General features: G+C 46.4%; 1 protein-coding gene across 1 annotated transcript; it reads left to right on the top strand.

Annotated features, from left to right (window-relative positions):
* Positions 1 to 16,993: 16,993 nt before the first annotated feature.
* On the top strand, positions 16,994 to 35,159 carry CXXC4 (CXXC finger protein 4; the record flags this gene model as incomplete). The annotated part of the gene is made up of 3 exons (XM_080343334.1): positions 16,994 to 17,801; positions 17,844 to 18,061; positions 35,115 to 35,159. The coding sequence occupies 3 exons, from the start codon at positions 16,994 to 16,996 to the stop codon at positions 35,157 to 35,159; spliced, it is 1,071 nt and encodes a 356-aa protein (XP_080199460.1).
* Between the last annotated feature and the right edge of the window lie 33,074 nt (positions 35,160 to 68,233).

The following is a 68,233-nucleotide window of genomic DNA, read 5'->3' as shown; positions in this document are numbered from 1 at the left end:
ATAGTAACAGAAATTTTACCAGCTATTTGATGAGTGTATCGTTGCACATGGACACATTGATTAGAAACCCATGGCCAACAGTGATCCAGAGCACAAGAGAGATCTGCTGAGGAATGCAGAATCGACTGGCCTGTATTAATACCGTGACAGCAAATACAGCTAAGCTATCAAGATAGTAGAAAGGCTTTCTAGCTCTAATACAAATTCCTAAATTGTTTTGGCACTAAACTCAGAATTGCAGAGGCAGACGCATAGGATAACTCTGAACATGATAGGAACGCAAATAGCTGCTTTTGCAGAAACATGGAAACGCTCTCCTTAGTACTAAATGGAAAAACATGATTTGGGGAGACATCAGTAAAAAAGCCGAGTGTTGTCAGGTGAGAAAATGAGGTCAAAGTGAGAGAAATATTCTTCTTTCTAATGTTTAAGGAGGCAGAACCAAAGCTGAGTTTCAAACTGGCAGAAAAAAAATTGAGAGAGATAAAATGTTGCAGGAATTTGGCTGAGACTGCAGCTAAATCAAAGAGGTAGGAATTAATGATCTACCCTGAGGTATAATACACATGGCATAGTATAGGTGGCCCAACAGAAGCAGCAAATCAAGCTTAGTGTGAGGTTTGGAATCAGGAAAACTGGAAAAAAAAGTAAAAAAATCCATCTATTGCCGAGGGAGAAAAGTTTATAATAAATGGGAAGCAAGGTATAATGCAAAGTGAATACATAGGATTAGCTAGATGTATTGTTTTCCTCTTGAGCAGTATGAGTGAACGCTAATATAGCTTCTATATATAGAAAAAGTAGCAGGGCTCTGCAGGAAGAGCTTCAGTGTTTTATCAAAATATGGATCTGAACCCAGACCGTCAGGTAAAACACTGCAGCTGTCGCCCCCCTCACTGAAATGATACTGGGGAGACCCAGTTAGAGCAGCTGATGCACGGTGCTTTCCTACCAACACACAAACATCTAAACGAAAGCTTTATCTCTCTAATTACTTGCTATGGCTGGTCTAGATGGTACCCCAAACCATGCAATTAATGGTACTCGATCTTCTTTGTCCTTAGGCTGCCATACCTGTGTGGCACTGCAGGACAAAAATGATGATTTTAGGTTGAATGGGGAAGTATCCACCCCCTTCACTGTTGTATGTTAATGCTGTTAGATGTACACAAATGATACCAAATTCTATTAGATCCACCTGACTTCATCCCAGGTATTTTAAAGGGTGGTCATAGTCAGTGGAGGATAACGTCAAACAAGAAGTTTTGAGATGAGAGTATGACTGAAGTGAAAATGCAGGTTAAAATTGGTGATGCTTTTTACAAATTATAGGAACCAAATCATCTATTTCCTTTCCTCCTACTGGCAAATCGAATGAGGTACAAACTAGAACCAAGCAAACTGTCCTTTTGAGGTAGAAACGGCATGTAATCATTAGCATGTAATCATTAGTATGTACCTTATAGTTTTCTGTGCTGTATCAAGCCATGTGTCCACTTTCCCCAGCTGCAACCAGGAGACAGATGAACTTCCTAATGAAAGGGAAGCATTATGATACCTGACTTATTGCTGATATTGAGCCAGTAGACTTCCCTGCTTGCTAGGTCTATTCCACAGCCCATGAGATAAATCCTTTTAGGTAAAAAGCACTGGAGGAGTCAAGTGGTATTAGAGACATATGTGTATATGCAGATCCCAATGTATTCCAGATAGTAGCTTCTATGGCAATTCCTCTTCCAAGACAGGGACTGCAAGAGGTGTTAGAAACTTGCTTTCTTTTGACTTAAATGTGTTTAGCCTTCCCAGCAATGCAAGAGGTAACATTCTTTCCCTCATACAACTCACGTGCAGTACTGGGCACTTCGGAGAGGTCTGAATACATCATCCTTAACAAAGAGAGAAAAGGTGGGAGTTTCAGCCCTTTTGCTCCTTTACACCAGATTAAAAGAAAAGAATGAATTAAAACCACCCTGAATATCCTGTATCCACTGAGATCCCATTCTCCCTGGGGCAGGGATGGGCAGCGATGGGGCTTGGAATGGCAGGGAAAGGAAAGAGGCACAAGTCTGGGGGGTAAGACATCCTTAATTACATCATTGACTTCTCCAGCACCCCAAGTCAGGGTGCCCTGAAGCTCTAGGACAGCTGTGCACTCTGGAGTAACTCTGATTTTTGTCTGTTTAATTACATTATTGGCATAATGGATAATAAATTAGAATCACATAGGGAGGAAACATTCAGGAATTTAAGTTACTTAGAAGAAAGAGAGATTTTGTAAATATAACAACAAATATAAAATTTAAAGTGTAATATTGTTTTTTATTAATTCAATAAGTGGAAATGTAGCAAGGAGAAACATACTTGAAATGCAGTCTTGAAAACTCTGTACTCATTGAATGATATGAATTGTGGAAACCTAAAAACTACAGAGAAAATAAACAATAAACAGAGAAAATTCATTCAAATCAGAGGAAACTGTTAAAATAGGAAAAATCGTTCTTCGGGGTATTTTTCTGGGACCCAACTACTTTCGGTGACCAGCATATATTTCTGCCTGTTCTTGCGCTCCCTTTCTGCCTCCTAAAAGTTGGGAGGAATGCATCAGTCACTGCAGAACACACTGTGATTGAATGGGTTGTGAAAGTTACTGAGGAGCTGGGCTAGCGTCATTGCAATAATTATACATTACTGTTAACATCTTTATTCATCCTGGTGGCAAGATTTACTTTGAGGGAAATATTAGGGGCAAGAAAGTAAGACTTGCACACTGGAGATTCCTGGAGACAGATAATACAGTCGATCTTACTTAAAACCAGAGCAGACCCTTCCACAGTGACAGGCTGATCTTTCTTGTCCTCTAGACAGAAGGGAGACCAGTGAGTCAAATCCCATCCACCTTTCCTCATGGCAGTACTCATTCTTTCACCTTCCATAAGGATCTCTAATCCATCCCAGATGCATCTGCCTTTGAAATCCTTTAAAATCCACTTTTTACTGCAATGCTTGAAGAAAACACCTTGCCAGAGGTACCTAGGTGGGTTAGTAATTGAGGAGAGCTGGTTTTATTTATAGTTAAAGACATTGTACATAAACCAGACCTAGTAATAACTGAAACTACTTGGATTCACAACTACCCCATTGTGCATAGTTGCTGTGAACATATGACTGTACTGCTATTACTCCTGTCTTTTCCAGTCTTCCCCTTCTCATTGCTTCTCACCCTTGTTAATCGTATTGCGTCTTAATTTAAGTGTGCTATAAATCTGATCAGTATTTGAGCTTTGAGTCCTCTGGGTCAGTCCTGGACAGTGCTTGGGGACCCTGTTGTTTCCTGCACACTCTCTCTTACAGCATCTGGTGCATCGGTCTCCTCATTGCGAATGGGTTACTGGAGCACCGCGGGTTAGACTAATCTCACCTGGCTTTACCCTTTAACACATAAATCTGAGCTGAGGGAGATAGATAAGAATCTTTAAGATGCTATTCAGACTTATCTGTGACCTGTATCTGAAGCAGATTATGTTATTGGCAGCTCAAGTTTGGCCTCCCTCAGGACCACTGTGCAAGCAAACGTATGTAAAGGTACATATGTATATGTGTATATTCGTTTTTAGGTCTATCCTGGGAAGCAAATATCATTTGGAAACAGTGTTTTGTTAGGAAAAAGAATGATTGGGTTTGTCAAGTTGGATCAAATGCAGAGGAAGGTCAGGTGAATTAATGATGCTGAAGTGATTGTTGTGGGGTGCAGTGGCCAAAGAAGAATATCAGCCAAAGCGGACAGTGACCTCAATTATGGAGACTCAGCGTGGGTGTATTTAAGTATGGGGTGCATATATTATCTGTAGACTCATATATCACACTGGAAAGAGCAGGATGCAGACAGATATTTGAAATACAGATTTGATAACAATAGAAATGAAAGATGAGTAACCCTAAAATCCCTGAATATAAAAAGACATTTATCATGGCTGCAGCAGGAAGTGAACCACAGGAATGTAGATAGAATTATACACAGTGATGAATTTCATATGGCAGGAGAATGCGGGAGCTTAGTACCTCTGTCAGTGTGTGAAAACATACATCCCTTAAACATCCATTTCTTTTACATACTCCACAGGTCTGGTGTGACACCACTGTTTTACAGCATGGCACAAATGGGAAGCTCGAGTGCTCCTGGTTTTTTGGACTTTCTCTTTTCTCCACAGTGGATTTCACAGTGGTGGGTTTTAGCAGCTGAGATTCTCTAAGACAGGAGAAGGAATGACGGGGGAAAACCAAAAAGCTAATTTTGATATGGAATTTAACAAAGAGAAAGGCTAAAAAGCTCCAGTCATTAAAGTCAAAATATTTAGAAGCATTCCCAAAGGACACATTTAATTTCTGATTCAGAACAAGACTAATGTACCACTTAACCTACAAGTTTACATGAGACTTAAATGATACGCAGTAGGAACTCTCATCAAAGAGATACAAAGCTCTAAAACTTGCAGCGTGAATTGAATGGTACATGAAGACATTCATATTTTTGAGGTAAACATATTATTGGTGTTCTCAGTACCATGCTTTTAAGATGCAAAATGAACACCTATTTTAGGCGACTGTTTATTCACTCATACTAGTGTTTTTGCAATAACATAGACATTTAAAAATCATAACACCCGCAATTCATCTAGGAGTACTAAAAGAAAATAATGTATTGTTAAACAAAATGATCAGTGTCTGAGGTCTTTGACAACTGTAAAAACAACGCTCTTTCATAGGCAGCGCTATTAAATAATTTTTAATTTGCAGTAATAGTGGGGTTCAGGTTCTCCAACTATCCTGTGAAAACATCCACAAAAATATTGAGAAGGCATTTATTTTGTGACAATACTAATCCTAGGTGACAGACAGTGTTCTCAAGGCTTTTTTTGTTGACAAAGACAACAATACTGCTTCCTCATAAATAGCTGTATAATGACTACAATCTGCAAAATCCAAAGTCATTAAAAAAATCTACATTCAGAGAACACAGTCCTCACTCTTCCTGAAAGACAGTTTCCTTATTATGACTTTTTCCATTTCAATTGAGCCAGATGCCAACAAATTTCTTTTAGGGTCTATTCTTTAAGAACTGAGAGCAAATTATTAGCAGAAGCCATCAGCAAAATAACAACAGAGTGGAGTTTGCTGTAACAAACTTGAGAAATAATTACCAGACCCCTTATGCATCTTTACTTTCTCCATGTTTTTGCTACTGAAGGGTGGGATCATCATTTCCATGCTGATGCCTGGGCACAGCTCCTTATTCATAGCAGGATTTGGTTCAGCACAGCTGCAATCGAGTGTGGATTCACACTACCTTAATATGCCAACCGGCAACCCCTGGGACTGCAGAATTCTGGCACAGCCTATGGATTAATCTGGAATAGCATCATTTTGCCCTCAGGACATCAAATACTGCTGACCTCTCATAAGTCTGACCCACGTCTTGTGATCAGGGCCAAGAAATAAACATCAGTCTCAAATTAGCGTTCCTCGGTGTCACAACCCCATTAGAAGTGGCATAAACAAAATGAGGAAGCAACGCTTTCCCCGTCCCACCTCCCGGCTGCCTCCTAGGATGGCTGTGCTCATAAAACAAAGATCATTAAGGAGGACTCTTGTATTAATGATTGAGTGTACATTACAGTAATCAGATAATGGCTGTATCAACTTTCATTAGAGGTCTCAAGAAACCCATCTTTGCTATGCATGATAAACTAATTTCTTCTAAATACTTTGACAGTGTTGTTGATTGAAGCCTTAATGCTCACTTTATCTATAAGGGCAATTGTTTTTTGGTCAGTTTATTACTTTGTGTGGCAGCAAACCTGAATGTTAAATAGGCTTGATAGGTGTTAAGGAAAACTCTGCATACTGAGTGATCTCTACCTTGAAGTATTTGTGTAGCTTTTATATATATATATATGTATATACTTACTTACAGTTCAGGTATGAAAGAAATAACCCTGTTACTTGATCTCAGTTATCAGCTAAAACATCTTGGCCCATTAAGTACCAAGAGTAGTAAAATAATGTTAATTAGCAATGAGCAATTCTGTCATCCTGCTTAGGTTAACGCTCACGAACTTGGAATCAAGTGGTTACAGAAGAGTGGGGATAACAGAACTTCAGGACCAAAGGTATATTAGTCCTTGTTCAATTGCTTGATAATATCTCCTGGTCTGCCTGTAGCATGTTTTAACAAGATCTCTGTACTCAGGGCCTTGTTGCTTCCATTCTGCAGGTGCAGTGTAAAGCAGGTGTGTGTCTGCTCAGGGGGGCTAAAGTTACACCCAGAAAGGTTCCGAGCACTAACTGAAACATAATTGTCATTCGGAGCACGCAGCGAGGTGCGCGGGGAATCGGCTGGCACGCCAGCGAGCGAGCGGGAGGTGAGAGGGCTTTCTCTGGGGGCTCATCTAGGCAGCGCAGCGCTGGCTGCCATCATAACAACTCTCTCGCTGGCAGGAGAGAGCAGCTTAAAATATTTGTGTGACTGCACGTTTGGACGGGACTGCACAGGAGCGAGAAAGGATCGCTGTTTTGTTGAAACAAGAGAGTTTGCTCGTGTCCCTGGTGGCACCTTCTGTGTTTTGTTCTGCCCAGATTTTCCTGTTAAATCCTCACAATACATTGTATCCATTTTTCTTCTACTGCTTTTACCAGTGCTTTTTTTCGTTTGCTTTTCAGTATGTTCAGTCTTGTCATTCTGAAGTCCAGTAGCTCACATCTTGTCACCATTCTTGGGATGTCATATGCTCTTCTGACTGCCCATTGGCATCTGGGGTATCATTTCCATTTCCCAACATCCTCTTTCTTGAACATCTGGAGCCGCAGCTGTAAGTAGGTGAATACTGAAGAGCATTCATGGAACTGGGGTGACAGTCACAAACTGATGGAAAGGGGTACTGTGCAAACCTCAGCAGTTACCTGTTCTATGAGATGATACCGGCTGCTGAATGCCCCGCCTTCCAAAGGAGGTGCTTGTTTGTGGTCCTCTAGATGATGGACACTGTGCTGTCAGCATCCAGCTACTTGTAGCATCTTTTAAACCACCTGAGGTGTGGAGCAGCCGGCTGGCCTCTGCCCCACTATTCGTATGTGGATACCTCTGAAATCAGAGAAAGAATCAAGTTCTGGGGACACTGATAGAGGATCAACAATACTTCTCTGGGATCATCTACACTGTGGAGTCCCATTCATACGCCTTCTGACAATAAAGCCAAGGGCTGATTAACGTGACCTCAGGGGACAGTAGAGGGAAATGACCATTCACTGCCTGCTGGTACTTATTGCAAGTCAGAGGTAGAAGGATAAGAGTGCTTCTGGCAATAAGACCATCTTTGAGTCATGATTGATTGTCACTTTTCCCAATGAAGCCTTAACCGTAAATAATAGTATTGTGTGAAATCAAGTATTTGAAAAACATAAGCTTATTCTAGATGAGCCTGAATCTTAAACAGTGAATATATCACAATAGATGAGAGGAGCAAAGCATTTACAAAAGTAGATAGTAAAATATACGTGTGGGTTTTGTCGGAGTGTGAGAACTGAGAAGATAACAGAATCTCTGGCTATTTCAATGAGAAAGTGACCAAAGCTGTGCAACACCACAACTATAGAGGAATGGCTTTTCTCTAGAGAACAATCCCACTCAAATTCCCTTTCTATGAGAATCACCTGAAGCAGATACTACTTTTTTTTTTGTTTTATGAGGTAGTAAAAAAGTTTGGTTTACTTACAGTTTTGGCTTCAGATGCTCTTCCAGTCCAACAGAGCCTGGAATAGCTTGTTGTAGCTATCTTGGGCATTTCAGGGCTCAGTCAATGGTGGGATGAGCTTGATTTTTCACTGATATAAGCTAGCAGAGGTTGTTGATCACAGTGATTTGCACATGATGTGAAATGAAAATCTGGTTCAAGGTGGCTGTCATTCATCTGAAGCTGATGTTAAATTGGCAAGATTTGGCTTTCTAATGAAATCCTTACTCTCCCTCATTCATTAAATGTGAAAATGGAATTCCCTTATCAAAAACTTAAGTAGAGAGGTAAAGCAAAATCTGTCACTGCCAAGACGTAAACTCAGAAAGCAGCCAAGCCAAAGGGGTAGAAACCTCCAGAATCTTTGCAAGTCACAAACTAAAGAGCTCGAAAGAAAATAGATACCTGGGTTGAGTTTATCCATGCAATCCTTACTTTACCAGCTTGATACACATGCCTGATTAGGCCCTTAATTACCTGATCCCAGACTGGTCTTTCCACAGGATTGTTGCCTCATTTAGTCCATGGTCCCTTTTCAACGTCAGTCTTCCTTTGCAAAGTTGCCCCAACTCCACACACCCACATTCAAAAATTTCTGCAGGTTTTCTCTGTGGTACCTGTGTGCTTCTCAAACACCAATCAGCCTGTCTCCACATTCTGGAAGGGGGATCATCCTTGTTTTGGTAACTTGATAAAAGACATCACTAAATTTGAATGCTCTGTGGCAAATGCTTACCTTTTGCTATTGTCAGATCACTAAGCATTTCCAGTACAGGGCATACATTCACAGAGGGAATCTTTTTCAAAGATCAGCAAAAAAGAGACACTTCAGAGAATTTTCCATTCTGTGCTTCTAACAGTTCTCTTACGCGTGAACTCAGTGTTGTTTTTTTTTTCTTATAGCTCAGGAATTAGCTCAATTTGGCTGAATGAGGTATGTTCACAGTGGCCAAATTTCAAACTTCTAAGTCCAAAGGCATTAGAACTCCTTAGAAAAGTAGTTCTTAAATAGTTATTATTTTAGCACAGAAAATATGTTTGCTAAGAACTAAGTCTGGAAACCAGCTGAATGTGTTTAGAGACTGCAGACCTCTCCAACCAGGAACTTTTTGTCCAAAGAGGCGAAACTAGCAGCAGTGATACAAACCTTTCTTACTTTTTTGGGGGGATATGCAAGCCCTGAGAGAACAAATGTGCTTTCTGAGTAGCTGCCCCAGAGGAGCATTTGCACACTGCCATTTGACAACAAGAGAATACAGCCCCCTTAGCACCAAGGAGCCCTAAAGCTGATTAGGTGAACGAGCCCGTGCTTGCTGCATACTGGCCAGGGAGTACTTATTGTAAACCTCCTTGTTAGCTGCTGGCATAACATTTCTGGCATGTCATTTGGATTCACGCAGGATTTGCAGGGTAAAAGGCACTCCAGCCCCCCTCACTCCCCAATAAAGGGCAGTCTTTTAAGAACCAGAAGGAAACGAAACTGTGGCACCGGCGCAGGGGCCCATCAGTCGTGGAGGAGAGACATCTGGAGATACTGAGGTGGTCTAAACAAAGCCAGGTGTTTTTAGTAGCCAGCTGTCTGGACCCGAGTTTCCGAGCTCTCGGTCTGTGTCCTGTGAGGATTTCAACACTGAGGGCGTGAGGATTGCTGTGGGTTTTCTTTTTCCTGGGCACCGCTGTTTCTCAGCTGGCAGCATCCCATGGAGCTCAGTGCTGCGACGTTGACTTGCATCAGCGACGGATCGAGCCCTCTGGGAGTTGGCATAATTGGAGATCAGCAACCTGGACTCCTGCCTGGGAAGCAGCAGGAAAGCGGCTGTGCTTGAAGCAGAATCAAACCAGATTCAAAATAATGGGAATATTTAAGCAGTGACAACTGTAGAAAAAAAGGCTCTGCTACATTATTTTAGTAAATATTTGTAGGTGTCTGTAATAGGGGGATAATCACTGCATTTCCTTTCAAACAAAAGCAAGGAGAGCAGTTTTCAGTAGTACTGGATGATAAGCAAGGCATTCTAATGGATGGTTTTAACCTTATTTTTGCTGGCAGGTTATGCTTTACAGCAGTTCTCAGGTGTCTTTTCTTACAGCACACAAAAACTAGTTCATGCCTAGTCTTTTCCTTTACTGATGCAAGAACTCCACAGTAGCTCAGCAAGGCATCCCTCTTGGACAGGGCGCTGGAGTAGGCTGCACGTGTGGAGAGCAGCAGGGGCAGAGGTGAGGGAGGTGTTTAGGAGGTGCCTGGCCACAGCCACGAGAAGGAGAAATGTGCCAGCAGGGAGCTCGGCATCTACAGAGGAAGGGAGGAGGGTGCCCAACACTGCTGGGAGTCACAGGGATGAACTGCAGCTCAGAGGGGTTGGGGTCGGTATCATGGCAGTGCAAACACGCAGCTTTGTCCCAGAGAGTCCATGCAATAATTTGTAGCTCAAAGGGTGTTAAGACAGTTATGAGAGATTCCAGGCAACGGGGTGCAAGTGTGCTGTTATTGTGGATGGCATACAAGACATTTCTGTGTGTTTCCATGTGTTTCTTGCACCAGTGAACTAAAACCAAAAATGGTTCGGGAACTTTGAGAAAGATGATGCATCTCTTCTTCAGCCCTCCCCATCCCAGAAGGGGAAGACCATACATTCAGAATGCCCACAAGACTGGTGCTAGAAGAAAGGCTGTGCCAGAAATGTGTCTCTTCTCCAGGGTGGGAAACAGCTGAGCCGTCTTTTCCATTTCTGTCAAGGGGTGAGGCACAGAGCTGGGGACAGGCAGAGGAACGTGGTCCTGATTGAAAACCTACCGCTCCCAGGGCAAGGTGGGAGACCTCCCAACGAGAAGCTGAGGGGAGCAGAGGCAGGCGCTTTTCCAGTGCTCATCGCAGTCCTTCTGAGATGAAGGCCCGTGCCCCAAGGGTAACCTGCTCAGGACATGTGCCAGGAGCACCCAGGGGAGAGCCAGAGCCACAGCACATGCAGTCAGGGACATTTTGGAGCTTCAGGCCCCAGCAGAAAGGTGCGCAAATGTAGCAACCAGGTGAGAGTCCAGCCCTCACAGTGGATCCATGGGCTTTAGGACTCCTATGAAAACAGCACATGTAAGGAAGGAGTAGTAATATTAGAAAAAAAGACCCAGGTAGCAGTTTATAATGAACTGCTGCATTCCCCAAGGGCTTGCTTCACCTCCTTTTCCTAATTGTGGCACAGTGCTTATAATGCTGATGGATCAGGGTAGGTTTACAGCGGCCAGTCCGCAGGTACAGTCTGGAGCCAGTCCGAGAATGAGCAGAACAGAAAGTGAATTTCAGTGTGTTTCTTTTTTAATTTTTTTTCTTTGCAACTATGTTTCAGAACAAGCCTAATATTTACAAAGGCAGGGCAGCTCCCATGTTCACAATGTTGCAACATACTGCTCTCGCTGCATTCCTGCTAAAAACGAAATAGGAATGGTTTCTGGATGAAAAACAGAGCCTGTGATTTTTAGCTTTCCGTCCCTTCCTTCAAAGCACGGATTATGGTGAAAAGGACAATCTGGAATTGCTTTCTTAAGACTTGTCATGAGAAAGTTGTAGCTGGAAGGTTGGCTACCTCACCAATAAACACCAGTACATTTTCCACTCTTCCAGTCCTCCTTGGCTCCCAGGCTCAAGGCAAGATAAAACAGATCCGTATCTGAAAACAAAACAACAAAACCTCTCCTGAACTAAAGGTTTCAGAGAAAACCTGTCTGAATTGGTTCCACACTTCTTCCGCAATACCAGAAAAGTGTACAAGTTTTCCAAGCTGAAGCAGAAAGGTTATATATGGCCCTGCCATGTAATTGACACGACAATTAGAAAATATATGAAATGGACTTCCTTATGCGTGAGAAAAGATTATCAGAATGTTCCCCTTTTCCTCTTTTAGTTTATTAAAAATGTAACTCCTTCAAGAGTAATAAATTAACTCGGAAGGGATTGCTTAAGTGAGACCTGGGTTGTGATTAAAGGAAGTTTGGAGTTCAGGAGGAGTCTGTGTTTGAAGAACGTCCTCAGTGTTTGGAGTATCACATATGGCTTTTGACAACTAATTTGGGAGAAAAGTGGTAGGGAATGAAACTCAACAGGAAAAGCGCTTGCTTTTTGTCACTTTGTGACATTATCGAAACATCGTTTCCCCTCATTTGTATTTTTTCCCCTGTAAGTTTGTATTAAAATGTATCAAAACAGAAAAGACTTTGAAAAAGGCAGCAGAACTGTCATGAGGGATAACACTAGCTAGTCGGGAGGTTACGCTTTATTATGTAAATACATGTTTAGGTGTATTTTAAAATGCATATCGTGTGGTTAAAAGCAGGTTATTAGTTTGGTAAACTACCAGTTCTAAATAAAGCATACCGATCTATATAGTAAGTGCCAGTGGTGTGACTTGGGGGAGATCTGTGAGCTACCCAATCGACCGTAACTGACCCTCTTCTGTACCGATCGGTCTCACTTGTTGGAGTATTAACCACAAGGCTGCTGCTCCTTGTCAAAGTGCGCTGCGGAAATCCACGTCTTCTCACTGCTCCAGGGAAAAAGCTCCTGCGCCACTTTCCCGTGGGTAATTCCCTAGCGTTGAGCACCCTGAGCTTGAATTCAGATTGGAGCAGAAGGAAATAAAACTTGGGTCTGCGAATAAAGCCTTCATTTACTTACATATAAAGCAAATGAAATGGTGCAACTTTCCCTTTTTTGTTTTTTTGGTTTTTTTTTTCCTGTAATTTACAAAGGGCTAAAATGATTTCCCTGGCAGAAACATTCTGTTCTTAACTGCTTAGTGTCTGCTCTGACTGCACCAAACTGCAGCGGTGTCTCTGTGTGTACCAGCAGAGGTACCAAGAGGAGCTGGATGAGGATCTTGCAATGCGTACTTTATTCAGTGACTATAGGCCCTTTTTTTTGTGTTTGCAGGGACTTGGGAAGGCAGGTGGGTTCGGCTGGTTTTTTTTACACTTACTTGTTGAAGTTCTTTGAGGAACTGCTGTGTGTTTGCATGCCATACCTGCATGAGTGGATTGTCGAGAGAAGCATTTTGACAGCTGAGGTGTAGGGTATGTGTGGTCTGCATGGACAGATACCCCCACCTCCTGCTCTCTATCACAAACATCCTTGCAGGCAAATGTTTGGAAAGCACTTCCAGTGATCACCGAGACACTTGTGTAACATCCACGATTCAGCTGGCTCCATTTCGCCTAAATATGCCTGAAATCCGCCGCACCTCACACAAAATAATAGCAAAAATAATAAGGGAGGAGGGGACGTAGTCTTTAGGGATACAAAAAAGGGATTGAATCACAGAATGTTAGAAATGCGAAGGGACCTCAAAAGATCATTTAGTCCAGTTGCCCCACCAGAGCAGGAACACCCAGATGAGGTTACACAGGAAGGTGTCCAGGCGGGTTTGAATGTCTCTAGAGAAGGAGACTCCACAACCTCCCTGGGCAGCCTGTTCCAGGCTCTGGCACCCTCACTGAGAAGTTGTTTCTTCTCAAATTTAAATGGAACCTTCTGTGTTCCAGTTTATACCCATTACCGTTTGTCCTATCATTGGTTGTCACCGAGAAGAGCCTGGCTCCAACCTCGTGACACTCTTTACATATTTATAACCATTAATGAGGTCACCCCTCAATCTCCTCTTCTCCAAGCTCAAGAGCCCCAGCTCCCTCAGCCTTTCCTCACACGGGAGATGCTCCACTCCCTTCAGCATCTCCGTTGCTCTGCACTGGACTCTCTCAATCAGTTAAAAAAGAAAAAGCTGCGCGGCCGTGCGCTGAGTTGCGCACAGACGCGATAACGCCGGGTTTGGCGAGGCGGGAGGACCCGCTCCCCTCTGCAAACTTCCCGGGGCACAAACTTTCCCGGCCCGCCGGCCCGCGGGGGAGGGTGAGAGGGCGAAGCGGGGGCGCGCCCTCCCCTCCGCCCCTTCCCTCCCCTCTGCGGCGCGGCGCAGCCCCGCCCCGCCGGCAGCCCCGCACCGGGCGGCCGCCGGCCGCAGCGCCCCGCAGAGCCGCGCCGGGCAGAGCCGCGCCGGGGGAGGGGGCGGGAGCGGGGGCGGCCCCCGCGCTGCGCTGCGGCCCGTGCGCGCCTCTCGGCGGCGGCGGCACCGCCTGGCGCTCGGCGGCGGGTGTCCGCATCCCTGCGTCCTCCCCGCGCTCCCTCACCTCGGCGGCGATCGCCTGCCGCCCGCCCCCGCCCTCCCCTCCCCCGCACCGCCACACACACGCACACACACGCTGTGTGCGAGGGCGGGCGCCGGGAGACGGGCGGCGAGCAGAGGAGACCACCGCGCACACGCACACACACACTCCCTCTGTGCCTGCTCCTTCCTCGCCCCCCGCCGCCTCCCCTGCTCCCCCCCTCCTCCTCCTCCTCCTCCTCCTTTCTCTGCAACGAGCGAGAGAGGGAGAAGGGGGAAAAAAAGCCACTTCCAGGTATTTGTTTAGTGGATCGGCGGCTTCATTTATTCCCCCCCGCCCCCCCCTCATCCTCCCCACCGCCCCTCGCAGTTTGTTTACAAGTATCAAAGTTGTAATTGAGGAGCTGCCAAGGCACATCTGGATATTCTTCTTCTTCTTCTTTGTGTTAGGGACTGATGTGCAACTAATTAAAGGCAGACAGGCTGGTAGCGTCTGCACACTCAAGCCCCCCCAAATAAAGAGCCTGGTAAGTGACTGGTTTGCTTTTTTTCTCCTCTCCTTTCCCCCATTTTCCGTCTTTTTTTTATTTATTATTTTTTTAAGAGGTGTGTGTGGTTTGGGTTTTGTTTGTTTTATTTAATTTTGTGGTTTTGTCGGGGGCTCTTTTTTTTTCCTTGTCCTCTGGGATTGTAAAAGTAGATTAATGCTAGACTTGGGCAATAAAAGGCGCCGCTATATTAATTTATTAATTAATCTGCACCCGCCCCTCCTCCTGAATGTTAAATATGACCTTTGATCTCTCTGTCTTTGGCAGAGCAGACATGCAATATTGAACATGTACAGTCACATTTGGCTTGAGCAGGGACAGAATCTCGAACCCCGGCTAGCTATTTCTATTTATTTATTTCATTCGTTGAAATGAGGGCGATAGTTAAGGGGGGGGGGGGCGGAGGTGAGGGGAGAAATCAATAACTGCGTCTCGGGTACCCTTTTCATGCTCCGGAGATGCATCGATTAAACAATAATGACCCGGTTGGTGGTCACCATCATTTTCTCGCTCCTGGTGGCAATAAATCCCGAGAGGGGGCTGCGGGCAGAGAAAAGGTAGCCAGCGAGGGAAGCTTTTGTGGAGAGAAGCCACTTTAAAGCTGGAGGGAATAGGGCAAGAAAATGCGTATGTTACTAGATTTACAGCATAAAGGGCTGAACGCTAACGTTTTATTCCTTACCAGATGCCTGGCTTTCCTACACACGGCTGGCAAAACTAGTTTTATTGAGTAGTTGTTTTCGAGGACATGCGGCTAGGTTTTCCTATCTGGAAACGGGAGAGGGTTGGTGGGGGTTTTTTGTTCTTTTTCTTTTTTTGCTATATGCAAATCCTTCGCATCCCTCCACAAGACGACGCTTAGCCTAGAGCTTTCCGGGGCAGCCTTTGTATTGCCACCAGACCTCTGAAGGCAGCGAGAGTCTGGGTTTTTCCCTGACGTGGAAACACAGAGGTGGCTCCTGCGGGCTCGGGGTCTTTTTTTTACCGATGGAAAGACGCCCGACAGTCCCTAACGCAGCCCAGGGTAAGGTTTCTTCTGTAGATTTACGCTGCCTTCATCTGGATTTGTTTACATAAAGCCTGCTTTTTAGTGCACGACGTCGGGGGAAGACGAAGTTTTTGCACTCAGTAGGTTGGGCTGCAAACGGTTCATTAATCTAATTATGGTCGTAATTACCGTAATTGATAACCATTTTGAACTAAACATACCGGAGTCTGGAAACTAGACGTAGCCCCACGAGTGTCTCCGAAGTGAGCGTTTCTGATCGACAGCCCTACATCAGAAAAGATGCTGGAAATATCTAAACTATTTAGGTAGAGCATCTGGAAAACAAAGAGGCAGTGTTCATAAACTGAGGGCTTTTTAAGTTATGTTTATGTTTTGCTTTAGTTCGTGCAGGCTGCCATAATGTACCTTCCTCATTGCCATAAACTAAAATACCCCCCTTCACCTCCTGGGGGGTGGGGGCGGTGGGAAATAAAACGAGCACCGCGTCCTTACCCCCCTCCTAAACTTTGCTAAGCCTGAAGCAGAAAAGCCATCTTTCCCCGGCGAGGGCTGGTTCAGCAGGTACAGCGACGTGCCCTCCCGACCGTTCCCGGTTGTCTCTCCCGCGAAGCCCCGCAGAGGGGCTGTCCTCGTGTCGCTGTGTGCCCCCCCTCCGCGAACCCTCCCTGCGCAGCCCTCGGCGGTGGCGGGGAATCCTCCCGAGAGGTTGGGGATAAATACTCCGTCTTTAGTACAGCTGCAGGCGCCGGGATCGCAAGCTGTGAAATTGCCTGCCTTAAGTATTTTATTTTATTATTTATTTATTTTTTAACCTAGCCCCGCTTTCCCCCGGGGCCCTCAGACGCCCCCCCCCGCCCCCCTCCGCAGTGGGGAGGGCCGGGGGGGCCGGTGCCGCCGCGACCAGCGCCCGGCGGAGCCAGCTGTGCCGGCAGGCAGCTAATGACCGCCGGGCGCAAAGGACACCGTGGCAGCTGGCGGCTCCCTCCCCCCGCCTCCCTCTCTCACTCTCTTTTTTTTTTTTAATTATTCCTTTTATTTATTTTCTTCTCCCGCCTTTTCATTTTCCCCGGTGGCGATGGTAGGTGGCCAGCTCCTTCTCCCCATGTCGTGTGTGTCCGTCCCCCCCCCCTCCACGCCCCGCGGTGCCGCCGGCTTGTCCCGGGACGGGGTTTGCTCCGCCTGGGATGCCTCCTCAAGCCCTCTGCCCGCGGGTACGGCGGTGTGTGCCCCCCCCCCAACCGCGTCCCCCCCCGTCACCGGGTGGCCGTTGGGGCCGTTAGCGCCTCCCGCGCGCGCGCACCCCCTCGGAAATGACTTTCTGTGTTTCAGCTGCGGCAGCTCCCGTGAGGATGCAGGAGGAGCGGCTGCCCGGCCAGGCACCGACCGCGGGAATGCGCCCAGAGGAGGAGGAGGATTAAGCGACCCCCCCCGCCCCGTCCCTCTCCCCCCGGCCCCCAGCCCCCCCCGCCCCATCCCTCCCCGCCGTCCCCCCCGGCCACCATGAACACCAACGTGTGTGTGGAGAGCGGCCCCAACCCCGAGGCGCCGGGGCTGCCCAAGGACAGCCACCTGCCCGAGGGGGCCCTCAACAGCCTTGTGGATTACAACTCGGAGATGGAGAGGTACCGCTCCTTCGCCACCTTCTACAAGACCAACGGCGGCGCCTTCCCCCAGGCGGCCAAGATCGCCCGCATCACCACCCCCATCTTCCCCAGCGCCGCCGCCGCCGCCGCCGCCCGCATCGGCATGTCCCCCTGGAACTGCGACACCGCCACGGCCGCCGCCGCCACCGCCATGCTCTGGGGCAGCGGCGGCGGCGCGGCGGGCGGCGCGAGGAAGCCCTCCTCCGCCGCTGCCGCCGCCTCCGCCTCCGCGGCCGCCGCCGCCGCCTCCTCGCTGCACGCCGGCAGGGGCGGCATGCACCACCGGAGCGACTCGCAGCGGCTGGGCAAGCCCGGCTGCCCGCCGGCCGAGCAGCCCGCCCTGCCCATGGCGAACGGCAACTTCCTCTCCACCCTCTCCCCCGAGCACTGCCGGCCGCTGGCCGGGGAGTGCATGAACAAGCTCAAGTGCGGCGCCGCCGAAGCCGAGATCATGAACCTCCCGGAGCGCGTCGGCACCTTCTCGGCCATCCCGGCGCTGGGCGGCCTCTCCCTGCCCCCCGGGGTCATCGTCATGACGGCCCTGCACTCCCCCGCCGCGGCCTCGGCCGCCGTCACAGACAGCGCCTTCCAGATCGCCAACCTGGCGGACTGCCCGCAGAGCCACGCCTCGGCCTCGCCCGCCTCCGCCCTGGGCGCCGCCGCCGGCGCGGGGGGCGGCGGAGGCGGCGGCGGCGGCGGAGGAGGAGGTGGCGGCGGAGGCGGAGGGGGGGCCGGCGGCGGCGGCGGGGCCGGGGCGGGCAACCCCGCCAAGAAGAAGCGGAAACGCTGCGGGGTGTGCGTGCCCTGCAAGCGGCTCATCAACTGTGGAGTCTGCAGCAGTTGCAGGAACCGCAAAACGGGACACCAGATCTGCAAATTTAGGAAATGTGAAGAGCTTAAGAAAAAACCGGGCACTTCGCTAGAGGTCAGAGGAGATGATTTCTTTTTCCCCAGCCTCCCGCCGTCCCTCCTCAACCCCCTGCCCCCTCCCCTCCAGTGCTTCTTGTCTAGCTTCAAGATGCAGCATCCCTTTTCCGAGGCCTCCTTCAGGCTCTGAGGGTGCGGGCGAGGCCCCCCCCGCGGCGCTGCCCCGCCGCCCGCCCCCTCTCCGCCCCGCAGGGAAGAGAAACGCCGCCCCGCCGGGCTCGGCGCTGGCCGCGGCCCCCAGCCCCGCCGAGGAGGGACGGAGAGCCGCCCCCGCGGGCCCCCCCGGCGCGGGTCCCCCCGCCTTTCCGACCCGGAGGCCGGCCGAGGGGCGCCGGCCCCCGCCCCGCCAGATCGTGGCTGTTACGAGACGCTGCTCGCCTGGTTTACCTGCCGTGCTATAAGACTGCTGGCTGGCTCTGGTTTATTTTTTTATTTTTATTTTTTTCTTTTTTAGTGTTTTGTTTTGTTTTTTTTAATGGCGATCATGACGGCTCGGGGCGGTTTGCAGGGACGGGGAGGTGGGACAGTGAAAGTTTCAGCTGAACGCCTGGCTCCCGCCGTCGGAAGTTCAGGGGGAGGTGATGGCGAGTTCATCTCCAGGGTGACTGGCAGCAGTTTGTCCAAGACAGACAACTGGCCGGAGAGCCCAGTGCTCGGTGAAACGTGCCAAAGTCACCCCTTTGGCAGTATCTTTTACGAAATAACCCACTCACGATGTATAAAACACAATGGAAAAATAGCACAGGTATGACTGAACTGATTTCTGACTGAACTGTACATACAGTTGTTTTTACGACGTGTCCGCAGAGCTGACAATTTATAGCATTTCCCAACGGTTTTCAGGTTTGCCAGACATAGGAGAGACAGGCAGGTCCCATGTCGCAGACATTTCGGTTGGTGTCTCAGGGACAACAGACAATGGGAACCCAAATACACAACCGGGAGGAAAATGGCAATTGGTTGATACCATTAAGAGAAGGAAACAAGTGAGATGAAAGACTAGTAATCATACTTAATCCCTTGTCATTATTAAAATTATAGTGTTGCTGTGTAGACGCACATATCAGATGCGTCTGAAGGTGTTGAGGATGATGGATTTAGTACGGAGGAGTAGCGTGTTCTGGGTGCCATCAAGATTCGTAGTCACAGAAATTAGCAACTAAGTGAGAAATTGTAGCTTCCCTCTGTCTGTGTGTGTGTTCGTGTGTGTGCAGAGCGGTGGATTCCCCAGCTCATTGCTTGTGGGATTTCTCTCCAAGAAGAGGTGGGATGGGGGATTCCAGAGAAAAAGCAACACCAAGAGCCCATTAATTTGATCTCTGTTAAATAAATGGGGATAATGATGATGGTGTTGATACTGCCATGGGATAAAAGCAGCATTTGGGGGTTTAATTGACGTTTGGCTGATACAATTAACTCTTTCCCAACCAGCCTCATCAAACCAACTAATTAATTCTTCCTTGCAAGAGTGAACAGCCCTTGCTGCAAGTCTGATTTATAGTTCTGCATCCTCTTGGCTGTTTTTTGTGAGTGTACGGTGACCCAACATCACTAACGCAGAAACGAGGAGGGACTTCCTAGGTGCTAGAAACTAGATTGGGCTTTCAGCTCTTGGTTTTCTCAAGAATATACCCTTGTTGGTTTCATAGCAAGTTTGCAAAGAAGATACCTAATGCCCCTGTCTGTTAATGATGGATTATAATGCTGAGTACATCCTAAAAGAGACTTCTCTGACCAGAGATGTAGAGAATACCCCCGCACCGCCCAGCACTGGGGGTGCCTTTGTGCACCAGGTTCCCTCATTAGGCTTGCAAACCAGGACGCTGCTGGGATTTAATGTTTGTGATAAATGATAGGTTCTGATGGCTTATCGATCTGTGCAGAAAGCAAGCTATCTCTGGAAGAAACGAATTTGTACCTTATCAGATCTTCCCGTGGGTTTCTGTGCATCTCTGAGCGCATTTCCAGAACTTCCTCACTCCTGACAGAGGTGTTCCGCAGCCCTAAAAACTGCTCAGGCGTGTTATGAGAATGCCACCCGTTAAAATTGTTTAACCACTGTGACTAGTAAAAACCATGGTTTTATTAGCCACTTGTGTACTCTTATAACCACCTGCCTTCGGTTCTTTTCTTCATTCTCTCTCTCCCCACCCCTGCTCCTGTTTGTGCCTCGCCAGATATGTAAACACAAAAGCTCCTCTGCTGCTATACCATTACTTGAAGGAAACAGGTTTCTCTTTCTAGCTGTGGAGCTGTCAATAAGGCATCGCTTCTTTGCAGGTTGTGACCCATCACAAAGTTGGTCATGGGATATGGCTGATTTCTTTACAGGAATGTGTTTTTTCAGTAGGAGAGGAAGAGTGCCCAAACTGAGTAACTTTCTTATATGGTTGTTTTTCTTATGTCATCTTTCTTTTTTTGTTGTTTCACCACAAGTTTAAATTCTCTAATAAAGAGTGACAGCAGTGCTCTGGCTGTAAGGCCACCAGCTGGAAGGGCGTCCAAGTGACAGGGCTTACAGGAGGGCACTGCAGCGGTGTTGGGGGGTGGGCCAGGGCAGCCTCCCTGCGGGGTGAGATTTTGGAGCTGGTTTGGGGAAGCGACAGCTTCGTGTGGGTGATCCTGCGTCACCTGGGTAGGCGTGGAACCAAGGAAATGCGATGAGGATGGAGGGGTTCCCTGTCCACTACACACTTGTCAGATTTGTGAATTGCACTGGAGAGTGGCTGCAAGTTGTGGAGATGATTCAAGGCAGGGGGTGGAACTGTGTTTAAAAACGAAATAAACAGAAAATGAGAATAATAATAAACAGTAAACTGGCTGATCCCACAGAAACCATTTCTCTCTTTTTCCTTTAAATCTCTTCTTCTGCTGGTGCAATGAAGGCATACTAACTCACAAGGTTGGTACATGGAGCTGAAGACAGATTCACATCAATGCTTTCCAGGCCCTGACCCTTGCATTTTTAATGGAATGCTTCCCTCCCAGCATTTTTTTTAAACATTTGAATGATTTTTTCCTATTTTTCTTGTACTATTTTCACCTTTAAAGTGTCCCAATGCTCTAGTATTTTTCATAGAATGTTATTATTATTAGGAAATTTTATGTATGGTAAAAATAAATCTATAAAAATAAGATTGACGTCACGTTGCACGCTGCCTACTTGTGTATGTATATTCTGTGTTTGTTCAGATTTACAGGTGGGGTTTAAAGAAACATAATCTTTATTTACCCGTAGAGACTACTTATTTTCCTCTGATTGGTATATGTGTCTATAACTTCTGCAAATTATGAAGATTAGGAGCCTGGCATTACTTTGCATCCCCCTCTCTGACATAAACCATCGCATTTCAGCGTATGAATCTCAGTTGACCCACTCCTTGTTTGCATTAGTGTAGCAGCAAAGTCAGGCAGAGGGGCTGACTCGCGGTGGAAGGGTCCGAAGGGTTTGGCCCAAATGTAGAACATCTGCTGTTTGGCCATGCTGTCATCATAGCCGGTGCCGCTTGTTTTATTCGTTACAGCTGTGCTAATCGATACGTGCACTATTAAAGTAAACGTTTGCGTACCAAACCAAAGTAGTAAATACCAGCATCCCAATCCACGGCACCTCGCTGCGTCGCGTTTTAAGCCCGCGGGATTTTGGGATGGCCTTTGCTGGGGATAGGGTCACGGTGATTGATTTCAACAGGAACGGCGCCTGAACTGGAAAATCTTAACACCATATGGCATTGCCACGGGGGAGAGAGGCTGCGCTGGCAACCTCCGAACTCGCACTTCGTGTCGTGGTAGCGCACGTGAGCGCTGTTAAGGGAAGACTGCTGAGCTCTGTGGATAGGGGTCAATTAGCAGGGGCCTCAGAGGAAGCAATTTCCCTGCCGTCTATCTAGCTTTAAATTACATGCATAAGTTAAGCGGCGGCAGGATGGATTTGAGTAGCGTGAGGGGGAACTGAAAAGCTTGATAAGGAGCAGGCGGCTAACTGGGAGGTGGAAAGAAAGACCACCTTGTAGCCCATGTTGCTGAATGTTGCTGTAGGGCAGTGTTTTTCTGCCTTGTAGCCCTCCATCTGGCTGCGGCTCCCCATGCGTTAAACGCTGTGCAAGCTGGCAAAAGAGCAGTCCCTGTCCCTGGGCATTTACCGCTGGAGCAAGAACTGTGACCTATCCTGGGTGCGATTCATGTTGGCTATCGGCTGTAAAGCCCTGATCAGCTCTAAATGCCTTTTTTTCTGCCTGGGTGCTCTTGTTTTTCTGTCCCCAGGTCTGAGTCCCCAGGGAGGGTGGCTGGCGCTGGCAGTGGCTGCTGGAACTATGTGAGAGCCCTCACCTGATGACTGTGGGACTGTTGTGTGGGACTTCTGAAATGGGGCATGATCCTGCAGTGATGGCATTGGCAGTGGGCGGAGGAGGCAAGAGGCAGGGCGAGATTTGATGTTTGTTGAGCGTTTTGCAAGGGTTTTTGTCACTTTCATGCAGATTTTACACGTCTGGGATAAACATACGTTTGGTGGTGAGTTTTCCTTTTGACCTCTGGAGGTTCTTGGGGACAATGCGAGGCCTCCTGCTGCCACCTCCAGCAGACACCAGGGCAGCTGCAGGTGTCTCTGCTCACCAATGCCTCATCTCCGCCGCCTGGAAATCTCCTTGAAGCTATCACATCTGGCAAGACGGGAATGCATTGCGATTGCTGGGAGACATGGGGTTGAGGAAGATGTTGAGAGCCCAGTGGAGTAGAGTTTTTGGTCTCCTTACAGTTCTGGCAAATTATTATTGCAAGAGATAGCCTCTGAAGTGGAATTGGATGTTGTCATCTGTTTTACTGTTCCATATATTGTTTACCTTTCCTTGTGTGATACTTACAAAGCAAAGTGCCCAAACCCCATGACATAAGCGTTCAATTTAGAATGTATGTTATATACACTGCTGTTTGATAGAGTGTAGTTGGTTAAAGGAGGGCAAATACGAAGCTTCCCCTGCCTAAGGAAATCTCTTTGTGGTGGGATTTGGTGTTGGACTGAACAGAATTTCAAGGAATTCAGCAACCTCGTAGGCCAGCCAAGGGCTTAACAGCCTCCTTCATACAAACGCTGCTTTCTGCTTGCATTGGAAATTGCTTGCTTTAAATCAGTGAAGTATGATTGTTTGCCACTGAAATTGTCCATATGGTAAGAGAGGTTGACTGGTTGTGGCGGCTCCACGTTTTGATTGCACCGTATTGTTCTTTGAGCATTTTTCTAAGTACCAATGTAGGTTATACAGTTATACAGTTATACATCAGGATTCTGCAGCAGACTTTGGTCTTCAGTGTCGTGACTGATTGGTTAGCCTTTTATTTTTAAGGTGACATAATGAAATCTTTGTGTATTGTTTAGGCTGGACAAGTTGCATGTGTTGTGAGAAAGATGATGAATAAACCCATGTTTTCTTTTTCCTAGAGCAGGAATTAGCTTAATAAGTACCTTTCTTTCCCCCCCAAAAAAATTATCAAAGTCATTTTGGACCATATATTTCAGTTAGCAGCGTGTAAAACCATCATGACTTGGACTCCTATACCAGCTACAATGCTTACAAAATGTCGCGGGCTATATGCGTCATGCCTTGTTCATACGGGGAGACTCATTTAAGCTGGTAGATATGTAAGTATCATATACCACTCATTTGGGGTGGTTAACCTAAATAACAGTCTCAGTTTTTGTCTGCCTGTACATGTGTATTCATGTTATTGTTTTTTTGGGCCACTTTCCACAGAATTCTGTTTGCTAAGTTGACACCCATCATATTGGTCACTTGGAGAATGAATTAGTATGTGGTCCCTTTTGAAGAGCAACATCTTACTACATCTTTGGTTTTAAAAGAAATGTGCTCTAGAGAGTTAAATAAAAGGCAGTTATTCATTTCTGTATGCTGTCATATACTTGGTACATAGATATGGCCGAGAACAGGTCTTTTCCCAAATATCCTAAAAATTTGTATCTGTAAAAAGAAAACTAGTAGTCTTTGGGCTTTTAACATGAATGTATTTTAAGGGTTAGGCTTGGTGAAATATTTCTAAGCAGGCAAACTTAAAATCTACACCTTAAAGTCTCATCAAATACAGCATTATCCTTTTGATCACTGGCTGCAATTGGAAGCAGCTGCTGGTTTTGTAGGGAAAGGCTTTAATATAAGCTTTTTGGATGTACCCAAGTGAGTTAGGAGCAATAAGAAAGTAACTCATGTCACCGTAAGAAAGTCCCTGGGACTTGGCCTGGGTTGCCAACAATTCCTGAGTCACCGACTATGTGCTTAAAAATTTCTATCAGATACCTTGTCTGCTGAGGAGCAGCACCACCCGAAAAAAGCATCTCTGTGCTTCTGTGGTGTCTGTATTTTTTGATAGCACATCTACTTCAAATGATCATGTTGAACAGCAATGTCTTGAAGCGTGCGGTTTCATTTGACGCTTTTTTGCTATTTGGGAACCCAGCTTGCTGTGTCTGTCTTCTCTCTTCTTTTGGGTACCTCTGTTGTTTCCCACAGTCGAATCTTATTCAGTCACATGCAAACACCTGTCCTGAAATTGAATTACTTTGCGGCCTATAGTCATCCTCCATTTCAGCATCCTACGCTTTCTGTTTGTTGAGTTATGTTGCACCGTACTTTAGGTGCGACAGCCATTTAATAACGTTGAAGCCTTCACTCTGCAGGGGCTAAAAAGATCCCAGCAGGCTTGTTAACTTCTACTCTCAGACTTGATGTGGAATATTTTCTTCTCCGTGGAACTCCTAGGCATCCTCTTAATTAACACTCTAAAAATCCATAACCAGGTATTTGTGAAGCCTGTTGAATTTTTTTGCAGTTTTCTGAAGTTTCTCCATCCCTTCCTATTTAACCAGACACTCCGCTGTTAAGTGAGATATGAGAAGGTAAAAGGAATAAGGCAGCCTGGGTCACGCTGGATACTGCGTTCTTGGTGGGCAGCAAACTCGTCAAATGCTTTTCTCTTACTCACCATAGGGTTTTATTCTTTCTCCTGCTCTAGTCAGTATTCTCCTTTATCTCAGTCTCTGAAGTGTTGGACATTTTAAAGCTTTGCGCCTCTCCTGTCTTAGGACAGTATTCCTTTCAGTTCCAGACTGCTGTGGCCATGGTCTCTGTTGTACTTCTGTGTAGGATCACCATTAGCTGGTATCAGACTTAATTTGACTAGGAGTTATTTGTACAGGGATGAGAGAGATAATTCAGTGGTTTAGGAGGTGGAGAAAAATTTGGAGTGAAGGGAGAAGCTTAATAAACACTGAAAAATGATGGGAAATCCTATGGACTTCAGGATGGATATAAGATCCTCTCAAACAGAGGAGGATGCCATAGTGGCTGAGGGTGGGTTATAACGTGCAAAGCCTCAGTGCGGGGATGTCTGCCCCTCTGTAGGACAGACTCGCTTACTGTGAGGCAGACGGGCCGAACACTGGAGGTGATCTGCTGGCAGGAGGGATACAGTGGTAGTGCTGAAAATGGCAGAGGGGTCTCCCCTGGTGAGGAGAAAGCAGATTATAGCTGCTGCTGTGAGCAGGAGGTTTGCCATCAGCAATTGAGGTGAGGCAGTTTAAGAGCTCACCAGTAATCGTCTTCCCAGCACTTCTCTTGGGGAAGGCCAAGACTTCATACAACAGAAGGAGACCTCGATGAGGGTAAGGAGGGCTTTCCACATGCCCTTGTTGACAGTGTAATCCAGTTTCTTTAATTCATTTTTTAAATTGACTAGAATTTATGGAGAGAATCTGGGTACCAGGGTGAGCATGTGGTACGGGAAGAGCTGCATGATCTGAACAAGTTGTTCAAGAGCTGAGGAAATGATAAAGGCATATATACAGACAAGCTGACAAATGTGAAAGAGGGAGGGAACGCTTGCAAATGAAAGGCTGAAAATGATGATTTTTTGCACGAGGACTGCTTGGGCTTAGAGGATTTTTGGTTGGTATGTACTGCATGTCCTAGGAAAGCCAGAGCATGCACAAAGACTTTGCTCCATCATCATAAAAGAGATACCCCAAAATAACTGAGGTTCAGGAACATCCATCCTCTGCACATCCTAACAGCTGGGTAGGGATGCAGAGGTGGTGCAGCGACCTTGGCAGCTACAGGCTTGGAAGAGAGCTGAAGAGCTCTAGCCATCTATGTAGAAGGTACAAGGAGGGCAGAGCATGATTATCATGGTGCAGTTAAAGATGTCAGAAATGGAAAATAAGAGGCGGGGAGTATATGTTTTTAAATATGTGATCTCCAAAGCAAGTGGTATCAGTCAAACAAAGGCTGTTGGTTTTAGAGTGAGCAAAAGAGGAGAAAATATATTTGGAAAGGTCGTGGGTTTGAATAGCTAGCCACCAGGGAGTGGGTGAGAGGGGACTCGGTGACACAAGCTTAGTAATGATGTAAAACCTGTTCCCTTTAAGTCACCAGTTCATCTGAGCTCAGGGAGGCAGGGATCACAGTTGGCTGGTTGCTTGGAGGTTGATGTAAAATAAATTGGAGGTCAAAGTCCAGCAGAGGTGGCCGTGTCATGAACATAATCACTGAGACAGGTCTTAATTGTCATCCTTAAAAATTTCAGAAGACATACCCAGGAATGAATAGGGTTCAGAGCCATTTACAATCTTTTAATGTTTTCCCCTCCAGTCGGGAGTTGTGGTAACCTGCTGTATAAGAGTTTGCGTTGCTGCTCGTCCCCCTGGATCCGATCGGACAATACATGGTGCTCACTGGCTGTGGAAGAGCTGGAGAGCCAAGCTGGTACCTATAATGAGTCTTAGGCATTGGCTGAAAATCCTCCCTCAGCCCAGGTAACTGAGTACTGCATTTAAGTGATTTTTTTTTCTTTTTCTTGCAAGTTTTACAGAAAAAGAAACAAGCAAGCAGAAGCCAAACATTTAATGGATATATTTTTCACTGGCTCCTTTATCAACAGTGTATGAAAAATCCCAAAGGACAGAAGCAGTTAGCTAACCAATGAGGCATCATAGCTGATTTTAGGTTCCATGCAGGAGAAAAAGACGCGGAAGCCCCAGCAGCTCTAGGGGAAAGAGATTTAAATTTAGGCTTGGTACTGAGAAACGTGCCTCCCCTCTGCTTGGAGACCAGCCCATGAGAGATTACCGTACCCCAGAGCAGCAGTCTGCAGGATGATAGAGATGTCAGTCTGCGAATGCAAAGACTTGCACCACTGGATGATGAACCAGCAGGGATTTCTCATTAATGGGATGAATGTTAACAAGAGGAATTCTGTTTTGTGAGTTTGTGTGTGGGGGAAGGATAAATGATAGGGGCTGATGGATGGTCTTCACAGGGATTTGATTAGGGAGAAGGTGAATGGCAGTGTGTGTGAGAGAGACAGGGGGGTGCGTGGCACGTGGTGCATCCATTGCAGAAGGCGGGCGCACTTCAAATTGATAATGTCTGACAGAGGAGAAGCAGCAGAAGTAACCAGGCAGGTCCTAGGCAAAAGCAGAAGCTGAGCAGTGGTGTGGATATTTCATTTTTAGCGTCTCTTGCATTGTAAGGTCTTGGTCTTTATGTTGCATGATGGTAACAGACCTGTAGCCAAGAATTTCTCTATAAAACTTTTCCTAGTAACAGAGATTTGTGCTTTATGCTAATAAAACTTTTGGCTGTTTGATCCTAATTCCCACAGTCAGCATGGGAGCACTGAGTGACAGCTTTTCTGACCTGCTTAGCATCAGTCTTGGTTCTCAAGTAACACTGTATTGGAGCTTGTGCCAGCCCCTCTCCATCCCAGAAAAAGCAGGAGACAGACCAGACCTACTGGTTGGAAGGCCAGACATCTAGAACCAACAAACAATCCCTCATCCTACCTGCGGCCTTCAGATGCTGATGGAATGTAAAGAATAGATTTAAAAAACAAAGGCGAAGTAGCCACATAAGTTGAACAAACACTCTAGCAGGCTTAGCAGCTCCATCCCCAGGTGCAAGGATAGCTGGAAAAACTGAAGGAACTGCAGAAATAGGGCAACTGTAGAAATAGGGAAAGAAACGTGAATCCCTTCGGCAGTGAGATACGAGAGAGCCCTGACCTGAAAAGCCAAACCTCCGATGTCTTCCCTGCTGCCTTTGCCAGAAGCCTTTAGGAACCCCGTCCGAGGCCGCAGCGTGGCCAGCTGGCCCCGGCCCCTCTTGCCCGCCTCTGCCAGCCCCACACGCGGGGTGCCAGGCACGGGGAAGCCGTCGGCCAAACCGGCTGCTCCCCTGGGGAGTGAGTGGGACGACAGAGGTGGAGACTTGGCTCTGTCCCTCGGCTCGCTGGCCAAAAGGGCTGCGCTGGCACAAGGGAGGGAGCATGCTGGAAGGCGACTGCGGCCAGTTGTTCTCAGACGGGGAAGGATGAGGAGAGGAGATGTGTTCCTTTCCAGGGCTCTGCCTGCATCCTGGGGTGATGTTCCTATCCAGGGCTCTGCCTGCATCCTGGGGTGATGTTCCTATCCAGGGCTCTGCCTGCATCCTGGGGTGATGTTCCTATCCAGGGCTCTGCCTGCATCCTGGGGTGATGTTCCTATCCAGGGCTCTGCCTGCATCCTGGGGTGATGTTCCTTTCCAGGGCTCTGCCTGCATCCTGGGGTGATGTTCCTATCCAGGGCTCTGCCTGCATCCTGGGGTGATGTTCCTATCCAGGGCTCTGCCTGCATCCTGGGGTGATGTTCCTATCCAGGGCTCTGCCTGCATCCTGGGGTGATGTTCCTATCCAGGGCTCTGCCTGCATCCTGGGGTGATGTTCCTATCCAGGGCTCTGCCTGCATCCTGGGGTGATGTTCCTATCCAGGGCTCTGCCTGCATCCTGGGGTGATGTTCCTATCCAGGGCTCTGCCTGCATCCTGAGGTGATGTTCCTATCCAGGGCTCTGCCTGCATCCTGGGGTGATGTTCCTATCCAGGGCTCTACCTGCATCCTGGAGTGATTTTCCTTTCCAAGGCTCTGCCTGCATCCTGGGGTGATGTTCCTATCTAGGGCTCTGCCTACATCCTGGGGTGATGTTCCTATCCAGGGCTCTGCCTGCATCCTGGGGTGATTCTTGTGCTTTCCAGCCATGATGCAAGCAATGCTTTAGTGGCTCGAGCTGCCTCTCTGAGAGGTAGCGTGGCTGGTCTTAGCTGTAGGTGCTCACTGGCATGGAGAAGGCTTCCATCACTAACATTTCCTGGGACCGGGCTGTTTTTCTTTGACAGCATTAGTCTGGATTCCTTATGATTTCTGATCCTGTATTTGCCATCTGTTTTCCCCAATGGTGTTATGCATTTTTTCAGATGAAAAAAGTGAAATTGTTTACCCATTCCCCAAATCTAATATCATATATAAAGTGAAAAAAATTAATATATAAAATAAACTGTGGTGTGTACTGAATGTAAATGAGGAACATGTTTGCTTGTTCTTTCTCCTGTGGAGAAACACATTACTCCTCGAACTAATCCTATTGATTTAGTTGGGGAGCTACTGCCTGCTGCTGGTGCTGAGTCTAGGTGGCAGGATCCATCCCTACAGTGACAGGTCTCTAACTCCCCTATGACCGTGGGCACAAACCCTTTATTCCCCAGATAGCCTCACCAAGATCTCCAGACGTTACCTCTGAGCGAGCTGTTGGAGAGGAGCTGGGTTTTCAAAGCATGACCCCAAGTTAGGAGTACATGTTTTTTTAATTTCTGTTTGCAGTGTCCCATGGCAAAGGTTTACTTTTCACTTGGTGGAGCTGGCAGCAGAGAAAGTCAAATGAGTTTCCTAATCTGGTGTGTTCTAAATCTGGTTTGTCTCAAATATGGCCTGAGAGATATGCAGCGCAAGTGGAAAAATAACTGCCAGCACGCAGATGCGTGTCCTCTCAGAGCAAATAAAGCTGACTTTTAAAATAAATATTAAATCTCATCCTTGGTATGAAGGGAGACAGGCCTATAGCTCAGGTATGGGGAGAGATATTTTAAGGTGGGCTGTGGAAGCAGACTCACCACCGAGCTTCTGACCCGGCGGACGTGTCCCGTTTTATCTGCTAAGTCCAATAATAAGCTCGTTATTAGAGGACATCTGTTAGCGCCTGATAACACGTACAGCGAGCAGGAGCGCAGCGTCAGTGGGCAGCCGGGGATTTTGGCAGCTGTGGGGAGCAGCAGATTCGTGGACTGTTTCACACCTTGTCCAAAGCTGGTGTGTCCCTCTCCCCCAGCAGCCACCCCCTTGGTGTCAGCACCATGGGACACTCGGGAGTCCCTCCAGGGCAAGGAGCAGAGCGACTGGGAGAAATGTGCCCTGTGCTGGCTCTGCCTTTCTTTCCCTTTCCCTTTCCCTTTCCCTTTCCCTTTCCCTTTCCCTTTCCCTTTCCCTTCCCTCCTTTCCTCCTTCCCTCCTTTCTTCCGTGCAATTCACACACCACTTTCTTGCCCCCAAGCCTCCTCATCTGAAGAAAAGCGTTCAAGGAGACTCTTGTGTGAGCTGAATCTGAGCATCAGGAGGTTTTCCCCAAAGTCGTTGCTGTAGGTAATGTATATTTATGAGCGGAACAAAGTGGGCCATAGATACTTTCAAAGTCTGTTTTCCTCTCTGGGTGGCTCGGTATTTAGACACGTAAGGAGGGGAGATGCTGTCCAGACCGTGTTCACTAGTGGGGGTAGAATGTGAGTTTTGGAGCACATGGATTTGCAGAAGATTCTGTACTGTTTATGTGTTAGCAACGCTGTGTGTGTATTTGATGTCATTTCCAGTGTGATCAAGCTGACAAGGTGTGAGGAAAGCATTCAGTCACTAGTGTGTGGCCAGTGGTGGCCAGTGTTTGCTGGGCTACTGATTGATCCAAATTGCACTTCATGCGGGGCCACCTGAACTTTCTGGCCACTGCGGAGCACCAGATTTCTCTGTCTCTGATCATGTATCTGTATATGTACACATATGTGTTTATCAAGATATACATACAGACATATATATTTATATAACTTAGTGGGCCAAATTTCATGCTACACATCCACTGGCCTTTCTTTTGGGAAATACAGGAACATCCACCAGTTTCATTTGTCTTGCCATGTGAATATGAGATGCATTAAGGACAAAGTTCCTTCACCGCTGTCTATTTCTGTGGTTGTGTAGGTCTTTGTAAAGATGGTCAGGTAGCTCAGATCTTGTTGAACATACCTCAGCTGCTCATACTTTCCCAAAGGGCCTCTGTTGAGCTGGATCATTTCAGCCAGGACTCCGCAGGAGGAATGAGGAGTGCCACATCTGGCCAGTAATTTGCTGTAGCCGTGTGAATTTGCCTCAATGAGAGTGGGATTTTTGCTCACGGATCAAACATCAAAGCATTCTTACATAATGCAACATTTTTAACATCAGTAAAGTATTAGGTCATAATTGTGTAATGCCCTGATATGTTTTATTATTGTATTTTATTTCTGAATGTGGTTCACCTGAACCTAAGTGATTCCCTAGCCTTGCAGAAAATAATAATGCAGATAACTTACAGCGAGTCCTGGTCATGCAGGTGTGAATTTGGGCTGTAGCCCAAGCAACAGCATCCTGAGCAGGAGTGGCCAGTTTTCCTGATCCCCCATCTCCATACCAAATCTTTCAGGTGGCTGTGAGACTCAGAGAGCCAAGGAGAAGGGCGTCTCTGGCAGGTTTTGTAGGCATGAGATGGCCAAGGGCTGGGCTGGGCCAGCACGTGGCCTTTGGGTGAGCCTGGCCCCGTGGGCTCCGTCGGTCGGTCTGTCACCCTGTGGGGCTGTGGAAGGCATCATTCTTTAATGAATGCTTTTGCTGTGAAAATACAGAGCTCAGCTGTCAAAACGGAGTCTCTGGTGAGGAATTTGCAGCCCCTGCCAGCATGTTGTTTTCATGCCGAGTTTGTGCAGTGTGTGCACGCACGCACGTGTGGCAAGGCTCTGCTTTTACACGTCTGCGTGGGGCAACCAGGACAGATATATAGGTATCATTTTTTCATTGCTGCTTAACTGAAGTGATTTTCACTCTTCTGTTCCTTTCAGTTGCCTCTTTTACCTCCTCCTCCAAAAATGTAGAGTACTCGGTTCCCTACATGAATCTGATTTTTCAAGGCAACAATTATAATTTCAAATGTTTGAGCTACTTCTTTTGCAGCGAAAGCTGGCAAGAAGGGAACAGAAAAGAGAATTTGAAAGTGTGGAGGTCATTTCATCCCAAGTTTGTGCAGGGATAGATTCTCTTGAGCACCACACTTTATGGCATTACCTGCTGAAGAAGAAACCGGGGCTGTGGGTTTCTGAGCATCCTCCCGGGAGCGAGCCTGCTGTTTGTCAGCATTTGCACCGGCATGAGCAGTGAAGGCTTTTACAGCAGAACCACGCTGATCAGCTCTGGTTCTGCTCCTCACCACCCCTGCTTGGGCTTCCAGGGGGATCTGTCTTCCCTGTCACTCAGGATAACGATTCCCCGCCAGCAGCACAGAGATCCAGAAATGCGCTGTAATCTTGTGGGGGAGTTTGATTCCCCAGCTGGGACTCCTGAATTTGTGCAGCTGGGTGGTAGATGGTCATTGCACTTAAGCTTATACGTTGGTGTGCTGAACTGCTAAATGGGCTGAAGGGTCTGTTTTTGTCTGGGAATAACCTTGGTTCTTGGAGCGGTAAAATCTATGGATTTCATCGCATAAATTGGTTTAGATTTAGCTCGATCCACCTATTCAATTTTAGAAGCTTTCCTTTTTGTTTAACCATGGTTTAATAATTCATTCCCAAATCAGGGGTTAGCACAATGGATATTTAACTGCAAATGTATATCTTTAATTAGAACTTGGTACGTGGATGCAAAATTCCTTATCTTGTAGTTTTTCAAAAGCACACATACTAAACCACAGCTTTGCCCTTCAAAAATATTATTCCATGTATTTAAAGGTCTGAATGACCTTTTAATCAGGCATTGCACCTTTACTCCCAGCTGATATGACAACGTCTGACAGTAACTCAACCTGATGCTGCAAGAAAATAAATAAAGGCCATCTCATTCACTATGTCTTTAAATCTCTCTGTCTGGCTCTGGTTTTGTGTTTAGGGAGGTGCACCTACAGCGGAGCATTATGTTTAGTTTTCAGGTATTGAGTTTAATACGTCCGCATGCCTGGCTGTTCTTTTGAGGTCAATTTAGTCGTACGATTGTTTCCTGTCATTCTAAACTCCAGCTTCTTCTGCCATCAGCCTCTTTATGAATTATAAATCTGTGCACCTCGCTCTGAGCAGCCATCTTACAGCCCACGCAGAGCGGTGCGGATGGGCTGGCAATCGCGTTAGCAATCCTCGGCGTACCTGGGGAGGGGGGCTGCTGCGCTTTGTCACCGCTTGTGCTGACGCCAAACACACCTAACGGCGCCACACAGGGACTGGTAAAGATGGTTCTGGGCAATTCCTACTTTTGGACCAGCGGCGACACAAAGAAAACTCATACTGACCAGTTCATTGTCTTTGAAAGTCAATTTTCAGATGATTTATTAAAGCCTAACGTTTGTGGAGGGCGAGTGGGTATTGAATTGAACACGGGTTGGAATTCTGGTGACACAGCAGAAGTATTTTTACCTCTAGTATTTCCATGGGCGTGAGTGATAAACATAACAATAAGAGCTCCCCTTTCATGTGGCTTTTACAATAAGAGGAGCCGTGTGCTGCTTGAGTCTGACTATCACAAAATGGGCTAATTTTTCAACAAAAAAATACTTGCTGTACTAATGAGCAGTTCCGTGGAATTCAGCAAGAAATATTCTGTTGTCAAGTACAATGCACACTGTGTGCTGTAGGGTCCATAGGTTATTGGATTTTGGTGGAAAAATCTAGGAAAATACTTTAAAGGTACTCCCTGAAGCAAAAATGAAAGAATTCCTTCAAAAAGAGATGTGGTATTTATATATGACGTGAGCCAAATCAGTGCGCGCTCTTTCATTACAAGTATATATTTGCAGTTTTCACAAGTTGTGCTTTTAGGGGTGTTTCATTGCACGTGATGCTGCTATTTGTGAGCAGTTCTTAATGAAACAAGTATTGGGAGGGATCTGGGACTGACTAACGCAAAGTCACCCCAGGGTTTGTTCTCACCTCCCTGGTCGGCCCATAGTCATTAGCTCTGGAGCAGAGACGTGTGGGTCTAGATTCAGGGGTTCAAGAGCACTTTCATCATCTTTTGACTTTGAAGGAAATTGAGGGCAAGACGCACCTCACAGGAATGACACAACCTGTGTGGGCCCAGCGCCTCCTTCTCTCATGTGTGTTGCACTTTAAAGCCATGAAGGGAATTGGCCTGTACTCAAGCATGTGTGGAGACACCTAAATGCAAGAGGATGTCATTCTCTGGGGACAACAGGTGGGGGAAGGAGGGAGGCAGACTGATTCTATGTAAGCCAAGGTCCAGCATGTGTGCAAAAGAAAGCACGAGGGCAGCCCCCCAAGTCAGTAGGATGTTTCCCTCACTGAAATGAAGTCAAGGATGTGCTTAAGTGCTTTCTGCATTGCAACCTAAACGTGGAATGAGGGGACCAGCCTGAGGTTTGGAAATGCCACCCCGTGCTCCCAAGGCATCTGTAGACACAGCACGCTTTCCTAATGACGGAGCAATACCTTCGTTATTCCCCTGTCAAAAGAAGTGTTCTTGCCAAAGCACGTCTAACCTACACTCCCACCAAGCCATAACTTTACGTGCACTCTACCAAGGCACAGGCAGAAACCATTATAAAACTGTGTGGTTATCCTAAAAGCACTATCTGTTTTCCAAGAGGTTTATTTTCTAGCGATGTTTACATTTCCATGTCTACCTTGTTTAACTAACTAAGGAGAAGACGGAATATTTAGGTGTGTTATATACTGAGTACGATGTATCGCGTATGATCCTAAAATGGTGTGTGTTTGGAGAAAGGATGTTTCTATTAATTGTCAAGCAATGTGAGGCATCGTGTTGTTCCTAAATAACTGAAAGTATGCCTAAAATGTAAAGGAAAAGAACAACTAGAAGAACTCAAGTATGCCAATGCCGCAAAAGAAAGCTTAACTTGTTTTCTTGCTTTTTTTTTAGAGAACACCTGTTCCCAGCGCTGAAGCATTCCGATGGTTCTTTTAAGCAGTAGTGTATCTTATTTTCAAGGCAGTCCGAAGTGAATGGCAAGCTAAAGTCTTGTTTTAAGAAACTGCTTAGTCCACCATTGAAGAATATACTCAGACACTCTTTTCATTTATGTATAGGGGTTTCCTCAAAAGCAAAAGACAAAAATCTGGGAGCCTGGGGAATTGGCCAGCTTCTTCACATTCAGTACACTGATTCTTTCTTTGATGTAACTTAGCTATACTAGTGAAGTTGTTGTCTATTTTTAAAGTGGCTGTAAAAAAAAACAAAAAAAAAAGAAGTTTGGGTAAACCCCTGCTATAAAGTCATGTATCTTTGAAAAGTAACATATCTATACTTCATTTTCAAATATATGTGTTTCAGTACTGTAAACTGTACAGATAGCCGCTTGTATTTTGTGTGTTTAGACACAAGGAGACAATCATGTCTGAGCATCTATGGAGATTAACGGTTTGTACACAACGGTGTGGTTCTGCGAGTTAAATCCGGAGCAATAAATTCTAGCTTTAACTATTATTTTGCTAGTTGTTTAGCAGCAGCAGCAACAGCAGCACTGTTTTACCATGCATCCTTCCATAGAGACTTGATGCCAAGTTTTCCAAGATAAAAAGATTGCGATGCATCTAGCAATTACCTTCCATTGTGGTGGTGTAGGAGAGGAAGACATAACATTTAAAATTAATCCTTCAAGCACTATATTAGAGTAGTGGTTTGTGCACTTGCATTGCTTCCAAAGGAGCTTTACAGAGGGATATCTCTCCAAAAATGATGTCTGGTGTCTGACTCGCTTTTCACTGTGCTCTGAGGTGGAGTTCCCAGCATAGGCGGACGTGTAAAACCAGTCATCTGTATAAAGGTGGTTCTAGGATGCAAAACAAAGTGAGTACGAGACCTTAGAAAAATGGTGACTCAGCCTAATTACCCTTCACCTATGAGTTCTTATGTAATGTTTTCAGCAATTGAGTAAATATTTTATAGAGTGGAATGCCGTATTTTTTGGTCCTAATGGAGCTCTTCACAGTTAAGTGAGTTTTGACAGTTGGACTGGTTTGGGTGTTCATTTGAGAACCCAGATATTTTTGCAGTATAAAAATGAACTTTTCTAAAAAACCAGATGTTTAAAAGAAGGACCGCTTTTCCCCACATGTTTCTTGGTCCGCTGATCTCGGCTTTGCTGAATGGCTGGTCCCTTGGGCCCCAGAAGAATGATTTGCTATTCTTGTTGCTCCAGCTGCATGGAGGAAGACATTTCTCCTCGAAAAGGCAGCACATGGAGGGCTGTAACTCACATGTTGTAAAAATATGGCGGATACTGAACACAGGGATGCTTATTATCAGTTGATCATAGTTTTTTTATTGCTTGGCTTCATCGTACCCCTCATGAGTGAGAAGGCCGTCCCATCAAAGTAAGCAGATGCTGTTGTGCCATATTTTTGATAGATTTATCATTTTATACAAGATAGGACTACCAGTAGTTTCACAGACAAGGTGCTGGGCATGGAAATAACCATTTATTGATGCACAGCATGTACAAATCTCCTATTGTTTCAACACTTTCTCAGTTTTCAGCCTTTGGCCCCTGGTCTCACGCTCACTTGTTGAAGCACAGGGGATGCTGGGGATGGTGCGGGAACAGTGCAGGCAGGGGACACGCTGGTTTTGGTGGGGGTGTTTGCTCACAGGACTTGTGGGTGTTGGGAATGGCCCAGAAAGTGAAGGGCTGGAGGAGGAACAACCTCCTGAGGCCGCACGTGTGTGTCAGCGGGGCCGGGCAGAGCTGGGGAGCCGGGGTGACTGGAGGAGCGTGGGCAGGCTGGGCCCACACCTGTGTCCTCAACGTAGGGTCCGTGTACGTGTCTACATCTTTGCGCTGTACAACATCACGTATACGGCTTCAGAGGTGGAACGTCACACTTGAAACGCTTCTATCGTGCTGCCTCTCTTATGGTTTGTCCTCAGTCAAATACTCATACAATGCCCATTCAAGGAGCTTTACCTCTGTTCATATGGCAGCTGTGTATGGATTTTATTTTGCGTTGGAGACATTTTGGTTAGGGCCTCTGTTACTGACCACTAGACCAATACAAGTTCTGTAAGGTCTTCTCTACCAAACTGAAGCCTTATTTGCACATCTGGCTGGTAGGCTTGCCTTGATTTTTTGGAAAATTGTGATTGCTTTTGCAGTAGCAGAGACAAAATTAAGTTCAGGCTACATTAGGTGTACAAAGATATTCATAGCAATGTACTTAACTGTCTAATACCCTAATGTTGCATGTCTTGATGTGGTTTCTTTTTTGTTTTGTCGTTTTGTTTTAAAGAACTGATGGATCTGTATATTGTAATTGTGGTGTTTTACATGTCAATTCAAAATTGTTAAACAAGCAAACCTGTTAATTATGGAAAATGAACAAGAGTTGGTTTTTCTTTGCTTTACCTTTACGGTTTTCATTTCAGATGTTGTTCCTTTGCACCATCACATTTTGCTGAAACAGTATTTATATGATGTAGTGCGCATAGAGCATTTTAATTAGTGATGTTTGAAGAAGGAAATCCCTTTTCTGGCCTGTCTCTCTCCACCCCAGCCCTATTCCCCCCCACCCTGTTTATACACACGTTTGTCAATCGGATTATTGTCAAGTTCTAATTACCAAATCTCTGCTTTTCGCAAGGTCCAAACCCATTTTAAAGTATGAGAATTTGTATTCCTTTATGTCTTTCATTCTCACGACGAAAAAAAAGCAGAACATACTTTTGCCGTCGTCTAGGTGTGAGCACTAAGCCTAATGGAAGCATTTTTGGCATACCCCAGATAAACTTATGAAAAATAGTGAGGCTGAAAGGGAGGCACATGTTCCCATTCTGTCAATTAATAACAGACCTTCCCTATGAGGGGAAATACTCCCTTTTGTACAGAACCCCTGGTATGTAAGTCCTCCAATTAATGTTAAAGAATATTAAGTCTTTAAATGGGCTATATCTGTAATCAAATAATGAAGAAAGAAAGTAGCTAAATGAACATACCATTCAGGGTCGAATGCATTCAGCAAAAAGCAGTAGTGGGTCTTTGATCATGGTTAGATGCATAGTGATATCAAACAGTGGGTTCTCATGTAACAGCTAAATGTTTCAGATTTTGTTTTTATTAAATTTGGCAGTTTCACGCTGAGCTCTACTGTATTCTTAGTGAAGAAAAGACAGCTCCTATGTTAGAAAGTACTCCATTTTCACAATTGCAGGGAACTAAGAGAGTTTTTTTCGGAAACATGGGCCACAGAAATGTACTCCTTTCACAGTGTTCTCCTCTTTCTGAACTGTGCAGTTATCTATTAAATTTTCTAATAGATATTTGTGTAAGGTGTATGTATGCTTGTGCAATTATGGAAAAAAAAAACCAGTTTTGGAAAACAGTGTATTTATGAAAAAAATAATCACTTATGGGGCATGTACAAAACTGTATAAAAACATGCAATTTGCCCAGTAAAGTTGTTTTTGTGATATTTCTGTGTTGTTGAATAAAGGACTTTAGTATTCAAAATATCTCTCTTTTTCCATAAACAGGTTTTGTTTGTGGGATCTTAAACAAAGAAAATCTCTTTTCAAAAAGAATCCTCAAAATGAGCGAGAAGGTCCAAATGCTGACCTGTCTTGTGTAGGGGAATGAATGCTTATGAAGTGACGATACGGTAGCCACAAAAGTAACTCCTCCTCGATTGGCAATCGATGGAAACCCTGTAAGTTGTATACCTGACGGTAACATTGTGCTCTGGATTTGTTTAAGATAGCAGAAAAAAGTACCAGCTTCCTAAGACTAGGAATGTTATGTTGAGATTTTGAGGCTATGAAAAGGTTAGTGAAGTAGGAGCTAGACGGATTGCAGAAAAGCCTTCAACCCTTTAATGCCGACCTCTGTTGTATAAAGAGTGGACTAGTGAGGGCGATGTGATAAATTAGCAGTTAGGGAAAGGCATACGAAAGTGAAATCTCATTTGTAACTCTTGCAACTAACAGGAGTCCTGAGATCAGATCGTGCCATTGCTGTTGGAATATTTGGGATTGTGAATACGGTTTGTGAGAGAATGGCAATAGTATCTTCCTCTTTATTTTACCGCTTCTCAGTTCAAAGTTCTGCTCTTTACCTGCTTCATAAACTACACATAGCAAAGGAAATGATTTCCTCGTGCCGTTCTATTTCCCCATACTACTTACCAACGTTAAAGCAACTTCAGATAGGTAGGAAAGTTTGTGACTGTGCACGTCACCTGATTTTGCTGAAATTTAGAATGTCATTCTTCTGCGAATATTCCCATAATAAACAGAATGTCTGCTCTTAGGTGCCAAAGCAGGGTTTTGAAAGGGTTTGAAACACGAGGGTAGGTCCTTTGGTCTGTGAGATTCCTTCAATGCCAACCGGTTTTCCGGGGGGAAGCCTCAGCGTATCCTTTTGTTTTTTAAAGAAAGCAACAAAAGTGAAAGGAATAGAAGTGGATTTTCCACTGATCCTGTCTGCTCTCATCAAAATCCGTAAGGATATATGTTCTTAGGAGACATAGACCGCTCATTAGACAATGCCAAGAGTGAACCTTGAGGTCTGTTTGAAGAGGAGGAAAAGGGCTGCCAAGTTGCTCAGGCATAGTCAGTGATCTCTCCAGATTAAATATAGAATTCACAGGGAGGAAATACACTCGTTTCATGAGATGGTCGATTTGGAAGCGGGAAGAGGTCTCTGAGTTCCTATTCCTTTAATGCTTTCTCTTTCAACTTTTTCTTCCCCTCGAGTATTGTTTTATAGTAGTCTGAATGAAAAACGTCCCTCAGCTCCAGAGAAATACTCGCCCCAGATATGAACCTTGCAGTTTAAAACTACCTCTAGCTTTTTATAGCTTTTATTTTTTAATTAAAAAAATCTAAAAAACCCCTGACAACAAAGCCAAAACTGACAAACTCATTCCTGAGCCTGTTAAGAGGCAGGAAAACACCTTTTTATGTGGAAGCACCATTCTAGGCTGTATTGGACTCAATTTGGTTTTGCCACTGGCTCTTATATTTCTCAAAGGAACAAGTCTGAAATTATGAACGGTCTAGTGATATGGGGCAATATGCCTTCTGAGAGGCTCCAGTCCTCCCCAGATTCCCATGGGCTTTATGAGATAGTTCATGAAATTGGAGGATATTATATAGGTGACTTAGTTATAAGTTCTACCTTACTTTGCTGTAAGGATCTACTCAGTCACCAGTGTGCTGTGAGCATGGATAGATTGCCCCAAAATCTACAGAGGTAAGAAAAACACCTTTTTGGTAATAACCGCAAAACATACAATAAGCTTGGAGACCTCTGGAACTATCTGAGGGAAGAAAGGTGCAGTTCAGCGTCAGCAAAGGCGTCAGAATCTGCTCCCACCATAGCTTTGTTTCCATTTGCTGTTTTGTTTTTACGATGGACACGCTTGGCTGGGTAGCTGCGTCCTTCGGAAAGGTGGTTTTGCCTGAGATAGGCAGAATGAAGGAAATATGGGTAGCAAATTGTAATCTTGCAAGACGAGGATCTAGACTGCCTAAAGAGGCTGCGATGTTTGGCAAGTACTTCCATCATTCTTCTAAGCTTTCAAATGATATTTAAAGATTGTCACGTTATTCTTAGTTTAATAAATAGAAATAGCTTGTCATGCTACTGCCCATTTCCTCAAAAAGGGTTTTTAGAAATTAACCTTAATGACTTAATTTCCCAATAAACTTTGAAGTTACTTCTTAGTCTATTGTGGCTTCCCCGTAAGAGAAGATGCTGTCACTGTGGGTTCATATAAGGCCCCTTTGACTTGCAGAGTCAAGGATCTTTGCTAGGAGAAAACTCAGCAGAATTATTGTAGAAAGATCTGTGGGTGTCATGATGTCAGCCAGAGCTCGGATTAATTAGCGTGGTTCTCCCCAGCTTGGTTTATGATGTGGATAAGCATCCTATATCTGAGAAGAAAACACCTTTCTTTCCTTGGTCCTTTAAACCTGCTCTCTTTACAGAGTTAATACCACTAGTCCTCTGTGCTTCTTCAGGAAAAAACCAAAACTTTAGAAGAAATACATCTCTTTGGCTAGACATTTTCCTTTGGGAAGAGAGACAGAAGAGTTAGCCCAGGTCAGAAACTCCTGCTGCTTGCCCAGATCTGCTAACTTGGCTGCTCGCTGCATCAGATGTAGCTTGTGAGTAAAGTTCATAGCTTAGCTTGGCAATCGACACAATCCTACAGAAAATCAACACCAAAGCAAACGGGACCCAGTGAGGGACGTCCCCACCACATGCGAGACACACACAAGTTTGTGCCAGATGCCCCAAACCCCTTCCCCTGCTGTATATACGTGAATCTGGGTCAGGTTTGCTGTGCCTAGAAGAGAAATGAACCTCCCCAGGTCTGAAGAGCAGATAGCACGCTGGAGGGCTTTTAAGAGAGAAGGTTTACATGCCCAGACAGTGACTAAAACGTCTCAACCCTCATGTCTTGCATTAACTTCTGATTTCTAGCTGTGAGTGTCTGAGGCCACCAGGCTTTAGGAGAAGTAGCTGAACTGTTGAGTGTACTTAGTGTCTTATGTGCCTACATTTTAATAGTCATACCCAGAGATTGGTAGTGAATTTGACCAGCTGATGCGTTGACTGAGAATGTACTGTTTAATGCAAAATCATAGCAACCGTCTTTCAACCTGTTTTTGGAGAATTAGTGGGTAAATAACCTGATCTAAAGAAATCTGTCCCCCATATTAGAAACTGTGAACTAATTATTGCTTTCTGATGTTCTGCTCTTACTTGTTTTGCCTTTTTATCCTGATTGTTTGCATTCCTAGGACTGATTTGCCTTTTTGATGCAATGCCATGTGATCTGCTGATTAATTTTTGTGGGCAATCATAAACTCCAACCTATGGCTGACTCGGTATATTTTATGCTACGCTCCATAAACATTCATTCATTTCTTATGATTACTGTGTGGAAACAGACTTTTACAGGCTAATAAACTTGGATTTGAACTGGATGAAGAGTTTCCTTGTGTCACTTCTTTCTTGTTTTTAAGAAAAAAAAGGAAGGTAAAGGTGTGAACCTCGGCTTGATTTAACTAGGTCTCTGTTGTTATCTCTGCAGGTGCCATCAGTAGTAAACTTGGAAATACTAATAGCAAAACCTTATTCTTGGGCTGATTTCATTCACAGCGAGGAACACTCCTAGTTGAAAATAAACCACGCTTTCAGCATTTAGCGCTGGGAGAGAGGGGGAAGGAGAATTGGGGGTTTTCTTTAATTGGTTACTCCGATGTCTTCTCTCCCATAGACCTGCTGCCTTGAACGCACTGACATGCACAGAGCAGCTTCCAGCTGAGACCAATTAAGCGGAGCGTTTCCCTCCGGTGCGGCTGGCTCGCAGTCAGAGTGTCAGGGCAGGGACAGCCGCAGCGCGGGCGGGCAGGTGACCTCTCAGCATCCTCCCGTGCCCCCGGCATCCGATGCTTCCCGACCCGCGATGCGCACCAGGAGCCCGGTCAGACGCGCCTCTGTGAGCATGGAGGTTTTTTGCTCTCTCAGACGGCTAGTTCAAACTCAAACAGCTTGGAGGTGCTGAGAGTAAGTGTAGTAAACAGGAGGAATAGGAATTCTCGTGTTCTAGCTGTTTAAGGCATCTCAATAGATGAGTAAGCTGGCAGTAATTGGTAACCCTTTAAATGATAACCCTTCAAGGAGATTGTTGGGATGGAATAGCATTTCTGCAGGGAAAGGCAGCGAGGCCAGAAGTAGACTGGCGCCATGCCTGCACACAGCTGCCTGTAGTCCTGTGATGTAAAGAAGTCAGCGTCCTTTCCCTGTGTCAATCTGTTGCATGTGACAAATGCTACGTATAAAAATTGTATTTTTCAGATTGTTCGAGCTGCCACTGAAGGCTCAGGGCACACACGTGATCTTAATCTCACCAAAAAGCACAGAGGACTTTGGTAGCAGAAGGAGGGCTAGTGCTTTGTCAACTTTGAGGCCTTGGACGTGAGCAGTGAGATCAGGTATCACTGGACCGTGCAGCTGGACAGGATGGGACCCGGCACTTGGACACACTGACCCTGCCGAGGCACAGCCGTCCCAGCCCGCGACCTTTGCCGGGGTCTGTCTTCCATTTCCCAGTTACGCTGGAACGAGTGATTTCTGTAAGATGAGGATGATCTCGAGGCAATCTCACCGCAAAGATGAAGCAGGATTATTGGGTGATCATTTTTTCCCCTGTTGTGACCCAGCACATCTTACTCCAGGGACGTAAGCTAGAATTGCAGCAGCTGAAACAAGAAGAGAAGCCAGGGAAAACTGCAGCTCCCTCAAGCCAGGCAGGGCAAAAACCTCACTTGCTCTGTCTTTATTCTTTTTCCCCTGTATTTCCTTCCATTAACTCCTCCCTTCCCTAGAGGAAGGCAGCGGCAGCAGCTGCCATGGCGGGTCCCCTCTGCGTGGTTCATATCCCGGGAAGGAGACCTGAGCTCCTGGAGGCTGGAGCACCTGCCAGGTAGGTAGAGCAGCGCTTGGGGTGCAGAGCGGTGCCCCAGCAAGTGTCAAGGGTGGGAAGGTGGTGATGCTCTGGGGCTGCTGCTCTTCTGCCTGAGCCAGGAGTTTCCATGGGGAAATGATGATGGATATTGGCCTGATGCAGTCAACACTGAACTCCTCACATCCCCACACAGGCAGGAGGCCGATGCAGATTGCAGTGGTAGCAGTGAATACATAGGCTACTTCTGCCCTAAAATGCTTGTGGTGACCAAATCTAGGGGGATTCCTAAGGGGCAGAGAGTAAGACATGTGCTTGGTCCATCACTGCCATCTCCTGAACTTTCCCCTGCCAGAGTTGAAGGTTCTGCAAAACAGATCAAAATAAGCCAGACCCTAGCTAGTTGGGGTTTTTTTCCCTAATTATTTTCTTGGGAACAGCTGCGTTGGTTTTGCCAGGCTTTTGAAAACACACAGGCAGACATCGAGTTCAAGGCAGATGCCTTGCCTGGAAGCTTTCAGCCCACAGCATTAAAGGTCTGAATAAAGCTACAAAACGCTGAAGACGGGACCTTGTAATAGGCACTTTAGGCGATGTGAAATACAGGTGTTGCCACCGGCTTTACTGCAAATAACAGAGAGAGTGAAAAGGGCATTAATTCTGCTGCACGGCATGGGGAGACCCAGGCTGCTTCTCTGCCAGCAAGGCTGGAGGCAGCCAAGGTGGCTTAGCGCCTTTTGGGTAGGCATCCCCTTAGCATTAAACACCGCTTGTATGATGGAAAGCACGGCTGGTTGGCAAGCCAAGCCGGCGGCTGTGGCCCCCAGCGCAGTGGCAGCCCCGGCCAAACAGCTCCCCGCGGTTTCTAAATCGTGCCCCAGGGAGCAGGCAGGCGAGATGCTCGTCGCATGTGCACCGCGTGGGCTTTCAACGTGGTTTCTGCCTCTGGCTTGTCTGAAACGAGCCCACAGCCCTGCTCTTCACCTTCCTGCCCAGCACACCAAGCACAGAGCCAGGTTGCATCCAGGATGGTGGTTTAAAGAAACCTACCAGGGGCGATGGCAATGCCGCTGCCACATTTGGATGCGACGCTCCGCGCTGCTGTTGTGACACATCACCTTCCCTGCTGCAGTCGCTGCATTTCTCTTCTGCTTTGTGTTAAAACAAGGAAGGTGTTTAAATATTTATTACTGCTAGAAACTCCAGAAGCCAAGTTTCATTTGTATAAGGAACTGGGATTTTTTTTTTTTTCAATTGTCAGGAATAATTCATTAATTATTATTTTAAAGTTGTTGTTCCCCCTGCAATGTGTCACCTTCCCTCCAACTCAGTGGCAATCTGCACGAGATATGGGATGTATAGTGCAGTGGTTCTTGCTCTTCTGGGTTTCTGTTGCTCCTTCAAATATCTCTGCTTAAATGAGGTGGGCATTGGAGTTCCCGGTGTCTGTTGTACCATAGGGAGGGTTGTTTTTTCTTGCTCTTCCCTCAAGTTATTTTTTTGTGTGCAAGTGCCTTCTGCTGCTATTACCACACCTGCAGAACTGGGGTCTGCTCCTGCCCCTCTGCAGATGCAGAAGGCAGAACTTGTGTGGTTTTCGGCACCCAGGGATGCTGCGTTTGGCCACGGTGCTGCTGGGTTGCTGCTAGACGAGCGTTTGTGCCCAGCCGGTGGGTGCACTGAGCTGTGCCAAGCCTCAGTGGACCTTAACGCGGGCTCTAAGCGTGGAAGCGGCACGGCCTGGAATACAGAGCTGTACAAAAGCAATCTTGGCGGCTGTGGCAGGTTGCCATTTTTCTTAGATTACTCTAAATGCGGAGCATTGCTTGCTTTCCCCTGCTTCTGCCTGCAGACGAGGGAGGAGGCAGCTGGGGAGCAGCAAGCTGCACCCGTGGGAAATGCGAATGGGAAACTTGCACTGTCAAATGCTTCTTATTTGCTTTTTAAGCTCAGAACAAGATGTTTGTCTCGAATTCCCTTTTCCCAGTACCTTTCCCTTGAATACTGTCAATACCACTTGTGCTTTTGCCTCTTTTGCTGGACAGGACTGTCCCAGGGAGCAAAGCTTCTCCCCATCTGACGCTACCAGAGACATGCCTGTGCCTAACACCACCATGGCTTTATTCCCGTAAACCGCAGCTGAGCTGGGTACCAGAGCCACCAACAGCCATGGAAACCAGTTGACAGGCTGTTCATGGCCATGCCCTACCTGGCCCATCCGAAACTTCTGCCGGGAGCTGGGGAGGAGGCAGAGGAAGAGCCGCTGGCAGTGCCGGTCTGGAGATTAGGTTTGTTACTCTGGCTCTACTTCTTACTTCTTAAAAGATATGCCATGCAATTTGGCTCTGCTTCCACTCCTCTTCCTCCCTCCCCGCCCCTAACCTTGCCACTGAATGGCCCCATAACCCTGATTTCCTAATGTGGACAAAAAGAGGAAAGACCAAGAAAAAGTCAGACCTTGATTAGTGCAGCCAAGCAATCCCATCCAATCTGACCTTGCTCTCCCCAGAATCCCATGCACAAATATTGCAGCAAGGCCGGGATCCCCCCCAGAGTATTTCTGCTGTCACCCCCAGCTTTCTGCTCCACTGGAGTAAATGCAAGTGTTGCAGCAGCTGCACTCATCATTTTGTATGAAGGGGAGTGGGGGGAAGTAAAATCCTGCCTGCTCTCCGCAGGACAGAGCTTTGCTGCAGTAAGAGCTCCTGGGAGATCCTTTCTGGGAGGCTGGGCGAGCTGCAGGAGCAGGGGTGAGCTGCCAGGGCCCTGCGGGATTCACCACCAGGGTAACACGTGGCCAGGGTTCAGCCGGAACGGCTGGCTCGTGCTGTGCGGTCGCAGGAGTGATTTGCCCAGAAGAGCTGAGATGAATTGCTTTGCCTCCCAAGAGGCCCAGAAGCCGGGGGAGCCCAACTCCAGCCCAGCAGCGCCTGTGGTTTCTGCCACCCCTGGACGGGGAGGCTCTGCCCCGTGGAAGTGCTGCTCCCAGGAGGGTTTTAATGGGGAGCCCAGCTTTGGGTCAGGATGGCAAATGCTGCTGGGGTGTCCAGCTTTCGGTGAGGACTCTTTATCTAGGGAAGGAGTGCTGAAACTCTGCTTAAAACATGCACCCCTACAAATAAAGGTTCAGCAGCTTTGGGGGGTAATCAGGTACTAAAAAACCCTGAGTGCAGCCCTAACCAAATGCATGTGAGCATCACTTGCCATGCCAGGAAATTTGCTGTGAGTCTGACCCCCATCCCTTCATCACAGGAGGGTGGTAGCACTGTGAGGAGAAGAAACAGGAGCAGAAAAAAGCCTGGCGAGCTCTGCCTGGGTGTGTATGGAGGAGGTGAGCATGGGGTGCTGGGTTCATGGCTGTACCCCTGTGGGTTCACCTGGGCTCTGTGCTCTGCCCACAGCCTTGGCTCTGCTCTCCTTCCTTGTTGAAAGCACCCCAGCCCAGCACTTGCCTGGCCCCTCGAGAGCTGAAGTTGCTCCTTGTAACCCTTCCCAGCAGCTGGGAAGCCTGAGGGGACATAAGGGATATGGCCACATGTCCAGGAAAGGCCCTGCAGGGATGTCCTGCTCCAGCTGTGGGACTGGCACAGGAGAACCATGGTGTGACACCACGCTCTGAGGCTCTTTTGCTTCATTCCTGCTCTCATGAACACCTGCCACAACCAGATCTCAACCCTGTTTTTACTTTGACTCTTACTTGGCAACAGAGGTCTACACAGCATCTAGGTAGGGCACAAGAAGAGGAATTTGGGGAGCTGCAATGGTGTCCAAGTGGCATGGTGGGGACTCCGTGGGGCAGAGTGGAAAAGAGGACCTCAGCCTCCACCAGCCAGCATCAGCTGCTTTCCCCAGAAGGTGCAAAGAAAGCCCAAAGCTGTGCAGCAATAAAAGAGGGCTGCTCATGGGTGGTGAGTGCCTCCCATGCCAGTGCTGCTTCTGCACCCTGGGGCTCTGAAACACCATGGGCTTGACCTCCAGCTTCATTGCCCATATATCGATCCAAAGAAGTATTGGTGTCTCTGCACAGGCTGCCATTGCAGAGCAGCACCCCTCTGCCTTTGCCTTCCCGGGTCCTTGGGGCACCAGCAGCGTGCCTGTGTCCCTGTGCCCAGGGGAAGGGGCCACCAGCCACTCCTGGTGTTGAGCCATCAACCCGTGCTGAGCAGTGCAGAGAGAGAGCACCGAGGGACTGGTCCACACCAGCTTGTCTTCCCTTACTGCCACCAGCTTCTAGTAAGTCGATTTAACTGTGTTTCCCTAACAACGTGGCTGCATAATGCCCACCTTCAAAAAGGTCACGCTTACTGCAAGAGTGATATTTCTGTTCAGGTGCTGATGGTATCTACATTGCATCTGAGTATTTCAGGGTGGACCTGTAGTCTAGGCTTCCTCCTGGTTCTGCCTTCATCCAGGAGTGTCTCCAAGTCAACCGTATTTCAGATGCTGGCAGCAACTGGGGTGGGAGTAATTTGCTGGGCTAGGGTGTCGCTTAGCAATGAGCGGCGGGTGACAGCCGTGATCGAAAGGGACATTTATTTGCCTTTAGGATGGAAGAGACGTGACACCTCTTGTCAAATCCCATCTTTGCAAATTTGGGCTGTGAGGCAATAAGGCAGAGGTCGTGGCAAAAGGTCAGACAAAGCAGCACTCTGCCTCGGCAGGGGTGTGCCCGGGTGCTGCAATGGCTTGGTGGTGCCCCACATGGGTTTTTGCTGCTTTGGAAGCCTCTTGGGGAACTGTAGGTGTGCATCCTCCCTGAAACAGAGCTGCTAGTATGGATTTTTAAAATGGACTTAGACATCTCTTTGTTTAAATACAGATGCAGGTCAGTTTGAGTAGTTGAGCTCTGGTGATCAACAAGGGCTATGCAATGCAAACTAGAAGTGACCATCAGCTGCAGACCAGAAGGGACTCCCACAACCTGCTCTGCTGCCATAAACATAGGGTTAAAGGCAGGAGACTAAATGGATCAGAACAACACAGGTGAGGATCTCCCATGCCCAGGGAGATGAATTGTGCTCGGCTGCAGCCCAGTGCCTGCCCCATTTGGGATGTTGAGGTTCGGTCCTGGGTCTCATTCCCACCTCTCCTGCTGCCAGAGAGACCGTGGCCACACACACATGAAAGTCCTTCCCCTGCCTTTTCCATCTCCGGCTCTACCTGTGCTGCTGAAAGTTGCTCTTTTTCAGCATCCATGCAAAAACCAAGCCTGCAGTTTACAAAGACCCACTCAGCTCCCTTCTCCCATCAGTAAACGTGTACAACCAGCAATTCACACCATTACACCTCCTTAGAGATGCAGAAAACACATAGGTTGTTTGTTTTCACATATACCTACCTAATTGATGGGCTGAGAAAGGGGAGGCGGGAAGGGAACTTCAGCCCTATTAAACTGTTGGGAATTGTGTGCGTTAGATTAGAAGTGTTTATATTATAAATACTGCGAGGAGCTGATGCGGTGAGTGAGCTGGCTCTCGGATAAAACCGCCAGCAGTGGTGGAGCCCTTTATAAACGTTTGCATGTTTCCAGATGCAGGGGACAGCTAATCCAAACCACACGCCTAGAATGTACTGTGCTGGGCTGGGACTTCAGGCAGCAGGGCAGGACATGCACACATCCTTGCCTTGCCTGCCCGGTCCTGTTTTCCTAAGGAGCTGCTCCCTGGGTGTAAATACCTGTAATCTTTGCAGGCGGATTTTTAAATCTAGAATTGAGCTTTCCAGCTCTGATCTATTTATATACCGTGTATATTCAGGTGAAATCTTCCAGGGACCAGAGGGATTTGTGGCTTTATTTCTAGATGAGCATGAGGAAAAACAAAATCAAAAACCTCCCAGAGTTGTTTGGGGTTGTTTTCAGTTGGTTTTTGGTTTTGTTTTTAATTTTGGTTTTTTTGGGGGGGTATTTGTTGTGGGTTTGTTTGTTTGCTTCCATTCATGGCTGCACACCACACCGGTGCTTAACCTGAAGGCGGGCGGCTGAAACAGACCCAACCAGGTGTCTGAAAAGCCATGTTCGTATTTCTCAGGTAAAACTGATGATGTTTGGTTTCTGGGAGCTGCATCCTGTGGGGTCACAGCACCTGCAGAGGAAAGTGCATTTATTACAGAGCACAGAACCAAACAGATCCCACTCCATCTTCTCCTCTTTTAAGAGGGTTGCGGTGAAATCCAGATAGGCAAAACCCTCCTTTTGGAGCCTTTGGCTTTGCCGCTGACAGCCGCCCCGACACCGCGAGCACTCCTAGGTCAGAGATTTCTCCCTGTGCTTCTCCCCAGACCCACGTCCATAATCGTGGGCTGCTGCCCCCCACCCGCTGCCTCCAGCTCAGGCCAGACAAGCAGTCGAGGGCATCCGGAGTGTTGTCAGGTGGATTGGGCCGTGCTAACTGGAGTGTGCAGGGAGGAGAGCCAGGGAAAGGAAAATACCAGGGCTGCACGCCAGTTCTTCAACCTCTGGTAGGGTGACAACCTCGCAAGGGCGGCGGATCTAAACGTGGCTAAAACGGATCCTCTGGGGTGGTGAATCTCCACTTGTTATCTCCAGCACAGAGCTGAACTCATTCTGGCTGCCCGCAAAGCCGGAGGAGCGTGTGCATCAATTAGTGATTCCCTTTCCCCTAATAAAAAAAAAAAAGCAAAAATAAAAAGGGAGAGCGAGCGGTTCTTTAGCAAGTTATTGCTTTTATACGCTGCACCTCTGTGCACTGAGCTGAGACAGCTTCCTCTGTGCATTCAACTGAAAACAAAGAGTGAGAAGGAGAATGAAAGAGCAGGACGCTGCCTTCCCCACAGCCGGCTCTCAAACCTGAGCCTCGCTCCGCTGCCTGCGGGGGGGACATGGGGTCTGCAGGGGGGCCCATCAACCTGTGCTCTCCCGCCCACCTTCAGCACCTCCGGAAGGGGAAAGGTAGAGGACAACCTGCTGTAATTATGCACTAACTTTACAAAAAACAAATAAATCAAACCACAAAACCCTCCTCCCACTTTCCAAAATAATAATAACGATAATAAAAATGCCTCGGGATCACTCAGGCAATGATTTCAATGCGCACAAACCAGTGTAAAATGGAGAGCGTTGCAGAACCGCGGTCTGGTGTCTCTTAGGTAAAATGGGTGCGTTATCTGCAATAATATAGCGATCTCGCTCTTTCACCTCCACCGCTCTGCTGGCATGGAGGCGATTGCACAGACAATGTGTCATCCCTCGCTCCCTCCACTTTTAATTCCTCCCTCCCCACCCCGTGAATCTATGCAATTTTCCCTTAATAAAAAAAATAAGAAAGGAACTAAGCTCTTCCTCAGAAATGTAGACATTAGCATACCCCCCCAATACTTTAATCCCCATCATTGTTTATAATCGGGCTACACACAAGGTTACGCACAGTGCCGACTGATTTATGAATATATATATATTTTGTTGTTTTAATTGAAACGGCAACATTTAGGTTCCACCTTAACAGTGCACCTTAAAAGATTATCTCGGTTATTTCACAGGCACCGAGCCGGCACTAATAGTCCAAGGCAGATATTGAAAAGCAGCACAGGGCCAGGCAGATCTATTAGAAATTCCCATCCACGCGCCTCATACATATTGATTTCTGACACCAAGCAGCAGTGAAAGCCCCCGTGGGAATAATATATTTAGCAGGGTTCGCTGCGAGGAGGTCACAGAGTGCATACAGATTAGCTACAGAGGACCAAGGCACTAGTGTTGGAGCCAAATGCTAGATTTTATATCATTTTAATCTGAACTTTTATAATCCTTTTAGTTCTTCTTTCTCTGGATGGCAGAGGAAAGGCTCCTCTGCATGTATCATGCATCTTTTTTTTCTCTTTATTCCTCCTATAAATGTGCAAATGCTGTTGTAATGGGGAGGAAGGTACCCTTAGCATAAACAGGAAAAGGCACAAACAGATTTGGGGTCTATATGTAGGTGCGTGTACTCGTGTATATAAACATTATATATATATATATATATATATGTACCTGCGTGTGGATAATAATGGTAATTTCAGCTGGACACATCTTTACTTGAAGGTTTCCTTCCATGGGGGGAGGTGGGAGGGGGCGTCTGTAAATCTCAGGCTCTAGCCTTAATGTGCAGAAATAAAGAGCCGTCGTAAGACCTTTTATTTTTATCCCACAGCTTAATTGAGCAGAAGTTGCATTTATGCTGTTGAGCCTCAGAAAGCAGCAACAACAACAACAACAACAATACCTAAACAGTTTTAATTACCTTTCTGCATATGTTGGTGGGGTGGAAGTGCCTCCTCGATTCGTGGGGAGGTGTTGGGGTGGTGTTGGGGGCTGGAGGGGTTTCAATGGGGGCAGGGGAAGGTTGGAGTTGACACAATTTGACACGAGAGTGAAATGCGCTCTGACAACAAAGAAAACCAGGAGGTTGCGGCTAAACAGACACAAAAGCTCACGGGTGTCTTGCGCGAGAGAAACCCACTGACTCCTTGTTTTGTTTTAAGGAAAAGTTCTCCATTCTTCCCCACAGCTGGGCAATAAGCGAGGGGCAGATTTTTCACTCTTCACCTCAAGTAATTAAACCCAAACCGCTGCCACCTGTCCCCACACCCATATATAGAGGTCAGCTGCACATGGCTTTATCAGGTAATTTCCTCCTAGAGCTGTGTGGGACATGGAGCCATGTCTGCCAAGGTCCCTGCTCCAGCCTGGGTGGTTGGAGTTGTTGTTCCCTTCCCCAGTCCTGTCTGGTTCCTGCAGGGTGAGTACGGGCTTGAGGGGGGGAAAGCAAAAACTCATTTGAGGTTTGTTTTCTGATTTGCTCCTGTTGTCCTTCCAGCCAGCAAGGTGCTGTACTTTGTGCTAGGAGAGGCTGCAAGCGCTGCCTCGGAGATGCGAGTTGTCTGTTTGTTTTGGCAGTAGGGGCATTGTGCAGGGAGAAAACCGTAAAAACCATGCAAGACTGCCCCCTGCTAAATCTCACCCCTGCGGTGTGGGGCAAGCAAGTGGTGAGCATGGTGGCTGGGAAGTGGGAGCCTGGGTCCCAGCCACCCGCATACATGGCACCACGGCATGGGGGCTGTGGCAGCACAGCCGGGATGTCCTCAGGATATCTGGGTTAAGGAGCAGGATGCTGAGTGCTGTACGGAGTGGGTTTGGTGCAGGGTCAGGTGTTATTTTACCAGCTTGTGTGCTGCCCTCGTGTATACAGAGTGCTGCCTGCATCGTTGTGGTCAAACACTTGGTCACAACTCTGGTGTGAATGGCTGGAGCTGGTTGGGGATCTGCACCAGCAGAAGCACAAAAAGCAGTCCAGTCCTTCCCATCTGAAAACTGATGTCCCTTCAGTCCTACACATGTATCTTTAAGCTGTTTGGAAGGCATTTCTGCTTTGAACAGCAAGCTACAGTGAAGTCACATGTACCTTCACAGTTGAGTCTTTCATTGTAGGATTTATTTCAAAGAGTGGATCCTCTGTTCCACTCTTGATACTTGAAAAGTCGCTTGAAAAGTCCCTGACCAGATCATCACAGGATAGGTGATGCTAATTACCACTTGCTGCCCACCTGTGCTCTTCATGGACACCCAGGTGCAAGCTCTTTGGCAACAGGTGCTCCTAATTCCAAGGGCGCTGCATCACAGCCACTATAGTCTCCTTACAGGTTTACTTACTGTTGGTGTTGTCTGTGGATGCCTCCTGAGAGCAAAGATAAATCTGCTTCTTTCTGGGTTTCTGTGGTCAGGAGAAAGATTCATAAGCAGTGAGGAAAGTGCAAACAAGCTGTGTCATGTCACTAGAGAGAGCAGAGCTCTTCTTGCCCTGTGCTTCAAAAGGGCCCTGCTTAGGTGCACCTCAGCATCATGCTTTTGTCTTGTCCACTGCTAAGCCTTCCCAGGCATCTGCAGGGGAAAGTCCCCCACTAAGGACAGCTGGCTAGCACCCATCTCTGTTGGCACAAGCTCCTATTTCTGTCAGCAGCTGTGCTGATCGTGGTGCTCATCGGTGGTCAGAAGTGGTGATGGTGCACATCTTCCAGGTTCACAGGTGCACTGCCTTGAAAAATCCCTTTGCATCACATCTGCACTTTCCATGGGCACCCACTCACAAGGGTGCTGTGCTGCAGTTAATGCACACACCTGTCCTAAAGGCAAGCTTTATGAAAATGGCACCAGTGGTCAGGTCCCTACAAAACCAGGAAGGCTGTCCTCTGAATCCTCGTGTTATAAACCTAGGGCTGCTTTCCTGAGGCTCTGAATAAATCTGTCACATTGGTCTTGTTCTGTGACCCCCAGAGTGGGGTGTAAGCTGATGTCAAAGTTTGTTAGGAGGTACATCTTCCTACCGGAGCACTGGTGGGAGCAGGCACAGGGCTTCACAGTCTACTGGTGGTGGCTGCTTGCAGTTACCACTGGTATATCCACCACCTTCTTCTCAGGAGAGCTTTGGGAGAATTAACAGTTGCTTTGCTGTGGCTCTAGGAAAAGAAAAAACCTTGGGAGCTGTGTAACAAGTGTAATCTGAATGCTCCGGGTTGGAAGAAAGGGATAAAACATACTGCTGGTCAGGGGAGGTTGATGGGAGTTTCCACAAGAAATATAGATTATCCTTGTGGATTATGGGAACTTTAGTTCTCCTTGTGCACCTCCAGCAACCACTTAGGAGGCTCGTGAGACAATTTATGGCTTTATTGACCATCCATGTTCAGCCACTTGTCTCTGGTTTTGAGCAGTCCCAGTCAGCCCTGTACCTTCTCTCCGGAGGGCAAGGAACGCACATATGTAAGCTTTATGGTGTCAGAATGGCTTTGGTTTCTTGCCTTTTGCTTTGTACTCCTGAGCAGGTCCTTACCATGCCATACAAACTGTTTTTCCATCTCTTGCTGCTGCTTACTTTGTGATGCAAAAAGGCTCTGGTATTTCCATTGCAGATTTAATAAGTTAAAAGCCCAGAGTGCCACTGTTGCAGTGCACTAGCCACAGGGCCTCTTAAGCTGGCAAAAACAAATCGCTGGCCAAGCATTCAGGAGGCAACCAAATAAACCAACCTTCCGGAAAAAAAGCCAGTGGCAAATGCTGAAAGATTGGTTTGAAAACAACTCCAATGTGGCTTGTCATGTTGCTCTATGTACGTGCTACATCTCTGCCATGGTATGAGGTATCTGTTCAGATAATCAGACAAAAAGAGGTTTGACTCTCAGTTTGTTAATGATAGTATTGTAGATGGTACATTGCTGCTCCTACCTCAAAACCCAAACAAACAAAACCACAAAACACTGCTGAACAATGTCGATGCATTTATTCTTGCTTCTTATGGCCAGCTTCAATGACTGCAACCACATCTGGGCTGCTAGGCCTGCCCTAAGGACTTTAAATGTGATCACCATCCCGTGTTTGTGCATCTGCCAAACCTGATGTCTGCTCTGTGGTATTATGAAGTGGAAGGAAGCAGCCATCATGCTCTCTGCTTCCTAAAGACTGAGAGCTATGATGGGACCAACAAACCTGCTTGGTTTGAATCCCTCAGCCACCATTGGATCTTCCATGAAGCTTTGCATTTCAATTAAGAAGAATCTCTTTAAATGGTGACACTAGCAAAGAAGTCTTTACATCAGATTGAACCTCCTGCACAATAAAACTCAGTGTTTCTTATGAGTTGTGCTTGGTTAAGCTGAGTGCTGGCATTTTACAGAAGGGTTGAGTGGGAACTGTCTGTGTCCAGCCCAGTCCTTTGACATTTGGAAAACACTCGGCCCATGTTGCATCTGCACCGCTGGTGAGGTTATTCAGCTGAACAGCTGCCTGGAGCCAAGTGCCACCTGCAAATTTTGTTCTTTGAGCTGGAACGCAGCACTTAGGCACAATGCAGGTGTTGCCAAGGACCTCACTTGTCAAATAAAATATTTATAAACCCTTAATTATATTTGTCAAGATAAAATATTGGATTTTATCCTCTATTTACTACTGGATTCTTTAAATTACAGCTGAATAAAACATATTCATTGACCTTAAAAAACTAGTGGAAAGAGCGCCTGATGTAAAGTGTTTAGGAACAGGGGCATTTACAGCAACCGCAGCTTGACCCATATCAATAAGGACACTGAATGGAAAACCCCATTTTAGCTTTATATACCACTTCAAGTAGCTGGCTATACTTTTTGGTTTACTCAGGACTCCAGCCCAACACCAGTGCATCCATTCAGAAGCAATCTTGTTTGATCAGGGAAAACTTGGGACCTGATCCTGCTTAGGTTTTGAAGTTTTGTTTGTTTCTGTGTTCGTGTTTAATTTGGTAATTTAAGATCTCTGTCCAAGTGGCAAATAGACCCAGCATACTGAGAAGAGGTCATTGCTGCACTTGGCCAATCTCTTCTACACAAATGCCCTGTTTCCTTCTGTGTCTGGAGGAAAAGACTTTGCTTGTTCTCAAGTTGTGGTTGTCAAAATTGATGCTTTATCTTCCCACCTTGGTAGTCCCCTGGAACAGTCTTTGTTGCTCCTTAGTGAGAAACATGTAAGTCCTTGAAGGTGGCAGCTGTTTTGTCTGCAAACTGATGGCACAAGCCCTGTGTGTTACTTCACTGGTGCCAATCTGGAACCAGAAGCACACATGGAGAGGTTCTGCAGGAGAGTCAAGGCTGCTGGTGGTGGGCATGGTCAGGAAGCTTCTTGAACTCTGGCTGGAGATGGGCCCTTGTCAGGAATGAGGAAAATCTGTGTTCAGACCCGTTACCAGCTGCTGTGTGGGGACTGATGTTATTCATCTCTGTGAATCCAGGCATGCTAACAATGAAGAGGGCTCTCCAAAACTCATGTATTTTGCTTGGTGTGTGTCCACATGCTTCAACACACGTTCTTCCTCCTCTTTTGTTTTCCCCCTTTTCCCTGCAAATTATTAAAACCTTAAGGTCCGCAGGCTGTGCCAAGTGATGGATGGGTTGTGGGTGACACATCAGGGTGTACGTGGGCCCTGACACTGCCACAGCAACTAGACTTGGCATTGCCCCTTGGAGAGCAAGGTAAAGCAAAAATAGCCATGAAAAGGGGCATGCAAACTACCTGTATGTGCTCAGAGGTCTTGTCCCAGTGACACCGGAATTAATGAATTCTCCTTTGTCTTTTCTGTCCTGGTGGGAGTTCAATGGCTGCTTCCTTAGACCATTTTTTGAGTGTCTGGACAAAACTCCCTACACACTTGTGCTGAGGCAACATTTATTTCATATCCAGTACTGTAATTAATCTCAAATAAAGTGGCCTGAGCTTTTCTGGCATATAGATATGACCTCCTTAACACCGCATTCCTGAAAGGTGCTTTCAGTTGTTGGGGGTCATCAACATTATCTAACAAAACTGGTCTAGTCACAACTTCCCACAAGTATATTACAGTATTTGAGGGGATGTGTGATTTTTGTAGGGTTTTGTTTGTTTGTTTTAATTTTTATAGTGCAGACCTGATTACTATTTGCATAATTGCCAATTAAACAAAGGTGGTTGTTTGTTTTTTAAGTATTCTCTGCTCAGGATTTTTCCCTTTAGGATTCCCCAGAAGATAATGTCAAAATCCCCCAAACCGATTTTGAATTTCAGGGTGTTGGGATACTCCACAGATGTTCCTCCTTGACGCAGATCATTGTGTCGGTCAACACAAATGCAACAGCCTAAGTTTTTATGTGGAGGATGAGAGCGAGCAGAGGCCAATGGGGCTGCATAAGCCTCTGGCTTTGGAAGGGCTGCACCACAGCTGGATTCACATCTGGCGCATGCACGCTCACCAGCTTCCTACTGTTTATACAGCTGAGTTTTAACACACCAAGCTTGTTCTGGGCTTTTGTCTCATCGTGTGGTAAAAAGCTTGGGGTTGTTGGTATTGCTTTTGGCATGCTACCCTGATATCAAGAAAATGAGCTGCATTGGTACTGGAGGAGTACCCTGTCCACATGGGCATCACACCCCTTCTGGTTTCTAAGTAGCAGCTTGTTTTATATCCATACATTTATATTTGTTACGTATTTATGCATTTATGTGCATCCATATATATTATTGAGCAGTTCTAAGAGAGGCAAAGGAAATGTTTTATTCTGATGTAGATATATTTTCTGTATCAAGTACAACTCTGTGTGTAGTTTCAGCTCAGATTCGGTCGGGCAAGTAAAGGAAAATGATGAAAGCAAACAGCTGAAGCGTTGACCCCTACTTCTGTTGGAAAGGGAATGCAGTACAAGGTGGCCTTTGGTGTGCTGGAAACAGGTGTTTGAGACAGAAAGGAAAGAAAACAAGTGGATTTTATCAACAGGAAGTACTTTGTTTAAAATGTGAAGTTGGAAGCTGGGTTAGGAGGCTCAGAGCGTAAAACGATGTGGTTTGTAATTCATAGAAAGAAAAAGAACAGTGATGGACATCAATAAACTGTAAGACTTGGTAGATGAAACCTATGAGAAGTAGGGCTGTAGTCAGTGAGTAGAAAAGAAATACCATGGAGCTGCGGGGGCAAAATGACAAGGTCCAATGCATAAAATTTGATACAACCTGCAAATGACATAAAGAAAAGAAATATGTTCCGTGGCTATTTTAGTTACTTCTCATGATGACCAGGAAATGGTAGCCCACTGTTAAATGAGGTGGGACAGCCAGTAATAGGTGATGTCAAGAAGACAAAAGCACTCTATTTCTTTTTTTTCCTCCAGCTTTACCCATGTCATCAGTGACGAACATTTTTTAGGTTGATAGTGTTCATCTCAGCAACGAGGAGGTCAAATTTAGGGTAGAAGAAGAAGACAGCAGGATATTTTCCACTAGACTGGGTCTGAGGGAGCTCAAAGAAAGAGTCATTTAGCTGTTGGCAATTGTTTTTGAGAACTGGTGGCAAGTAGGAGAGGTTTCTGAAGCCTGCGAGAGCAAAATCAGAGTGCCCATCTTTGAAAAAAGGCAAACCAAGGTGACCAAGAAGCTGTAGACCAGTCAGTCTACTTAGCACATGGAAAAATGCTGGAAGAAATAATCAAGCAAATTATTTATGAGCCTCTAGAATATAGCGCGGAGATAAGTAACAGCCAACAGGGATTTGTCAAGAACAAATCATGTCAAACTCACCTTATTTCCTCCTATGACAGGGCAATAAGCCTTGTGGAGAGGCAATGAATATCATATATCTTGGCTCAGTGAGGCTTCTGACATGGTCTCGCACCTCCCTCTCTTGATGCCATGGAGAAAACTGCCCACTATGAGCTGTTACTCTTGGTGTCCCCTCTCTGCGGTGGGAGGCACCGAGTGCCCAGGGGTGTTTTTGTGAATCCCTTTGGGATGGGCAAGTGAGGACAAGGGGTGTCAAAGGGAGGGGAGGTGGGAAGTCAGGGGTTCAGCATGCTCATGGCAGGTGGTGGGGAGAGCTGGAGAAAAGGCGAAGCAGCTCAGTAAGGATGAGTGCCAAGGACTGGTTTTAAGTAGGAATAAATAGCACGCATCCCAGGTGAGGAATCATTAGTGAAACAGTGGATCAACAGGAAAAAAGGTCCACTGGGATTCGAGGGCATCACAAGCTGAACTGGAACTGCAGCTGTGGAAAAAGCAAATACCTCACTGGGCAAAGCAAAGTGGGGGAATCACGGGTGAGTGGGGATTTCTGCACCACTCAGTGCCAGAAAGGGCTCAGCTGGTGTTGTCTGCCCCACTTTGAGCACTGTCATTAAAGAAAAATATGAATTAATGGGGGAGAGATCAGCAGAGAGCACTGAGGGTGGTGTGTGGTCAGGGGAGCGTGTCCAGCACAGGAGCGTGGAAAGAGTGGGATTGGTTTATTAGCGTGAAGCTTCCAAATGGTGGGTGCAGGATGGCAGGGGGTGAGATGATGCTTTCCTTGCTGCAGACAGGACCAGGAGGTTGGAAATGTGGGAGATGGGCGGTGAAGGTGCAAAGCACTGGAAGAAAGTGTGTGACCAGGGGAGGTGACGAGCCGGCTGCTGCAGGAAAACTTTGGGCGCAGCTGATCCCACTGGGTGAGCAGACAGGGTTGTCTCTGGGCTCCCTCTGGCCATTGTTTTGGGGGGAAGGAATTAGGGAGGAGGGTATTATTGTTTTTCCGAAGTTTCCCCTTCAGCCTGGGCTGTGCTGTGCAAGGATGCTCTCCTGAAATCAGGGCAGGCAGTTGCTGCCTCCTCAGTGTTTGGGATGTCGATGTGCCAAAACGAGACCTGTGTTAATCAGCACAAGGGAGAGATAATTAATTATTCTCAGCGCCTTCTCAATGGAAATGTTAGAAAAGAGGGCTGAACCATCCCCACTGCCCCCCTTGTAATCCTATGCCACGGCTGGCTTTACTGGCTCTGAGGGGAAAAGAGGCGCATTTGCTTTCCCACTGATACGGCGCTAAGCGTGCTCACTTCACAGGCATGTGCAGATGAAAGTGTAATTGCATGGAAGGTGAATTGATTGCAATTAACCTCGGGACTTGGCCTCGGGCCGGGGTGTCCCAACCTTCCTCCCTGGTAAAGTGCCACCAGGGGCATAGCGCACGGCTGATGAATACGTGTATCATGGCATGAAATACATACGTTATGGGAGAAAGTACATAAATCATCTAGGAAAACACGTATTATACTGAAATGATCAAATTATAAATGAAGCACATAAATCATGAGATTACACCATTGGATTGTATCAGGGACCATAAATTATAGAGTGAAGCCTGAGGTTCACCAAGAGGTTCGCAGAATAATGAAATGGGACTCGTATAACTTGAGGAAAATGCCGTTATCTCCATGAAATGCAAACGCAAATATCCAGCCCGACCCACATGTATTTTTGCAACGTCTTCTATCAGAAAGGCTCACAACAATAGGGCCAGTTAAGCACAATAAGCCCCGAGGAAGCATCCCCTGCTGAAGCAAACAACGATTATACATTAAAAAGCATGTTCGACAGATAAGTTTGTAAGGAAGATAAAAAGTCTCCAGCAGGGCTGATAGTTGGACAGCAAAGCTGCTCCGAAGGTTGGTGACACGCGAGCGAGCTGAAAAAGCCTGGCTGCTAAGTGCGAAAAATGGGAAGAGTTATTCTGTGAGCAGCTGCTTGATTTCCTATTGATGGAGAGCGCGGGGTGCTGGGGCCGGTGGGGCGCTCGGGATGGGAGCTGGAAATGGGCTCAGCAAGGCGCTGCCTTGCAGCTGCAGCAAGGCAATTAAAAGTTAACATGAAAAAAATTCAAATCAATACACTCTACAATTGGAAGCCAATGGAGTTCAGGGGGAAGAAAGGGGAAGGGGTTATTGAGCACAGTCATTTCTTACCTGATCTTCTGCTGCTTTTTGCTTTTGTTGGTGTATTTTCCCTTCCTTGCTCACTCCCAAAACTAATTTGCTTTTTAACCCCCCTCCCTTTGGTTGGTTGTTCCAACAGATACAATTCAGCAGAAGAAAGGCCAGTCCAATAAAATACTCCTCGTTTATTTTTCTTCACGATACAGCTCTGTCATTAATTACACAGCTGTGAAAGAGGCCAGTTGTACTTTGTCTGCTGCCAGGATCCCACGTAACAGGACAAGTCGGGGTGTTGGTTTTTCTCCCCAGTTGGTCAGTGTGTGAATTATATTGGTGCTATAGGATAACTGTGGGATTTACACCTGTTCCCAGTGTTGTTGAGCTGGGGTTATAGTTGGTGTGTGTGTACTAGGGGATTCCTTAGTTGTAAATAAAGTGCTTGACCTCTTTCATTCCTCAGGGCAAGCGTGAGCTGGAGCCAACCGAGCTTGCACACTGGAAATGGCTGGTTTATGGCTGACCCTGGATGGGCACCGACTTGACCTGTTCCTGGCTGAAGATGCGAATAAGAGTGCAGAAGATGTCTCAGGTGGGCAGCAAAGCAAACGTTTCAGAGAAAACACCTACAATGTTTCGTAGTTGTGCTGCTGTGACGGAAAGCAAGTTAATTTTCTTCATGCAGTTAGAAACTTTTATTTTTCGCAGCTAGCATGTTTGTTTGGATTTAGTTTGAGAATAATAAGATAACACCCCAGGACAGAATTAATGTCTTGCTTCAAGTAATTTTCCAGTGTCTTTGAGTTGGAATGAAGAGAATCTAAGAACTTACTATAATCTTAGTTGTTGTCTGGGAGACCAAGGTCTTTCTGGGCTTTCTATCTGCAGGTGTGAGGCAGCCAGGGAGGGGGGCATGGATGGGCAGACCTTGACTGGCATCTGGGCTGATCAATGATATTCTGTGCCATTAGTGACATGCTTCATATTTAATAAGAGTAGGGTTTTCTGGCTGGGGAGACCTGTTTCAGTTCTGCTCTGTTCTGTTTGAGTTCTGTTCGGGAGTTGCATTAGTTTGGCCTTTTTGCCCTTTTGCACTTGGCCTCTGGGCCTTTCTGCATTTTGGTCTTTTTCTTTCTCTCTCTGGGATCGGCTGTTCAGGACCAGGCTGCTCCTCCTGGGACCGGCCGCTCGGTGCGGATGAGTTCATGAGGAATTGCATTGCCAGCTTTTATATTCTATTTCTGGTAATATATATTATTTAAGTAGTGGTACGTTAGTGTTATTTTATTAAACTGCTTTTATTTCAATCCACAAGTTTCTCCTTTCCCTTTAGATTCTCTCCCCTACTGGGGGTGTGGGGAGGGGAGGGAGCGAGCAGATATCATGGTAGTGATCGCTAGCTGGCCTTAAACCATGACAGTAGTAGGTAGACGTGATTTTTAATTGGCAAGTATACCAGATGCAGCACCCGCTAATACGCAGTAGCAAAATCCATCTTCAATAGCAAAACCGGCTTCAAGTCAGACGCTCAGCTCCTGTAAGCGAGGGCTCCCTGCTAATTTATTCTCTGTCAGCTTGGGATGGGAACCTGGGTTTGTATCATGGGAAAATAAATACGCTTTCAAGGAAAGAATGGGTTTTGGACTGCTAATCCCTGGGAGAGGGAGGGCTGTGCTCAGCCTCCTAACCAAAATAAGTTGGTTAAAAATAAATAAATGGTTGAGCCTGCTAGGTATGAACATAATCATTTTACTATATGATCTATGCGTTTCATTAGTTGAGGTACACATTTCGCGATAATAAATGTGCTTCAGCAAATGATCTATGCATTTCTTTCCGGAATGTATGTGTTTCACTGGAAAGGTATGTGTTCATCAGCTGTGAGTAATGCTCCTAACGGCACCACATTATATTGCTCGGCTGGTATCAGTGCGGCATTACACATCCATTCCCTCGCGGTCACGGGGACACAAGACAGCGTGTATCAGGCCCTGTCACTCCGTGTGATGACGCTCAGCACCAGGAGACGTGGCACAAAGGAGGTGACATGGGAGGGCTTGTGAGCTCTAGATGGCCCTTCCCGTTTGTCCAGCAAAGACGAGGGTGATTTATTTTGCTTCCCCAGCTCACCCCATGTAGTAGCATCTTTAGGCAGGCCAGCCCCTCCCAGAGCCCCAGCAGAGGCTTCAAGCCTCAAATTGCCTTCTCGTGTGTTTTGGCATCACCGCTGCCTCTTGGAAATGGCCCCTGACAGCACCCAAGGTGATTAAAACTACATGGATAATTGAGAAATATTTCCTAACTGCTTGATAATCAGTCCCCTCCCCCAGCGAGGCTCCTCGCCCATTACAGCATTGTTATTCACTTGTAATGACATCGCTTATTACAGCAGAATACATATTAGTCTTGGCCACAGGACTAATGATTTGTATCTGAGCCTTCATTTTAAAATCACTTTTCATCAATACATTCATATTTATACATACAGCTTTATATAATTCATTACACATATTTCCCTTTACTGACCTATTTTGCCGTACCCTGTATCTATCACTGTAGATGCTACTCTGCTCTTCCAAAAAAATCCTGCCTTTTCCACTTTTCTGTTCATTAATATGCTCAGAAGCTGCAGTTACATGTATGTTTGTATTATCTTATAGTTTTCTCCCCTCCATCTGAAAATAAATGTTGGTTCTGGAGAGGATTGTAAAATCTGAATGAATCTGAATTAATTAGGAGCTTTATTGGTGTTACGTAATGCCTGTTTCGGCTTACCCAGTATATGTTTTCTGATTAGTTCCACTTGCTTTCTCTCTCTCTCTCTCTCTCTCAAAAAAAAAAGAAATTAAACATTTCATAGCGTGTCATTTGGTAGCAGCAGTTTGAAAAGAAACCATTTCTGATGGAACTAGTTCAGTGCTGAAATAAGGGCTGAGTGTAGCTCATGCTCCAAACTGGGTCAGCCGGGAACACTGGAGACCATTAAGAGATCTGGAGTGTCTGTTTTCCACAAGGGAATAAATATTTTGGGTCAGGCCCTCAGCAAGTATGAGTTAGAATAGGTCACCGATTTATAAGCAGCTCTGGATATATGTCGTTATATGCACCTTGGTAATGCACCAGACACCGAGCAACAGGATCATCATTAAGGGCCTCATTAAGGGTGGATAATAATAGTCCCTCTTGCTTGGTAATTTGGGAAGGACAGTGTCACGGATGAGCCTGCTGCTTTGGATGCTTTTGTCACCCCTTGGCACCTGTGTTGGTACCTGTGGGCACAAGGAAAGGGGAGATCACCCTGTGCCAGGCTCTGTGTGAGGTCCCAGCTCAAAGGACCCAAACCAGGGAGGAGAATGGGGCTGGGAACATGGTCCTGGGGCAGGAGCAATGAGCTCAGGGCTGCAGTGGGGGTCCCACAGGGTGTCCCATCACTTCTGGACACCGCAGCTGGTGCGGCTGCCCCTGTGGGAGCTTCTCATGGCCATTGTCCCCAGTGGAGGGGACCTGGCTGGAGCAGAGTGGGCTCCTTGAAGCTGAACATTGAGTCCCACCCTCCTACATGTGGGTCATGTGTGGAATGTCTTCAGGTCCCTCATGATGGCTTTGGGCCCATGGCTGTGGAGCTTGATGTGGGGTATGAGGGGAGAGCAGGACTGAAGGCGCTGTCGTAGGTCAACGTCACAGCCACTATGGTTGATGGACCTACCACGGGAATGCCGACAGTCTGTAGCATCCTCCTTCCTTCTCAAAAAGATGTTGGAAGATGCTCTTGCTTCCTCCCCAAACAGCACAGCTCCCAGCTTATCTTCTCCACCAGCTTTTTTCCCCATCCTATATTTCATTCTGGGCTTGCGGGGCACATCAGGATACCTGCCAAATATTTGCTGAATCAGGACTCTGGCTTGTGTTCTGGCTTCTCCGTACTCATTTGCTGACTGTAAATTTTTGCGTAGACTCTGGGACATGCTTTTTTAATTTGCTGCGAATTGCCATATCCTTTTCAGATGTTTTTGCTACCATAGCATTATGGTTATGAAATGAAGTTCAAAGAACACTGGTGGGAAGAAGATAGAGTGAAGCATTACTTCGGCTTGTAAAACATCTATAGGTTTTGAAAGTAAAGAAAATAAGAAGTGGGGGGAGGGAATGAGATTATACAGATGGCCACAAATCCTAAATTACCCTGGTGTTTTGGTCATCGGCTGCAACTCCAATGGGGGGATAAATCAATTTGCAGCAGCTGCAGACAGCCAGCTGAGTTAGGGCCGGCACAGCTTGACTGGAGAGGCACAGTAAAAGTGAAGCGGCCGCTGTCACAGGAGGTTTCCTGAAGGTGCAGAGGGACAGGGAGGAAATTAATCCATGAAACAATATTCCAAGTTAGCCTGCCATTCTGATGAATTCAAATGTATATGTGGTGCATGCCATTTGCAAACCACGTGCTCCCGCCTCTTTCCAGTCTCCCAAAGTAACGCAGAGTGAAGGAGGTTGTCGCCGTCCGCATTCGCTTTCTTTGTTGCAGTCAACTGCTGCTTATTAGAATGTGATTCAATGTGCGTGGCAGCAGTAAAACTACCGGGTTTATATTCTTTTAATCTCAAATGAAAGCTAAACTTGGTTTTCCAAAAAGCTAAAACCAGCTGTGATCTAATACAAGATTCTTGAAAGCCATAATGCTGGGCTCTTGTCAGGGTAGAAAATCTTTAGTAATAGTGTCCTAGGTTGACAAGATAAAGTATTTATACTGAGAAAATGTTGTCTTTTTTTTTTAAACCATGGCAAGAATATTGTGTAAACTGCAGTTGTTCTGCCTCTTGCTGCAGTTTCCTTTACTTTTTTACCTCATATGCAGGTAATTTTGGAATGTATCAGAGATCCTCAAAATAGCCTGAATTATCACTGTGTTGCTCTTATCCTTTTTGCTTCCAGTCTACAAGGAACAGCTGCAATTGGTTAATGATTGGCTAATATTTGTCACAGCCCGTCTTTTCTGCAAATCCATTTTCGGTGTGTGATAATCACATGCTATTGTAGACCTATGGCCGCAAAAGAATTGCGTTGAACAACCTACTCAATGCATCCATATAATGGGTGGCATTCTCATGCCAAGTGATTTCGAAGTACTATCAGTGCCAAATATATTTCTGGCTTTAAATGCTGTTTTCTCCCTCATTGTGCATATAAGCTTTGCTTTCCTTGCCGTAATTCAGTGTTTGGAGTGGCTAATGATGGCTGATGATGATGCATTTTAATACATCTAGTGGGTGAATACATGTATAAGTTGCTCCCTACCTCCTGTTCTTCTCCCCATGTCAAGTTTTTCAGACGTCCTTTGTGAACTACTTGAATGCATCGTTTATAAGGACTGCTTAATAAAACCTCATTGATTACACCTCACATCTCAATAGACTAATATCCCAGTTGAAAAACGTGATTTATTAAATTTTTTGGAGTAGTAACTAATACTAATAGGGCAGGGTTTTGTGGGACAAGCCCACAGAAGAGTGAAAATAGTAGGGTTTTCCCTACCTAAACCAAGAGTATCGAGGAGAAAGATCTCATTGAGGTCTTCATTACCAGAAAAGACTTGACAGAACACACAGATACTGTCCAGGGCTTTCAGAGGTGTTGGTATGGAGTTCTGCACCACTGTAGGACGAAAAACCTCCATGCTCAAGGCTTCTGTTGCTGTCTGAGCAAGATGATGCACAAACAAGTAATCCCAGAGAGGGCTCCTGTTGGGAAACCAGGCTGTGCCGTCTGCTGGTTGGATTCCCCAAGGAAAAATTGCTGGTGGGTCACACAGGTTTGGAGGCCAATGTTTGAGAACAGGATGACCTGATAAAGAGATTTCCAGAAATTCGCAGTCTCTGGAGGCTGGTGGTTATTCCAGAGGGGCAAAGCGGGGGAGCTGAAGGGCTTCAAAGGGCAGCAGCTACATCTTCATGGCTAGAAGTTTCACCTGGTTACCATCACTGATGGATTACTCAGGCTAAAGTTCCTTTATGTATTACATTATGATTACTATTATTGTTATTATCATTAATTTTGAGGCAGGAACTGTAGGGGTCACATGTACATATCCCACAATTAGGATTTTAACGAGATTTAAGCCCTCAACAAAGAGGACAAAGCATAGAAATTTGTGAGGCTGCTCTTTTGTAAAGTCATTTGGGCCTTATATCAAAAGCTCTCTCATATGTGCTAACAAAGAACAAGGCTTCAATTCCGTGGGCCTTTCTAAGGGTGGGAAAAAACCCCAATAGTCCTCAGGGTCCGGTGATGAGCTTTGAGCTGAGTGTTCACGGCAAGACCAGGGAGCTCTTATTAAACTCCATTTGGTGTCCGAAATACCATGAGGCTGCTCCAAAAACATACAGTTATGTCACAGTAATCAAATCCATGTTTCTACCTGCAATTTGCAACTGAATTTGGATGGGGTTTTTGTATAAGCAACTGTCTCACACCAGTAACGCAGGTTGATTAATTCAGGGGATAACATGGTGCTACGTTACCCTTACAGCACGGTTACTGCCTGGCTTTGCTCCAAGAGGAACCCCACATAATTAACATGACTCTCACCCTTTCACTTTTAACATGCTTCCTAATTAAGCTCTCCAGGATCTGAACTTCGCTTTCTGGCTGCAGTGGCTGCAAAATGATTTATCCCCTGATGATGGTCACTAGCGCCAACCTTGCTGTCAGGGAGGCACGCTGATGCATTTAACGCTTTGAATTATTTTATCCCTCCTCCTCTCCTGTTGAAGTATAAAGGTCTGGCACAAAAACTTAACATTTCAAAGCCAGAATGTAAATGTGCAAATGTATCTATAGGTCATCTCTTACCCATTTGTGTATAAGGCACATATACGTGAGAAACGATAAGGATGCATATAAAAAGCCTTTGACCTGTAAATAGCCCATCTTCTTTAAAATCTGCAGATTAATTAAACCTAATAGATGTAATGAAACGCAAAGAGAGCCGATTGCTTTGTAGAGATTTATTATTGATTGGTATGCTAAGCCAGCTTCAGTGGATTTTAAACAATTATTGTCAACAGATAAATTTCTGCAATAACTGTTTTATGTATAAACAGATCAGACTGAGGTACAAAGTCTGCCTATATATATATAGCGGATAATTAAAAAACCCCACCTCATTTGTATTTACACAGCACCTCCAGATCTTTGGCCGAAAGGTGCTGTTTACACAACATTATTTTAATTTCACATGACAAATGTGCTGCCGCGAAGCCAAACATTCATCATGACCCACGTGCGCTTTCCCCTCTGTGGGGAGAAGCACCATTGACTACTGACACTGGCTCTCCGCGGATAACGCCGGCTGGG

The sequence above is a fragment of the Nesoenas mayeri genome (genome assembly GCF_963082525.1).
Source record: "Nesoenas mayeri genome assembly, chromosome: 4".
Classification (NCBI taxonomy): Eukaryota; Metazoa; Chordata; class Aves; order Columbiformes; family Columbidae; genus Nesoenas; species Nesoenas mayeri.
Note: the sequence above shows the minus strand (reverse complement) of the source record. Positions and strands in the feature narration are given on the sequence as shown.